The sequence below is a fragment of the Hypomesus transpacificus genome, chromosome 17, assembly GCF_021917145.1.
Source record: "Hypomesus transpacificus isolate Combined female chromosome 17, fHypTra1, whole genome shotgun sequence".
Classification (NCBI taxonomy): Eukaryota; Metazoa; Chordata; class Actinopteri; order Osmeriformes; family Osmeridae; genus Hypomesus; species Hypomesus transpacificus.
The window spans coordinates 10895067-10967155 of record NC_061076.1 but is presented as its reverse complement, the minus strand read 5'-3'; the positions used below and the strand labels follow the sequence as shown (position 1 = coordinate 10967155).

Here is a 72089-nt window from a genome sequence, read left to right as displayed (position 1 = left end):
CATGTCATTACTGGGCGTGGCCGCGGGAAGCAAAAATGTGTTTTGGCCAATAACTGTTGATTTGTTTGCCTTTATTAAGTTATTCTTTTGTTTCATGATATCTTGGGACGTCCCGTGTGTGACCCATCATCATTTGTGATAATAGCCGAATTGATGCGGCCGCCATTTTGAATTCATTGAAAAACGTTTTATCTCTACTCCTCTTACACATGTTGTCCAATCTTCACCAAATTTCGCAGAAATTATCTTCAGACCAAGCCTCACAAAGGCCATCACATGATTGTTTGATTTTCACAACCGTTTGCCCGGTACAGGCAATCAAAATGTGCAATTAAGCCATCAAACAGGAAGTTGGGTCGTATCTCAGCAAATCTTTGATGGATTCACACCAAACTTGCTGCATGCACTCGGAACCCTGTTCTGAGGATTTCTAAAGTGTTTGATGGGTCATTTGACTGCTTGGCCACCACATTGCTGCTTGCAGCTATATTTGGTGGCCAAGCCGCGAAGCGGCGAAGCCACATAACTGATTCTACCTTTTCTTATTATTATTATTATTGGTGGCCAAGCCGCGAAGCAGCGAAGCCACATGAGTGATTCTACCTTTTCTTATTATTATTATTATTACGCTTCTTCTGTCATTGGAGTCTATGGCAGCCCCTAGAACCGTATGGTAAAAAGTTGTGAAATTTGGCACACTCATTAAGCACAGTCCCTTCTTTATATTTACCAAGTTTCATGTCTCCCATTGGAGTAATCTAGCGCCACCAACTGGTCAAAGTTGGACTTGTGTTTACACACGTAACTTTTGAACCGTATGACCGATTTTCAAAAATGAGGTACCGTTGGATTCCCTGGATTAAGACGAGTTCAACGCACACCATGGCGTCAATTTCCGGTTATATAGATCTTCTGCCATTTTGAATTTTGTGAAAAAACGTTTTTTTGCTTCTCCTCCCTCAATTTTTGTCAAATCTTCCCCAGAATTGGCACACATAATCATCAGACCAACCCTCACAGATTTTATCAAAGGATATTTGATTTTCAAAACCGTTTGTCCGGTACAGCCAATCAAAATTGGCAACAAAGCAACCAAACAGGAAGTTGGATCATATCTCGGCTAATCTTTTAGAAATCAACCCCAAACCTGGTGTGATGACTCGGAACCCTCTTCTGAGGCTGTCCAATGAATTTGGTGTCATGTCATTACTGGGCGTGGCCGCGGGAAGCAAAAATGTGTTTTGGCCAATAACTGTTGATTTGTTTGCCTTTATTAAGTTATTCTTTTGTTTCATGATATCTTGGGACGTCCCGTGTGTGACCCATCATCATTTGTGATAATAGCCGAATTGATGCGGCCGCCATTTTGAATTCATTGAAAAACGTTTTATCTCTACTCCTCCTACACATGTTGTCCAATCTTCACCAAATTTCGCAGAAATTATCTTCAGACCAAGCCTCACAAAGGCCATCACATGATTGTTTGATTTTCACAACCGTTTGCCCGGTACAGGCAATCAAAATGTGCAATTAAGCCATCAAACAGGAAGTTGGGTCGTATCTCAGCAAATCTTTGATGGATTCACACCAAACTTGCTGCATGCACTCGCAACCCTGTTCTGAGGATTTCTTGTGTTTCATGGGTCATTTGACTGCTTGGCCACCTCATTGCTGCTTGCAGCTATATTTATTATTATTACGCTTCTTCTGTCATTGGAGTCTATGGCAGCCCCTAGAACCGTATGGTAAAAAGTTGTGAAATTTGGCACACTCATTAAGCACAGTCCCTTCTTTATATTCACCAAGTTTCATGTCTCCCATTGGAGTAATCTAGCGCCACCAACTGGTCAAAGTTGGACTTGTGTTTACACACGTAACTTTTGAACCGTATGACCGATTTTCAAAAATGAGGTACTGTTGGATTCCCTGGATCGAGACGAGTTCAACGCACACCATGGCGTCAATTTCCGGTTATATAGATTTTCTGCCATTTTGAATTTTGTGAAAAAACGTTTTTTTGCTTCTCCTCCCTCAATTTTCGTCAAATCTTCCCCAGAATTGGCACACATCATCATCAGACCAACCCTCACAGAAGTTATCAAAGGATATTTGATTTTCAAAACCGTTTGTCCGGTACAGCCAATCAAAATTGGCAACAAAGCAACCAAACAGGAAGTTGGATCATATCTCAGCAAATCTTTAAGAAATCAACCCCAAACCTGGTGTGATGACTCGGAACCCTCTTTTGAGGCTGTCCAATGATTTTGGTGTCATGTCATTACTGGGCGTGGCCGCAGGAAGCAAAAATGTGTTTTGGCCAATAACTGTTGATTTGTTTGCCTTTATTAAGTGATTCCTTTGTTTCATGATATCTTGGGACGTCCCGTGTGTGACCCATCATTATTTGTGATAATAGCCGAATTGATGCGGCCGCCATTTTGAATTCATTGAAAAATGTTTTTTCTCTACTCCTCCTACACATGTTGTCCAATCTTCACCAAATTTCGCAGAGATTATCTTCAGACCAAGCCTCACAAAGGCCATTACATGATTGTTTGATTTTCACAACCGTTTGCCCGGTACAGGCAATCAAAATGTGCAATTAAGCCATCAAACAGGAAGTTGGGTCGTATCTCAGCAAATCTTTGATGGATTCACACCAAACTTGCTGCATGCACTCGGAACCCTGTTCTGAGGATTTCTAAAGTGTTTGATGGGTCATTTGACTGCTTGGCCACCACATTGCTGCTTGCAGCTATATTTGGTGGCCAAGCTGCGAAGCGGCGAAGCCACATAAGTGATTCTACCTTTTCTTCTTCTTCTTATTATTATTATTATTACGCTTCTTCTGTCATTGGAGTCTATGGCAGCCCCTAAAACCGTATGGTAAAAAGTTGTGAAATTTGGCACACTCATTAAGCACAGTCCCTTCTTTATATTCACCAAGTTTCATGTCTCCCATTGGAGTAATCTAGCGCCACCAATGGTCAAAGTTGGACTTGTGTTTACACAAGTAACTTTTGAACCGTATGACCGATTTTCAAAAATGAGGTACCGTTGGATTCCCTGGATCGAGACGAGTTCAAGGCACACCATGGCGTCAATTTCCGGTTATATAGATTTTCTGCCATTTTGAATTTTGTGAAAAAACGTTTTTTTGCTTCTCCTCCCTCAATTTTCGTCAAATCTTCCCCAGAATTGGCACACATCATCATCAGACCAACCCTCACAGACGTTATCAAAGGATATTTGATTTTCAAAACCGTTTGTCCGGTACAGCCAATCAAAATTGGCAACAAAGCAACCAAACAGGAAGTTGGATCATATCTCAGCAAATCTTTAAGAAATCAACCCCAAACCTGGTGTGATGACTCGGAACCCTCTTTTGAGGCTGTCCAATGATTTTGGTGTCATGTCATTACTGGGCGTGGCCGCAGGAAGCAAAAATGTGTTTTGGCCAATAACTGTTGATTTGTTTGCCTTTATTAAGTGATTCCTTTGTTTCATGATATCTTGGGACGTCCCGTGTGTGACCCATCATTATTTGTGATAATAGCCGAATTGATGCGGCCGCCATTTTGAATTCATTGAAAAATGTTTTTTCTCTACTCCTCCTACACATGTTGTCCAATCTTCACCAAATTTCGCAGAGATTATCTTCAGACCAAGCCTCACAAAGGCCATTACATGATTGTTTGATTTTCACAACCGTTTGCCCGGTACAGGCAATCAAAATGTGCAATTAAGCCATCAAACAGGAAGTTGGGTCGTATCTCAGCAAATCTTTGATGGATTCACACCAAACTTGCTGCATGCACTCGGAACCCTGTTCTGAGGATTTCTAAAGTGTTTGATGGGTCATTTGACTGCTTGGCCACCACATTGCTGCTTGCAGCTATATTTGGTGGCCAAGCTGCGAAGCGGCGAAGCCACATAAGTGATTCTACCTTTTCTTCTTCTTCTTATTATTATTATTATTACGCTTCTTCTGTCATTGGAGTCTATGGCAGCCCCTAAAACCGTATGGTAAAAAGTTGTGAAATTTGGCACACTCATTAAGCACAGTCCCTTCTTTATATTCACCAAGTTTCATGTCTCCCATTGGAGTAATCTAGCGCCACCAATGGTCAAAGTTGGACTTGTGTTTACACAAGTAACTTTTGAACCGTATGACCGATTTTCAAAAATGAGGTACCGTTGGATTCCCTGGATCGAGACGAGTTCAAGGCACACCATGGCGTCAATTTCCGGTTATATAGATTTTCTGCCATTTTGAATTTTGTGAAAAAACGTTTTTTTGCTTCTCCTCCCTCAATTTTCGTCAAATCTTCCCCAGAATTGGCACACATCATCATCAGACCAACCCTCACAGACGTTATCAAAGGATATTTGATTTTCAAAACCGTTTGTCCGGTACAGCCAATCAAAATTGGCAACAAAGCAACCAAACAGGAAGTTGGATCATATCTCAGCAAATCTTTAAGAAATCAACCCCAAACCTGGTGTGATGACTCGGAACCCTCTTTTGAGGCTGTCCAATGATTTTGGTGTCATGTCATTACTGGGCGTGGCCGCAGGAAGCAAAAATGTGTTTTGGCCAATAACTGTTGATTTGTTTGCCTTTATTAAGTGATTCCTTTGTTTCATGATATCTTGGGACGTCCCGTGTGTGACCCATCATTATTTGTGATAATAGCCGAATTGATGCGGCCGCCATTTTGAATTCATTGAAAAATGTTTTTTCTCTACTCCTCCTACACATGTTGTCCAATCTTCACCAAATTTCGCAGAGATTATCTTCAGACCAAGCCTCACAAAGGCCAACACATGATTGTTTGATTTTCACAACCGTTTGCCCGGTACAGGCAATCAAAATATGCAATTAAGCCATCAAACAGGAAGTTGGGTCGTATCTCAGCAAATCTTTGATGGATTCACACCAAACTTGCTGCATGCACTCGGAACCCTGTTCTGAGGATTTCTAAAGTGTTTGATGGGTCATTTGACTGCTTGGCCACCACATTGCTGCTTGCAGCTATATTTGGTGGCCAAGCCGCGAAGCGGCGAAGCCACATAATTGATTCTACCTTTTCTTCTTCTTCTTCTTATTATTGGTGGCCAAGCCGCGAAGCGGCAAAGCCACATAAGTGATTCTACCTTTTCTTATTATTATTATTATTACACTTCTTCTGTCATTGGAGTCTATGGCAGCCCCTAGAACCGTATGGTAAAAAGTTGTGAAATTTGGCACACTCATTAAGCACAATCCCTTCTTTATATTCACCAAGTTTCATGTCTTCCATTGGAGCACTCTAGCGCCACCAACTGGTCAAAGTTGGACTTGTGTTTACATACGTAACTTTTGAACCGTATGACCGATTTTCAAAAATGAGGTACCGTTGGATTCCCTGGATCAAGACGAGTTCAACGCACACCATGGCGTCAATTTCCGGTTATATAGATTTTCTGCCAGTTTGAATTTTGTGAAAAAAAGTTTTTTTGCTTCTCCTCCCTCAATTTTGGTCAAATCTTCCCTAGAATTGGCACACATCATCATCAGACCAACCCTCACAGATATTATCAAAGGATATTTGATTTTCAAAACCGTTTGTCCGGTACAGCCAATCAAAATTGGCAACAAAGCAACCAAACAGGAAGTTGGATCATATCTCGGCTAATCTTTTAGAAATCAACCCCAAACCTGGTGTGATGACTCGGAACCCTCTTCTGAGGCTGTCCAATGAATTTGGTGTCATGTCATTACTGGGCGTGGCCGCGGGAAGCAAAAATGTGTTTTGGCCAATAACTGTTGATTTGTTTGCCTTTATTAAGTTATTCTTTTGTTTCATGATATCTTGGGACGTCCCGTGTGTGACCCATCATCATTTGTGATAATAGCCGAATTGATGCGGCCGCCATTTTGAATTCATTGAAAAACGTTTTATCTCTACTCCTCCTACACATGTTGTCCAATCTTCACCAAATTTCGCAGAAATTATCTTCAGACCAAGCCTCACAAAGGCCATCACATGATTGTTTGATTTTCACAACCGTTTGCCCGGTACAGGCAATCAAAATGTGCAATTAAGCCATCAAACAGGAAGTTGGGTCGTATCTCAGCAAATCTTTGATGGATTCACACCAAACTTGCTGCATGCACTCGCAACCCTGTTCTGAGGATTTCTTGTGTTTCATGGGTCATTTGACTGCTTGGCCACCTCATTGCTGCTTGCAGCTATATTTATTATTATTACGCTTCTTCTGTCATTGGAGTCTATGGCAGCCCCTAGAACCGTATGGTAAAAAGTTGTGAAATTTGGCACACTCATTAAGCACAGTCCCTTCTTTATATTCACCAAGTTTCATGTCTCCCATTGGAGTAATCTAGCGCCACCAACTGGTCAAAGTTGGACTTGTGTTTACACACGTAACTTTTGAACCGTATGACCGATTTTCAAAAATGAGGTACTGTTGGATTCCCTGGATCGAGACGAGTTCAACGCACACCATGGCGTCAATTTCCGGTTATATAGATTTTCTGCCATTTTGAATTTTGTGAAAAAACGTTTTTTTGCTTCTCCTCCCTCAATTTTCGTCAAATCTTCCCCAGAATTGGCACACATCATCATCAGACCAACCCTCACAGAAGTTATCAAAGGATATTTGATTTTCAAAACCGTTTGTCCGGTACAGCCAATCAAAATTGGCAACAAAGCAACCAAACAGGAAGTTGGATCATATCTCAGCAAATCTTTAAGAAATCAACCCCAAACCTGGTGTGATGACTCGGAACCCTCTTTTGAGGCTGTCCAATGATTTTGGTGTCATGTCATTACTGGGCGTGGCCGCAGGAAGCAAAAATGTGTTTTGGCCAATAACTGTTGATTTGTTTGCCTTTATTAAGTGATTCCTTTGTTTCATGATATCTTGGGACGTCCCGTGTGTGACCCATCATTATTTGTGATAATAGCCGAATTGATGCGGCCGCCATTTTGAATTCATTGAAAAATGTTTTTTCTCTACTCCTCCTACACATGTTGTCCAATCTTCACCAAATTTCGCAGAAATTATCTTCAGACCAAGCCTCACAAAGGCCATCACATGATTGTTTGATTTTCACAACCGTTTGCCCGGTACAGGCAATCAAAATGTGCAATTAAGCCATCAAACAGGAAGTTGGGTCGTATCTCAGCAAATCTTTGATGGATTCACACCAAACTTGCTGCATGCACTCGCAACCCTGTTCTGAGGATTTCTTGTGTTTTATGGGTCATTTGACTGCTTGGCCACCTCATTGCTGCTTGCAGCTATATTTATTATTATTACGCTTCTTCTGTCATTGGAGTCTATGGCAGCCCCTAGAACCGTATGGTAAAAAGTTGTGAAATTTGGCACACTCATTAAGCACAGTCCCTTCTTTATATTCACCAAGTTTCATGTCTCCCATTGGAGTAATCTAGCGCCACCAACTGGTCAAAGTTGGACTTGTGTTTACACACGTAACTTTTGAACCGTATGACCGATTTTCAAAAATGAGGTACTGTTGGATTCCCTGGATCGAGACGAGTTCAACGCACACCATGGCGTCAATTTCCGGTTATATAGATTTTCTGCCATTTTGAATTTTGTGAAAAAACGTTTTTTTGCTTCTCCTCCCTCAATTTTGGTCAAATCTTCCCCAGAATTGGCACACATCATCATCAGACCAACCCTCACAGAAGTTATCAAAGGATATTTGATTTTCAAAACCGTTTGTCCGGTACAGCCAATCAAAATTGGCAACAAAGCAACCAAACAGGAAGTTGGATCATATCTCAGCAAATCTTTAAGAAATCAACCCCAAACCTGGTGTGATGACTCGGAACCCTCTTTTGAGGCTGTCCAATGATTTTGGTGTCATGTCATTACTGGGCGTGGCCGCAGGAAGCAAAAATGTGTTTTGGCCAATAACTGTTGATTTGTTTGCCTTTATTAAGTGATTCCTTTGTTTCATGATATCTTGGGACGTCCCGTGTGTGACCCATCATTATTTGTGATAATAGCCGAATTGATGCGGCCGCCATTTTGAATTCATTGAAAAATGTTTTTTCTCTACTCCTCCTACACATGTTGTCCAATCTTTACCAAATTTCGCAGAGATTATCTTCAGACCAAGCCTCACAAAGGCCATCACATGATTGTTTGATTTTCACAACCGTTTGCCCGGTACAGGCAATCAAAATATGCAATTAAGCCATCAAACAGGAAGTTGGGTCGTATCTCAGCAAATCTTTGATGGATTCACACCAAACTTGCTGCATGCACTCGGAACCCTGTTCTGAGGATTTCTAAAGTGTTTGATGGGTCATTTGACTGCTTGGCCACCACATTGCTGCTTGCAGCTATATTTGGTGGCCAAGCCGCGAAGCGGCGAAGCCACATAATTGATTCTACCTTTTCTTCTTCTTCTTCTTATTATTGGTGGCCAAGCCGCGAAGCGGCGAAGCCACATAAGTGATTCTACCTTTTCTTATTATTATTATTATTACACTTCTTCTGTCATTGGAGTCTATGGCAGCCCCTAGAACCGTATGGTAAAAAGTTGTGAAATTTGGCACACTCATTAAGCACAATCCCTTCTTTATATTCACCAAGTTTCATGTCTTCCATTGGAGCACTCTAGCGCCACCAACTGGTCAAAGTTGGACTTGTGTTTACATACGTAACTTTTGAACCGTATGACCGATTTTCAAAAATGAGGTACCGTTGGATTCCCTGGATCGAGACGAGTTCAACGCACACCATGGCGTCAATTTCCGGTTATATAGATTTTCTGCCAGTTTGAATTTTGTGAAAAAAAGTTTTTTTGCTTCTCCTCCCTCAATTTTGGTCAAATCTTCCCTAGAATTGGCACACATCATCATCAGACCAACCCTCACAGAAGTTATCAAAAGATATTTGATTTTAAAAACCGATTGTCCGGTACAGCCAATCAAAATCGGCAACAAAGCAACCCAACAGGAAGTTGGATCATATCTCAGCTAATCTTTAAGAAATCAACCCCAAACCTTGTGTGATGACTCGGAACCCTCTTCTGAGGCTGTCCAATGAATTTGGTGTCATGTCATTACTGGGCGTGGCCGCAGGAAGCAAAAATGTGTTTTGGCCAATAACTGTTGATTTTTTTGCTTTTATTAAGTGGTTCCTTTGTCTCATGATATGCTGGGACATCCCGTGTGTAATACATGATAACTTGTGATAATAGCAGAATTGATCCGGCCGCCATTTTGAATTCATTGAAAAATGTTTTTTCTCTACTCCTCCTCAAATGTTGTCCAATCTTCACCAAATTTCGCAGAGATTATCTTCAGACCAAGCCTCACAAAGGCCATCACATGATTGTTTGATTTTCACAACCGTTTACCCGGTACAGGCAATCAAAATGTGCAATTAAGCCATCAAACAGGAAGTTGGGTCGTATCTCAGCCAATCTTTGATGGATTCACACCAAACTTGCTGCATGCACTCGGAACCCTGTTCTGAGGATTTCTAAAGTGTTTTATGGGTCATTTGACTGCTTGGCCACCACATCGCTGCTTGCAGCTATATTTATTATTAAGCTTCTTCTGTCATTGGAGTCTATGGCAGCCCCTAGAACCGTATGGTAAAAAGTTGTGAAATTTGGCACACTCATTAAGCACAGTCCCTTCTTTATATTCACCAAGTTTCATGTCTCCCATTGGAGTAATCTAGCGCCACCAACTGGTCAAAATTGGACTTGTGTTTACACACGTAACTTTTGAACCGTATGACCGATTTTCAAAACTGAGGTACCGTTGGATTCCCTGGATCGAGACGAGTTCAACGCACACCATGGCGTCAATTTCCGGTTATAAATATTTTCTGCCATTTTGAATTTTGTGAAAAAACGTTTTTTTGCTTCTCCTCCCTCAATTTTCGTCAAATCTTCCCCAGAATTGGCACACGTCATCATCAGACCAACCCTCACAGAAGTTATCAAAGGATATTTGATTTTCAAAACCGTTTGTCCGGTACAGCCAATCAAAATTGGCAACAAAGCAACCAAACAGGAAGTTGGATCATATCTCAGCAAATCTTTAAGAAATCAACCCCAAACCTGGTGTGATGACTCGGAACCCTCTTTTGAGGCTATCCAATGATTTTGGTGTCATGTCATTACTGGGCGTGGCCGCAGGAAGCAAAAATGTGTTTTGGCCAATAACTGTTGATTTGTTTGCCTTTATTAAGTGATTCCTTTGTTTCATGATATCTTGGGACGTCCCGTGTGTGACCCATCATCATTTGTGATAATAGCCGAATTGATGCGGCCGCCATTTTGAATTCATTGAAAAATGTTTTTTCTCTACTCCTCCTACATATGTTGTCCAATCTTCACCAAATTTCGCAGAGATTATCATCAGACCAAGCCTCACAAAGGCAATCACATGATTGTTTGATTTTCACAACCGTTTGCCTGGTACAGGCAATCAAAATGTGCAATTAAGCCATCAAACAGGAAGTTGGGTCGTATCTCAGCAAATCTTAGATGGATTCACACCAAACTTGCTGCATGCACTCGGAACCCTGTTCTGAGGATTTCTAAAGTGTTTGATGGGTCATTTGACTGCTTGGCCACCACATTGCTGCTTGCAGCTATATTTGGTGGCCAAGCCGCGAAGCGGCGAAGCCACATAAGTGATTCTACCTTTTCTTCTTCTTATTATTATTATTATTATTACGCTTCTTCTGTCATTGGAGTCTATGGCAGCCCCTAGAACCGTATGGTAAAAAGTTGTGAAATTTGGCACACTCATTAAGGACAGTCCTTTCTTTATATTCACCAAGTTTCATGTCTCCCATTGGAGTAATCTAGCGCCACCAACTGGTCAAAGTTGGACTTGTGTTTACACACGTAACTTTTGAACCGTATGACCGATTTTCAAAAATGAGGTACCGTTGGATTCCCTGGATCGAGACGAGTTCAACGCACACCATGGCGTCAATTTCCGGTTATATAGATTTTCTGCCATTTTGAATTTTGTGAAAAAACGTTTTTTTGCTTCTCCTCCCTCAATTTTCGTCAAATCTTCCCCAGAATTGGCACACATCATCATCAGACCAACCCTCACAGAAGTTATCAAAGGATATTTGATTTTCAAAACCGTTTGTCCGGTACAGCCAATCAAAATTGGCAACAAAGCAACCAAACAGGAAGTTGGATCATATCTCAGCAAATCTTTAAGAAATCAACCCCAAACCTGGTGTGATGACTCGGAACCCTCTTTTGAGGCTGTCCAATGATTTTGGTGTCATGTCATTACTGGGCGTGGCCGCAGGAAGCAAAAATGTGTTTTGGCCATTAACTGTTGATTTGTTTGCCTTTATTAGGTGATTCCTTTGTTTCATGATATCTTGGGACGTCCCGTGTGTGACCCATCATTATTTGTGATAATAGCCGAATTGATGCGGCCGCCATTTTGAATTCATTGAAAAATGTTTTTTCTCTACTCCTCCTACACATGTTGTCCAATCTTCACCAAATTTCGCAGAGATTATCTTCAGACCAAGCCTCACAAAGGCCAACACATGATTGTTTGATTTTCACAACCGTTTGCCCGGTACAGGCAATCAAAATATGCAATTAAGCCATCAAACAGGAAGTTGGGTCGTATCTCAGCAAATCTTTGATGGATTCACACCAAACTTGCTGCATGCACTCGGAACCCTGTTCTGAGGATTTCTAAAGTGTTTCATGGGTCATTTGACTGCTTGGCCACCACATTGCTGCTTGCAGCTATATTTATTATTATTATTATTATTACGTTTCTTCTGTCATTGGAGTCTATGGCAGCCCCTAGAACCGTATGGTAAAAAGTTGTGAAATTTGGCACACTCATTAAGCACAGTCCCTTCTTTATATTCACCAAGTTTCATGTCTCCCATTGGAGTACTCTAGCGCCACCAACTGGTCAAATTTGGACTTGTGTTTACACACGTAACTTTTGAACCGTATGACCGATATTCAAAAATGAGGTACCGTTGGATTCCCTGGATTGAGACGAGTTCAACGCACACCATGGCGTCAATTTCCGGTTATACAGATTTTCTGCCATTTTGAATTTGGTGAAAAAACGTTTTTTTGCTTCTCTTCCCTCAATTTTTGTCAAATCTTCCCCAAAATTGGCAAACATCATCATCAGACCAACCCTCACAGAAGTAATCAAAGGATATTTGATTTTCAAAACCGTTTGTCCGGTACAGCATATCAAAATCGGCAACAAAGCAACCAAACAGGAAGTTGAATTATATCTCAGCTAATCTTTGAGAAATCAACACCAAACTTGGTATGATGACTCGTAACCCTCTTCTGATGCTGTCCAATGAATTTGGTGTTATTTCATTACTGGGCGTGGCCGCAGGAAGCAGAAATGTGTTTTGGCCAATAACTGTTGATTTGTTTGCCTTTATTAAGTGATTCCTTTGTTTCATGATATCTTGGGACGTCCCGTGTGTGACCCATCATCATTTGTGATAATAGCCGAATTGATGCGGCCGCCATTTTGAATTCATTGAAAAATGTTTTTTCTCTACTCCTCCTACATATGTTGTCCAATCTTCACCAAATTTGGCAGATATTATCTTCAGACCAAGCCTCACAAAGGCCTTCACATGATTTTTAGATTTTCAGAACCGTTTGCCCGGTACAGACAATCAAAATGTGCCATAAAGCCAGCAAACAGGAAGTTGGGTCGTATCTCAGCAAATCTTTGATGGATTCACACCAAACTTGCCGCATGCACTCGGAACCCTGTTCTGAGGATTTCTAAAGTGTTTTATGGGTCATTTGACTGCTTGGCCACCACATTGCTGCTTGCAGCTATATTTATTATTATTATTATGTTTTACCCATGGGAGTCAATGGCAGCCCCTAGAGCACAACGGTAAAAAGTTGTGAAATTTGGCACGTTGAAACTGCAGACCATTAGTAACTACCATGCCAAACATGGGCCATGTGAGACAATAGGTGGCGCTACAGGCCACGCCCCAACATGTCAATTTTCAAAGTGATGCCATTTGCAGGCCATATGTCCCAAAACTCTGAAATTCATTACATATGCCTTATTTCTGATGAGGAACAAAAAAGCCTCTAGAACCTATAATGGCCGCCATATTGGATTTTTCTGTACAATAAAGATTAAGGAAACACGTTTTTTCGCTACTCGTCCTACATTTTTGGTCAAATCTTTTTCACAATTGCCAGACAGGATCTCCAGATTGAGCCTCACAAAATCACCATCCATTATCACTGGAATTTTTATTTTCGAAATCGTTTGTCCGGTACAGCCAATCAAAATCATCAACAAAGGATCAAAACAGGAAGTTGGGTCAAATCTCAAAGAATCTTTGAGATATCAACACCAAACTTGGTATGTCGGTGGAAGACACTACAACATGTTCCCATGTGAAAAATTGACTTAATATCTTAAAAAATGACTGATATAAAGCAAGTCAAAATTATCGCTAACGCTAAAATAATGCTTTACACATCCACCGGTCTAAAGCGGATACTCTGATACTATCACTAGTTCATACGAAGACTCTTGAGAATGTTTAGTATTCAAATCTGAAAAAAAGTTGAATGTAAGATGAAAAGTCGATTTTTGGTGAATATTTGAAACATGCATGCTTGGCTAATTTCAGAGTTTTTGGGGCTAAATCCTCTCTCCCCTCCTCCTGCCCGCGCGTGCTCCAAATCCTCACACACTCAGCCTTCCCTTGACACACGCGCGGCAAAGACGCACACGCAACATTTCAGGAGAGTGTGGGCTGACCAAGGCCCCACTCATTCCTTGGTCTTTAGCAAAGGCCCATGTGGATCTTGATGGTTTGGCATTTCCAAATTTGGATGCAATGGTAAAAAGGTCTCAAATCCTAAAACATTGATAGTGAAGGCCGAGAAACACTTTAACAAAAGCCCATGTGGATCTTGTTGGTATTGCATTTCCGATTTTGTATGCAATGGTAAAAAGTTATATAAATCCTGAAACATTGATAGTATAGACCGAGAGTAACTACCACACCACAAATGGCCCAACATTACCCATACGTGGCACTACAGGTCACGCCCTAAAGCACAAGATACAAGGCTTTCTGGAATGGATAGGCTCACCAAGCCCCCTCCCTTCACTTCTTGGCTTGAAATAAAGGCCGATGTGGATCTTGATGGTATTGCATTTCCGATTTTGTATGCAATGGTAAAAAGGTCTCAAAATCCTGAAACATAGATAGTATAGGCCAAGAAACACTTTAACAAAAGCCCATGTGGATCTTGTTGGTATTGCATTTCCGATTTTGTATGCAATGGTAAAAAGTTATAAAAATCCTGAAACATTGATAGTAGAGACCAAGAGTAACTACCACACCACAAATGGCCCACCATTACCCATAGGTGGCGCTACAGGTTACGCCCTAAAGCACAAGATACAAGGCTTTCTGGAATGGATAGGCTCACCAAGCCCCCTCCCTTCACTTCTTGGCTTGAAATAAAGGCCCATGTGGATCTTGATGGTATTGCATTTCCGATTTTGTATGCAATGGTAAAAAGGTCTCAAAATCCTGAAACATAGATAGTATAGGCCAAGAAACACTTTAACAAATGCCCATGTGGATCTTGTTGGTATTGCATTTCCGATTTTGTATGCAATGGCAAACAGTTCTCCAAATCCTGAAACATTGATAGTATAGGCCATGAGTAACTACCACACCACAAAAGACCCACCATTATCCATAGGTGGCGCTATGGCCACCCCCCAATTGTCCATTTTCAAAGTGCTGCCATTTGCATCCCATTTGTCCCAAAATTCTGAAATTCATTACATATGCTTTATTTCTCATGAGGAACAAAAAAGCCTCTAGAACCTATAACGGCACCCACACAAATCTGAAAAATAGTTCAATGTAAGATGAAAAGTAGATTCATTGTGAATATTTAAAATATGTATGCTTGGCTAATTTCTAATGCTTTTTCCCCAAATCCTATGTGTAATTTGTTTAAACAAACGTAGCCTTTTAAACCTCTAGGTTTAATTCTCTCTTTTATACATTTAAAGTTGGATTTGACATTTAACAGACATTTAATCATTTAGCAAGTTGTTTGACTCAAAAACCATAACAGTACATGGCCCCAACAGTACCAAGCTCCCACCTTCACTCCTTAGTCTAGTAGCCATTTTAGACTAGTAGTTATTGTGTGGTTAGTTTGGCCACAGCTAATTCTACTGTTAAAATAAACAGAAGGTCTTCTTCTTCAGAACTATACAGTTGAATCAACCAAACACAGCTTGGTCATGTTATCACCTTCTTTGACACATCTAAACTAAGGACTAGACTTTTAAGAAAGCATGACCAAAGCAATTTGGTAAGGGCGGGTTCCTACATAAACAGTTGGTGACAAAGAATTTCAGACAATAACTTAAACATAGTCTTGCATTAAGAGTAGAGTCAACAAATTGAATAACTGTGCTAATGGTTGTTGAAACTCATTGCTCTGAGTTGGTGCATGTCAATTTAGGCAGAAGTCCATGTCTGGTGATTTGACAACCTCAAACAGCATGAGTCTGCCACTGGGCCTATTGAAAAGGCTCTTGTTGGGGTGTGCTTGCCTTCGGCGACCACAAACCATTGTTATCTCACATATATATTATTATTATTATTGTTTCTCTTCACAACCCTAAAACTCAGTCAATATTTGGACTACATTGACAACCTAGGTGTCAAAAGTTTCGTCTTGGTAGCGATTGTGTTGCTTGTATTGGGATTTACGTTCCGTTGCACGGTTTAAGTAGACATTAAGAATTTGTGGCGAAAGGTGAAGCTAATAGTGGCTAACTTGCTAGCCACAGTCACTGACGCCACTAACGTCACTAACGTCACGAAAGCTCGCGTGACTATCTCTAGCAGAACATTAGTTTAGCAGCTTGTTAACTTATGGGAGATGGCTAGGCCAACTGCTTTACTGCAAGGCAGCTGCAGAAACGCCACAAGCAAAGAGGCCTGGGTGATAACTATTTGCTAATTTTACTTTGTGATATGACACACAGTTGTAATGTACAATATAAGCTAATATTATTAAGGAAGTACATCTACTTTCGGAAACAGTCTACTATTTCACTGAAGCATTAGCATCATGACATTAGCCTCTGTTGCCCGGGAAACACATACTACAGCTGTCTATGATGCATCTGTTTTCAATCGTTAAAATAAACATTCCTCACACGGACATATTATGACATTAGATTACAAGTAAACGATTTGTGGGTGAAATTATCATTACCAGTGGTTTCAAACCAGTATAGCTCACGACACTGCAACGCTGTAGCCTAGTCTACTAACGCTAGCTAACAAAAACATCTCCACAGCTGTTTACAGTAGGAATTCAAACAGCGGCACATCCATTGCCACAACCTAAACTTTGTCAATCGGTTCATGAAAATAATTCATTTCAGCCTAGACCGTACAACGGATGTAACGTTAAATCGAATTCAACCAACGCAATCGCAACAGTACCAAGACGAACAGTCTAGTATGTAGTACAATCTACCGGGGCAGCTTCTCCACACAGGGCTTATCGCATTCTGCCTTGTTACTGACAATGATCGCTACCACTGACATTTTTATGAATGAGGGATTTCCCCCTAAATAAATGTCAAGCTTATTTACGTTTTGGGGGGCATATTTTCAGTTAGCATATGGTATTTAATTGCGATTCTATCTGAGATAGCTACTGCTGGTACAGTACAGTAACGTTTTTTAAAAGAAGCTTATGAATCAATGCAATGAGTAGGCTACTAATGCCTGAAAATATCACGAGAAGGGAAAAACGTACAATGATGTTTAAATCATAGAGATTAGGTCATTTTTTACACCGGTATATTTAGCCAATTTAAAACCTGCATGTAATATAGCCTAATGTGTCACATTAAAGAGTTGTCTTAATAACAAATAGCCAGCTATACCATATACTAGACGCCCAGCAGAATTTGTAGCCATATAAGGCCTATCTATATATATAGGCTACTTGATTTGGCTGCAAGATTCGCTGATTTTGGGTGTCCAAGATATGAAGGATTCTGATCAGTAGCAACAGTCTAGCCATGTAGCTAAGCCTTCTCCAGGAAGAGTGGATTTTCGAAGTCTGGAAGAGAAATTTAGGCTAGTGCTTTTTGCCCCACTGCACTGGACAAGTTATTAAAACTCAAATAAAATGAAATGCAATGTTAGGCCTACTTCACGTTATGTGCCATTCATTAGGCAACGTCTATCGATTTTATTTGACCGAATTCTGCATCAGTAAAACACCAAAAAAGTGGCTTTGTCCCAAGATCTCTACAGACCGGCTAATTCAATCAAGCAGCGCTGCAAGACCCAGTGAAATGTATATCCTAGCTAGCGGTTTAGGCTGAAATGAAGTATTTTCATGAACAGACAGTTTTGACATTGACATAGTTGAGGCTGTGGCAATGAAGTTAAGAAACAACTTTATTGCAGGAGCATTCTTTGTCTACGTTGCGAGCTAACAGTGTCCGGTAGGCTTCTTCGCTATAAATAATGATGTCACTATAAATAATGATGTTAAACCGAGACCATAAGCCCTCAAAGAAAATGTAAGGTCAAAGAAACAAAAGAAAGGTTTGAGGTTACTCAAAAATTATCAATACAATAGGCTAATGTAATAATACAACTCCTAAATCCTTTTCTAACTAGACTCCTCTATCTTGCATAATGAAACATAACATTTTTTAAGTAGTCTAATCAATAAGCCTGCGCTTGCCATCATTACTCAAATGATGCCATTCAGGGCGGTAAAATTACAAAATAGGACGCAAGTGTCTCAGAAATAATAGAGAGCTATTTGTCTTCAAGGCCAACCAATGGGAATATTGTGAATAAAAACAACACAGACACAAGGAGCAAATAAACAGGCAGATGTTAGCCTTGCATTGTTTGAAAAAGAAGAAGCGGGAAGCCAGCTAGTATATAATAGGCAGATGTTGGATGTTGGATCATATCACACCATGGAAAACCAAAGTCGTCCCCACGTCTGGATCGTTGGCAGCTCGTTGATCTACTTGCTTGCGCGGCACGCGGAGGAGATCGGACTGTACCTCGACCTTGCACTGGAGTGCCATATTGAATGGGTAGGGGTGAGGGGCATGAGGTGGGCAGACCTTGTGCCTAAGCTCCGTGAAAAGCGTGGCACGCTTCCCAGCCCAAACATAATGGTGCTCCACCTCGGGGGAAACGACCTCAGCCAAGTGACCGGGCTGGACCTGACGAGGCGGATGAAGCGAGACCTGGGGGCCATCATGGAGATGTTCCCAAACACTCTGCTGGTGTTTTCGGATATCCTGGAACGCTGCGTCTGGAGGTATCAGAGGAGCACCAGCGCTTCTGGTATCGACAGGGCAAGACGTTGAGTCAACGCAGCGGTGTCTAGCTTCCTGGCCGACCGTGGGATGGGGAGCATTCAACACCCCCAAATACGACACAGTTTCGTGGGGATGTACCGACCCGACGGTGTCCACCTTGATCACGTTGGAAACTATGTGTTCTTGGGAAACATCAAAGACGGTCTCCGACGATTCCTGTGCTAGCCACAGCACACACAACAACGGCTCTTTTAAGAGCCACCCATAATGTAAAAAAAAGAGCAATTGGACCGTTCAAAGTGCCGTTGTAATTTTACAACCATGGGGTCTTACAGGGTTAAATGGTACCATCTTTACATCTTTGAAGTGTGTCATTAAAAGCGGCGTCACGTAGGCTAGGCATTGCGAGCGCAGCTCACGGTGTAGGCTATACGGTAGGCTACTCCATATAGCGACCAACTCTACATTCATACGTCTCTGAGCTTGGTTTAAAATAACAGAAAACATTAATATATTGACGTTGATAGGCTACATTTAGATGCTCTTATGAATCAAAACATCCTGCCACTTGAGAAATACGGTCCTACACATAATTAGACAAATGCAATATTAGATGTCCCATAGCCTACAACCTCATAACCAGGTGCAACAGTTGCCTTGAGAGGATTAATGAGTTGAAAAAGCATATGCTGTGTCTTCCTCTTGTTGGGCAACCAACCAGTTGTTTATATCTGATTACAATTTAATAAGTTACCTAGCGCTGCATCTTCATGAGCTACATTTGACCTCCTCCTTACCAGTATCACCTCTCCTCCATCTGAGTGATACATGTAATTTTTACAAGATTATCATCAAGGGAACACAATGGTCAGAACTGCAGTCATACATTTAAATGCTTTTTAAAATTTTAAACACCAGGAGACTATGGGCAGCTGGGGCAGCCGCAAGCACACCCTCACAATTTCCCCAGAAAATGTATGCTCTCTAGTTTTGATTTACAATGCAACTATGGGGTGCCAAGCTGGGCCCAGTTGTACTGTTAGAAAGGCCAGTTACATTAAACATTATTGTTGTCATATAGTTTTCTTCCCAGCATTGCAGGCACTACTAAAAGCAGTGGTGTCCAGAAATGTTTCGTAGGAGTGGCGAAAAAGAGAAGCAGAACAGTGGAACACCATCCCACTACCATTATCTCTTATTCACTCTCATCTGTGTTGTATATCTGTAACTGGTATAGTATGGGACAACATGATGATTTGATGTTTCAAAGTCAAAGTGTAGTAGCGTAGAATAGAGGAACTGGGTGTACAAGCTTCTGCTTGCGGAATGAATGCTCCGTGACATGTTTTATAAAACTTGAGAAGGCTCCCTTTATTCGTGTTTTGTGTCCAGTATATAACGTCTCGTCCTGCCTTATCCTACCACCCTGCTCCCCGGCCCCTTGTAGTAGCCTCATCTCCATGCCCATAACATTACGCCATTAACTAGATCCAGTTACATGACACTGGGAAATGGGTGCTGATGTGGAAAGTCCCCAAAAACAGCAGAAAACAAGGAAAATATTAATCCACCAGTCATTTTTATATTTCAAATATGGAGGCATCTATTGGAACTAGTGGTAACTCCTTTGTTGTACACCCAACAAATATTGGGCTACTTTACATATAATACATATATAACTATACTTATAGGCCTTAATGTAGTTGTCGTCCTACCATTACATACATGTCCTTTACTAAAGTGTATCTTCCCTTTCATAAAGTTATTGTTGTAATCAAAGCTTTTAAAGAATGGATCTCTGCATGGTGGGCCTGACCAGAGCACGGGTGGCCTGACAGAACACGCTTCAAAGTTGTCACTTTCAAAAGGGTGGCATTTTAAACCGGTTTGTCCAAAATGTCTAAAAGTTTGTACACATGCCTTATATTGTTCATGGGGAACAAAAGAGTGTCAAGAACCCATAATGTCGGCAGCATGGATATTTCTCAACAGTGACAATTTGTGAAGAATTTCAGAAAATGACTTAAAATCAGCCATTGAGCCAGTTGTCTTGAAATGTTGTGTACATGTATGAAATACATGTCTGTGTCATGTCAATTTGGTAATGGTTTGAAATGTTATGGAGGAACCCGCCATTGCTGCCTGCAGCTATATTGTTAGTATTATTAGGATTCCTCCGTCAGGAGGAAACCTATTGTTCTTGTTAGTTTTATTATTATTAGGATTTCTCCGTCAGGAGGAAACCTATTGTTATTGTTAGTTTTATTATTAGGATTCCTCCGTCAGGAGGAAACCTATTGTTATTGTTAGTTTTATTATTATTATTATTATTCTTGTTCCATGGAAGTCAATGGCAGCCCCTTCTTCAAAGTTACCAGAGATGATCTTCAGACCAAGCCTCACAAAAGTTATCAAAAATAATTTTGATCCTCACAACCGTTTGTCCGGTACATCCAATCAAATTCATCAGAAAAGCCGCCAAACAGGATGTGAAGTCATGTCTCAGCAAATCTTTGAGATATCAACACGAAACTTGGTATATCGATGGAAGACACTACAACATGTTACCGTGTGCAAAGGCAACTTCATATCTCCAAAAATGATTGATATAAAGCAAATTGAACTTAGCGCTAACGCTAAAATAATGCTTTACACATCAGCCAGTCAAAAACTAATACTCTGATTCAATCACAAGTTCATATGAAGACTCTTGAGAATGTTTATAACACAAATCTGTGAAAAAGTTGACTGTAAGATCAAAGGTCGATTTTTGGTGAATATTTGAAACATGCTTGCTTGGCTAATTTCTAGCCAAATTTCCAATGAATGTCTCCCCTCCTCCTGCCCGCGCGTGCTCCACATCCTCACACACTCAGCCTTAACTTACACACGCGCGGGCTTGGCAAGACGCACACGCAACATTTCAGGAGAGTGTGGGCTGACCAAGCCCCCACTCATTCCTTAGTCTCTAGCAAAGGCCTTGTGGATCTTGTAATCTTGGATCTCTTAACAAAAGCTGATCTTTTTGGTATTGCATTTCCGATTTTGTATGCAATTGTAAAAAGTTATACAAATCCTGAAACATTGATATATATATAAATGTATTTATATATATATATAAATCTTTATTTCAGACGCCAAGTTCCACATAAAATAACAGACATAGAGCTATAAAAAAGAGAGTAAAACAAAAACATAAAACATAGATAATACAGTGCATAAAAAGTATGAAGACTTTTGTGCCAATGTAGTCTTAAGTTCCAAGTAATCGATAGCAGCTCTTTAGAGGGTTGACCACAGCCTCTACTATTCAGTTCTCAGACTTGTCCAGTCGACACATGAAACCATACATCAGTTGTCTCAGGAGTGCCTTACAGGTTGGTACGTGCTTAGACAGAAACAACTGACCAGCACTATGCCACCTAGGCACATTAGGTAGCAATCTAAAAGCATCATTGAAACCATACATTAGTTGTCTCAGGATTGCCTTACAGGTTGGTACGTGGTTAGACAAAAACAACTGACTAGCACTATGCCACCTTGGCACATTAAGTAGCAATCTAAAAGCATCATTGTAGTCTACTTTCAGTATCTGCATACTCCTTTTCCTGTACATAGACCACAAATGAGCAGTGTACAATGGTGTTATGTAGGTTCTAAACAGGGAACATTTAACTGAATCTGAGCACATAAAAAACGTCCTTAATAACATACTGGCCTGAGAATATAATTGACAGCGCTGTTGATACATATCGTTGTCATCTGTCCAATCATCAGAAATGACATGGCCCAGATATTTTATTTCCTCACAAACACCAAGGGGACTGCCAGATAAATAAAAGGTAGGGAAGGTTAATTTCCTGTTCTGATTACTTCTGACTATCATTATGTGGCTTTTCTTTGCATTATATTTTATATCATGATCTAAGCCATACTGAGAGCACACCCATAGCATCTGTTGCAACAGGCTGAGTGGAACCAGATCATCTGCGTACATCAGATGATTGACAATAGATTCACCAACAAGACAGCCTGTATTTGTCTTATTCAGCTGGCTTGATAAGTCGTCCATATCCATATTAAACAAAAAGGGAAATCCAATTCCTCCTTGTCGAACTCCGTTACCAACATGGAAAGGAGCTGATACAACATTGTCCCATTTAACATGAAAAGTTTGATTGGCATACCAGAACACCAAAATCCTCACAAGAGGTTTAGGGACACCTCTCGCTATTAGCTTCATAAACAGTTTTTCATGACAAATTTGATCGAAAGCTTTGTAAGCATCAATAAAGCATAAAAATACAGATGAATTAAGACTTGTGTACCTGAGACAATCTCCTTCAGAGCATAGATACAGAGATCAGTACCATGTTTTCTTTTAAAACCAAACTGATTTTCTGCAGTCAGAATATACATTTCCAATATCAATCAAATAATTCTCTCAAACACTTTAGACAAGATACTGGCCAATGCAATGGGTCGATAGTTGTCTATGATGTTCAGTTTACCAGCCTTATCTTTAACAACAGGCACTAACAGTACTGACATAATAGAGTTCGGTAGAACACCATGAACCATAATTCCAGTGAGACACATGGCTAGAAATGGACTGAGTCTATAACTGGCATTTTTTAGATGCTCTGCAGAAATGCAATCCATACCACAAGCTTTGTTGTTGTCTAGCATGTGGATGGCATCATAAATATCCACTGATCTAACTATCAAGTCTGCAGAGATACCTTTATATTCATTATCAATTCTTACTGTGTTACTTTTAACACAATTAAATAGTTTACTGTAGTGCTCATGCCATAGATCAGCAATCTTCTCTGGACAACTAACCCCTTTGATATCAGAAGGGAGGGGAGTTCTGTTATTATTTATGATCTTGGACCTCCTTCCAGAAGTCAGTAAGATTGTTATTCTGGATCTTTCTGGCCAGCGAGTCTGCTCTCATTGTGTTTTCATTTCTCTTAATGAAACGAGTGCATATTTAAATCTAGCATTTGTGAGGTTTTTGTTATCAAGCAGCACTCCCTGTCTGGGTCTGCCTGCCTCTGACCAGACTCTAAAGGCTTCTCTAGCAGCAGCATGTTGCTCAGACACAAACTCATTCCAGACAGGCCGTGCGTTAGGGACCTTACTCTTGTGATTAATAAAAGGTTCACTGGAAGCATAAAGACATTTGACAATATCATCATACATGGCACAGAGCTTTTCAGCATGATGTTTATCCTTGCAGTTCATATCCGTGCACATTAGGGCATCCCTAGAAAATGCAACATCACTATGTAAGCTGTCAGTTAATAGAGAATATCTGTGCATAACCTCTTTGGTTAATTTTGACCAGTCCAGTTTTCTTGGGGGGCCAGCAACAAGGGTACAATCTCAAAATTTAGCAGCATAGCAACTGGTATGTGATCAGTGGTGGCCAGCCCATAACACATCTCTATACTTTCCAGTGAGTCATGAGCATCGGCTGTGGTTACAATATGATCTAGCCAGGAAGTTGTGTGCCACGTTTCACTTATATAGGTAAAACTTGTATCAGGCAATAATGCTTGATATAATTAATTTAGTTTCATTACAGAACTGCTGCAGATGTTGTGCGAATAAACGCTTATCTGACATGTCAGCATTAAAATCACCCATGACATAGAAACAACATGAACTATTGTCCTCTATGAAGGACTGAATAAAAGCTAACCTGTTCTGAAATTCATCCTCATGGTCATAGGATTCATATGGTGTGTACACATTTACAATAGTACATTTATTTTCATTGTGATTAAACTCCAACCCAATAGCCCAGTCAACGTTAAGCCACACCACCTTTACCGTTGGGTCATATTTTATGTTCCACAGTATAGCTACACCACCAGCTATCCTCCCACAAACCATTCTCATGCTGAGATCGGTAGTGGACTCTCCAGCACCATGAAACATCTTGTGTAGGGAGTTCAATTTGTCCAGATCTTGCTTGGCCATCCAGGTTTCTTGAAGGCAGACAATGTCACTCTCGTCCAGCAATGTGTCCACCACCAAACGTCTTGATCTATCAGCAGCAGTATGTCCTACTCGGAGGCCACGAGCGTTGTAGGATACAACCCACATTAATGATCTACCACGGACCCATCAGGGCAGCTGGCCGGTGTGTCTGTCTCCCTGGTCTCTACATATAGGCCTACATTCATCCCAGCATCATGACTGAGCTGAAGCTCGGTACCCTGAGAGCGGGGGGGTATGCTCTGGTCGAGCTTTTTTGAAAGTATAGACCAAGGGTAATTACCACACCACAACTGTCCCACCATTACCCATAGGTGGCGCTACATTCCACGCCCTAAAGCACAAAGGCTTTCTGGAATGGATAGGCTAACCAAGCCCCCTCCCTTCACTCCTTGGGTTGAAATAAAGGCCCTTGTGGATCTTGATGGTATTATGTTTCAGATTTGGTATCCCATTGGTGATTCTGCAGCATAGATTTTTCTATACAGTTCCAATTTGTCAAGAATATACATTTTTCAATGGTTCGCAATGTTTGGAGGAATCCGCCATTACTGCTTGCAGTTATATTTGGTGGCCAAGCCGCGAAGCGGCGAAGCCACATAAGTGATTCTACCTTTTCTTATTATTATTACGCTTCTTCTGTCATTGGAGTCTATGGCAGCCCCTAGAACAGTATGGTAAAAAGTTGTGGGGCCGTACCGTTGGATTCCCTGGATTGAGACGAGTTCAACGCACACCATGGCGTCAATTTCCGGTTATATAGATCTTCTGCCATTTTGAATTTGGTGAAAAAACGTTTTTTTAATTCTCTTCCCTCAATTGTTGTCAAATCTTCCCCAAAATTGGCAAACATAATCATCAGACCAACCCTCACAGAAGTTATCAAAGGATATTTGATTTTCAAAACCGTTTGTCCGGTACAGCCAATCAAAATTGGCAACAAAGCAACCAAACAGGAAGTTGGATCATATCTCGGCTAATCTTTTAGAAATCAACCCCAAACCTGGTGTGATGACTCGGAACCCTCTTCTGAGGCTGTCCAATGAATTTGGTGTCATGTCATTACTGGCCGTGGCCGCGGGAAGCAAAAATGTGTTTTGGCCAATAACTGTTGATTTGTTTGCCTTTATTAAGTGATTCCTTTGTTTCATGATATCTTGGGACGTCCCGTGTGTGACCCATCATCATTTGTGATAATAGCCGAATTGATGCGGCCGCCATTTTGAATTCATTGAAAAACGTTTTATCTCTACTCCTCCTACACATGTTGTCCAATCTTCACCAAATTTCGCAGAAATTATCTTCAGACCAAGCCTCACAAAGGCCATCACATGATTGTTTGATTTTCACAACCGTTTGCCCGGTACAGGCAATCAAAATGTGCAATTAAGCCATCAAACAGGAAGTTGGGTCGTATCTCAGCAAATCTTTGATGGATTCACACCAAACTTGCTGCATGCACTCGCAACCCTGTTCTGAGGATTTCTTGTGTTTTATGGGTCATTTGACTGCTTGGCCACCTCATTGCTGCTTGCAGCTATATTTATTATTATTACGCTTCTTCTGTCATTGGAGTCTATGGCAGCCCCTAGAACCGTATGGTAAAAAGTTGTGAAATTTGGCACACTCATTAAGCACAGTCCCTTCTTTATATTCACCAAGTTTCATGTCTCCCATTGGAGTAATCTAGCGCCACCAACTGGTCAAAGTTGGACTTGTGTTTACACACGTAACTTTTGAACCGTATGACCGATTTTCAAAAATGAGGTACCGTTGGATTCCCTGGATCGAGACGAGTTCAACGCACACCATGGCGTCAATTTCCGGTTATATAGATTTTCTGCCATTTTGAATTTTGTGAAAAACTTTTTTTTGCTTCTCCTCCCTCAATTTTGGTCAAATCTTCCCCAGAATTGGCACACATCATCATCAGACCAACCCTCACAGAAGTTATCAAAGGATATTTGATTTTCAAAACCGTTTGTCCGGTACAGCCAATCAAAATTGGCAACAAAGCAACCAAACAGGAAGTTGGATCATATCTCAGCAAATCTTTAAGAAATCAACCCCAAACCTGGTGTGATGACTCGGAACCCTCTTTTGAGGCTGTCCAATGATTTTGGTGTCATGTCATTACTGGGCGTGGCCGCAGGAAGCAAAAATGTGTTTTGGCCAATAACTGTTGATTTGTTTGCCTTTATTAAGTGATTCCTTTGTTTCATGATATCTTGGGACGTCCCGTGTGTGACCCATCATTATTTGTGATAATAGCCGAATTGATGCGGCCGCCATTTTGAATTCATTGAAAAATGTTTTTTCTCTACTCCTCCTACACATGTTGTCCAATCTTCACCAAATTTCGCAGAGATTATCTTCAGACCAAGCCTCACAAAGGCCATCACATGATTGTTTGATTTTCACAACCGTTTGCCCGGTACAGGCAATCAAAATATGCAATTAAGCCATCAAACAGGAAGTTGGGTCGTATCTCAGCAAATCTTTGATGGATTCACACCAAACTTGCTGCATGCACTCGGAACCCTGTTCTGAGGATTTCTAAAGTGTTTTATGGGTCATTTGACTGCTTGGCCACCACATTGCTGCTTGCAGCTATATTTATTATTATTCTTGTTCCATGGAAGTCAATGGCAGCCCCTAGAACCCTTCGACAACTTTTTGTGAAATTTGGCACACTCATTAAGGACAGTTGATTCTATACCTACACCAAGTTTCATGTCTCCCATTAGACCACTCCAGCGCCACCAACGGGTCAAAGTTGGACTTGTGTTTACACACGCAACTTTTGAACCGTATGACCCATTTTCAAAAATTAGGTACCATTGGATTCCCTGGATCAAGCCGAGTTCAACGCACCCCATGGCGTCAATTTACGGTTATGTAGATTTTCCGCTATTTCCGGTTTTATCAAAAACATTTGAAAGCCTACTCCTCCTACAATTTTTGTCATATCTTCTTCAAAGTTACCAGAGATGATCGTCAGACCAAGCCTCACAAAAGTTATCGAAAAGAATTTTGATCCTCACAACCGTTTGTCCGGTACAGCCAATCAAATTCATCAGAAAAGCCGCCAAACAGGATGTGAAGTCATGTCTCAGCAAATCTTTGAGATATCAACACGAAACTTGGTATATCGATGGAAGACACTACAACATGTTACCGTGTGCAAAGGCAACTTCATATCTCCAAAAATGATTGATATCAAGCAAATTGAACTTATCGTTAACGCTAAAATAATGCTTTACACATCAGCCAGTCAAAAACTGATACTCTGATTCAATCACAAGTTCATATGAAGACTCTTGAGAATGTTTATAACACAAATCTGTGAAAAAGTTGACTGTAAGATCAAAGGTCGATTTTTGGTGAATATTTGAAACATGCTTGCTTGGCTAATTTCTAGCCAAATTTCCAATGAATGTCTCCCCTCCTCCTGCCCGCGCGTGCTCCACATCCTCACACACTCAGCCTTAACTTACACACGCGCGGGCTTGGCAAGACGCACACGCAACATTTCAGGAGAGTGTGGGCTGACCAAGCCCCCACTCATTCCTTAGTCTCTAGCAAAGGCCTTGTGGATCTTGTGATCTTGGATCTCTTAACAAAAGCTGATCTTTTTGGTATTGCATTTCCGATTTTGTATTTAATGGTAAAAAGTTATACAAATCCTGAAACATTGATATATATATATGTATTTATATATATATAAATCTTTATTTCAGATGCCAAGTTCCACATAAAAGAACAGACATAGAGCTATAAAAAGAGAGTAAAACAAAAACATAAAACATAGATAATACAGTGCATAAAAAGTATGAAGACTTTTGTGCCAATGTAGTCTTAAGTTCCAAGTAATCGATAGCAGCTCTTTAGAGGGTTGACCAGAGCCTCTACTATTCAGTTCTCAAACTTGTCCAGTCGACACATGAAACCATACATCAGTTGTCTCAGGAGTGCCTTACAGGTTGGTACGTGCTTAGACAGAAACAACTGACTAGCACTATGCCACCTTGGCACATTAAGTAGCAATCTAAAAGCATCATTGAAACCATACATCAGTTGTCTCAGGATTGCCTTACAGGTTGGTACGTGCTTAGACACAAACAACTGACTAGCACTATGCCACCTTGGCACATTAAGTAGCAATCTAAAAGCATCATTGTAGGCTACTTTCAGTATCTGTCTACTCCTTTTCCTGTACATAGACCACAAATGAGCAGTGTACAATGGTGTTATGTAGGTTCTAAACAGGGAACATTTAACTGAATCTGAGCACATAGAAAACGTCCTTCATATCATATTGGCCTGAGAATATATTTGACAGCGCTGTTGATACATATCGTTGTCATCTGTCCAATCATCAGAAATGACATGGCCCAGATATTTTATTTCCTCACAAACACCAAGGGGACTGCCAGATAAATAAAAGGTAGGGAAGGTTAATTTCCTGTCCTGATTACTTCTGACTATCATTATGTGGCTTTTCTTTGCATTATATTTTATATCATGATCTAAGCCATACTGAGAGCACACCCATAGCATCTGTTGCAAAAGGCTGAGTGGAACCAGATCATCTGCGTACATCAGATGATTGACAATAGATTCACCAACAAGACAGCCTGTATTTGTCTTATTCAGCTGGCTTGATAAGTCATCCATATCCATATTAAACAAAAAGGGAAATCAAATTCCTCCTTGTCGAACTCCGTTACCAACATGGAAAGGAGCTGATACAACATTGTCCCATTTAACATGAAAAGTTTGATTGGCATACCAGAACACCAAAATCCTCACAAGAGGTTTAGGGACACCTCTCGCTATTAGCTTCATAAACAGTTTTTCATGACAAATTTGATCGAAAGCTTTGTAAGCATCAATAAAGCATAAAAATACAGATGAATTAAGACTTGTGTACCTGAGACAATCTCCTTCAGAGCATAGATACAGAGATCAGTACCATGTTTTCTTTTAAAACCAAACTGATTTTCTGCAGTCAGAATATACATTTCCAATTTCAATCAAATCATTCTCTCAAACACTTTAGACAAGATACTGGCCAATGCAATGGGTCGATAGTTGTCTATGCTGTTCAGTTTACCAGCCTTATCTTTAACAACAGGCACTAACAGTACTGACATAATAGAGTTCGGTAGAACACCATGAACCATAATTCCAGTGAGACACATGGCTAGAAATGGACTGAGTCTATAACTGGCATTTTTTAGATGCTCTGCAGAAATGCAATCCATACCACAAGCTTTGTTGTTGTCTAGCATGTGGATGGCATCATAAATATCTACTGATCTAACTATCAAGTCTGCAGAGATACCTTTATATTCATTATCAATTCTCACTGTGTTACTTTTAACACAATTAAATAGTTTACTTTAGTGCTCATGCCATAGATCAGCAATCTTCTCTGGACAACTAACCCCTTTGATATCAGAAGGGAGGGGAGTTCTGTTATTATTTATGATCTTGACCTCCTTCCAGAAGTCAGTAAGATTGTTATTCTGCATCTTTCTGGCCAGCGAGTCTGCTCTCATTGTGTTTTCATTTCTCTTAATGAAACGAGTGCATATTTAAATCTAGCATTTGTGAGGTTTTTGTTATCAAGCAGCACTCCCTGTCTGGGTCTGCCTGCCTCTGACCAGACTCTAAAGGCTTCTCTAGCAGCAGCATGTTGCTCAGACACAAACTCATTCCAGACAGGCCGTGCGTTAGGGACCTTACTCTTGTGATTAATAAAAGGTTCACTGGAAGCATAAAGACATTTGACAATATCATCATACATGGCACAGAGCTTTTCAGCATGATGTTTATCCTTGCAGTTCATATCCGTGCACATTAGGGCATCCCTAGAAAATGCAACATCACTATGTAAGCTGTCAGTTAATAGAGAATATCTGTGCATAACCTCTTTGGTCAATTTTGACCAGTCCAGTTTTCTTGGGGGGCCAGCAACAAGGGTACACTCTCAACATTTAGCAGCATAGCAACTGGTATGTGATCAGTGGTGGCCAGCCCATAACACATCTCTATACTTTCCAGTGAGTCATGAGCATCGGCTGTGGTTACAATATGGTGTAGCCAGGAAGTTGTGTGCCACGTTTCACTTATATAGGTAAAACTTGTATCAAGCAATAACGCTTGATATCATTAATTTAGTTTCATTACAGAACTGCTGCAGATGTTGTGCGAAAAAAAAACACTTATCTGACATGTCAGCATTAAAATCACCCATGACATAGACACAACATGAACTATTGTCCTCTATGAAGGACTGAATAAAAGCTAACCTGTTCTGAAATTCATCCTCATGGTCATAGGATTCATATGGTGTGTACACATTTACAATAGTACATTTATTTTCATTGTGATTAAACTCCAACCCAATAGCCCAGTCAACGTTAAGCCACACCACCTTTACCGTTGGGTCATATTTTATGTTCCACAGTATAGCTACACCACCAGCTATCCTCCCACAAACCATTCTCATGCTGAGATCGGTAGTGGACTCTCCAGCACCATGAAACATCTTGTGTAGGGAGTTCAATTTGTCCAGATCTTGCTTGGCCATCCAGGTTTCTTGAAGAGAGACAATGTCACTCTCGCCCAGCAATGTGTCCACCACCAAACGTCTTGATCTATCAGCAGCAGTATGTCCTACTCGGAGGCCACGAGCGTTGTAGGATACAACCCGCATTAATGATCTACCACGGACCCATCAGGGCAGCTGGCCGGTGTGTCTGTCTCCCTGGTCTCTACATATAGGCCTACATTCATCCCAGCATCATGACTGAGCTGAAGCTCGGTACCCTGAGAGCGGGGGGTATGCTCTGGTCGAGCTTTTTTGAAAGTATAGACCAAGGGTAATTACCAAACCACAACTGTCCCACCATTACCCATAGGTGGCACTACATTCCACGCCCTAAAGCACAAAGGCTTTCTGGAATGGATAGGCTAACCAAGCCCCCTCCCTTCACTCCTTGGGTTGAAATAAAGGCCCTTGTGGATCTTGATGGTATTATATTTCAGATTTGGTATCCCATTGGTAATTCTGCAGCATAGATTTTTCTATACAGTTCCAATTTGTCAAGAATATACATTTTTCAATGGTTCGCAATGTTTGGAGGAATCCGCCATTACTGCTTGCAGTTATATTTATTATTATTATTCTTCTTAAGACTGGGTGTCTATGGCAGCCCCCATAAGCGCTTGGTCGAAAGTTGTGAAATTTGGCACACTCATTGGGGACAGCCCCCTGGTCCAATTCACAAAGTTTCATGTCCCATACTTTGGCACTCTAGTGCCACCAACGGGTCAAAGTTGGAGTTGTGTTTACACACGCAACTTTTGAACTTTATGACCCATTTTCAAAAATGAGGTACCATTGGATTCCCTGGATCAAGCCGAGTTCAATGCACCGAATGGCGTCAATTTCCTGTTGTATAGATTATCCGCTATTTCCGGTTTTATCAATAACCTTTGAAAGCCTACTCCTCCTGAAATTTTTGTCAAATCTTCTTCAAAATGACCAGATATGCTCTTCAGACCAAGCCTTACAAAAGTTATGGTAGAGCATTTTGATCTCCACAACCGTTTGTCCGTGAGAGCCAATCAAAATCAGCATTGCAGCCACCAAACAGGAAATGATGTCATATCTCAGCAGTTCTTTAAGGCAGTGACACCAAATTTGGTATGCCTACTCGGAACCTTATTCTGAGTATGTCTTTCAAAAATGGTGTCATTTGAGTAAAAGGGGGCGTGGCCGGAAGCATTAACGTGTTTTGGCTAATAACTGTTGAAGTGTTTACCTTAATAAAGTCATTTCTTTGTCTGTTGATGTCTTCTGAGATATCAAGCTTGACCATCGATAATATTTCATAACAACCGAATTGACGCGGCCGCCATTTTGGATTTAATGGAAAAGTGTAAAAACCTTTTACACGCCCCAAATTGTGTCCAATGTTTACTAAATTTGGCACAGATGATCTACAGACCAAGCTTCAAAAAGGTGTCGGATGGATTTTCCATTTTCAAAACCGTTTCTTTGGTAGAGACGATCAAAGGCGGCGGCGAAGCCGCAACAGACACGTGAGAGCGTAACTCAGCAACCATTTGTGCGATTGTCACCAAACTTTGGTTCCATCGTTCCAACGAGTAGCAGAGGAGGCCTGGTGTTATACCAGAAAAAAAACACTTTGAACACTCACTACTTTGGAACGCAAACAGATATTTCAACCAAACTTGGTGTGTTGCATGAGTGCAACAGGTTGTTGTGACGTAATTGTTGCGCAAGTGCTATGGAGGCCATGTCTTGCTCTGGACTGCTTGGCCCCTCCATTGCTGCTTGCAGCTATATTTATTATTATTATTACACATCTTCTGTCATTGGAGTCTATGGCAGCCCCTAGAACCGTATGGTAAAAAGTTGTGAAATTTGGCACACTCATTAACCCTTTGAAGCGTACGAACATACCGGTATGTCCAGTCCTGGCTGGTCCCTGGAGCGTACGGACATACCCGTATGTTTAGAACGCGTCCTTAGAATGTCCAGTTTGGCTTATTACGTAACAATAAACTCTTCAAAATTAGACTACGTGTATATTATAAACATACGTCTTGATGTACTGTATATTTTGAGAAAGTTTACCTTTATTATCCATATGAAAACGTTCAAACAAATTAGTTTAGCTAATGTTAGCTAATAGCTAACCAAAAATAACTCACGCTTTACTCACGTCACCTAGTAAACCATAAAATTATCCGTTTTCCTTGACTTGGCTATCACTTCCAACACATGTTACTTTTGTACAACCAACTACAGATCGAAATAATAGATATACGTTCACTAATATGCATCTAAAACATCCGACAAAAGTTTGTCTTTCGTCTTGTTTTGAGCTACTAGAGGCCATCTTTGATTTTTTTTTTCTTCCGGCAACAAATATGACCCTTGATGATGTACCACTTGACCCCGTACGCCTCAGTATTTTCTTGTGAGAAGAGTAGGTTATCTCGTTGACCCTTTGACACCCACAATGCATTGAGTACTGATCAAAACAATAAACATGGCAGCCTACGTTATCGGTAATAGCAATTAGCTTATCATCCTATACACCACCATTACCACTAAAATCATATACCACAACCACAATATGTTAATATTTTAATATCGGAATAGCAACTACTTCCCTAATTTGCAACAACGTGTTTTAAAAAGGAATATACGTTTAATTTTACCACAGTACAGTAACTTTTTACTAATATTTGTCGTCAGACACGTCACTCACATGATTCCCGCTCATATGATTTGCGCTCACATTCACCAGTCAGAGAAATATCACTTTTCCACAATGATGACACATTGAGTACATATGTTATGCCAGGTTGCTTAGCTTTGTCTTGTCCCAAGAATTTCGGTGTCCAGTCTGACCTTGTGTTGTTGTGTGCATCTGACAATAAAATACTTTAACTTGAAGTGTTTTTAAATTCTGATGGTAATCTTGCCGAATAACACGTGTGGCACACCCAAATAATATGGCACACCTAAATGAAAACAGATTATAAACAGTTGAATCAATTTGGCATTACAACGTTTTAATTCAAGGCATTGGTTCTAGTAGAGGCAAACTCCTGCGACTGTGAACACAGAAACACTGACATGTGGTGCTCACAACCTGCCGTTCCGCTGGACCATCCGGCTGACCCTTACTACAAAAGTCCCACCGGCATCAATACTAATATTGCTGGTACAGCCACAGCAACATCCCACAACTTTCTCCGAGACTACTGGACCACAGATCCCATCCTCCTGACCCCCTTCTTCGCCACAATTTTTTCCCAGGACCGTTTCCTGCTTCTCCTCCGTTGCTTGCACTTTGTCGACAGTGCAAGCGCTAACGTAAATGATCCCCTGCACAAGATCAGAAATGTGTTTAGTGCTCTCACCACTTCATTCCAAAGGGTTTTTGTGCCACACAGAGACCTCTGTGTCGATGAATCCCTAATGAAGTGGAAGGGTAGGCTGGCATTTCGGCAGTACATCCCATCAAAAAGGCATAGGTTTGGTGTCAAATTCTTTGTCCTTTGTGATGTGTTGACCGGTTACGTGCAGGACATGATCATTTACACGGGATCCACCACTGACATCACCCACTTTCCAGGACTTGGGATATCTGGCTCGGTCGTGATGACCTTACTTGCACCCCACCTAAAAAAGGGCCACGTCCTGTACATCGACAACTGGTACAGCAGTCCAACATTGTTCCAGCACCTCCTCTCCCGAGGAACGGGGGCCTGTGGGACCGTTCGTGCAAATCGGAAGGGGATGCCAGCCTTCAGCCCTAAAATGAAGAAGGGTGAAGTGGAGTTCAAACAAAATGGCAGTCAGTTGGCCGTTAAGTGGCATGATAAACGTGACGTTCATATGCTCACCACTGTTCATTCATCAGTGATGTCAGCCACGGCAAGGATTGATCATGCCACCTGGGAGAGGAAACTCAAGCCAGCTTGTGTTCTTGACTATAACAAGAAGATGGGGGCTGTGGACAAGGCGGACATGGTGAACAGCTTTGTCGAATGTGCCAGGAAGACTACCAAGTGGTATAAGAAAGTCTTCTTTCACTTGGTAGACACTGCTGTTCTCAATGGCCACATCGTCCACCGTCAACAGTCTGGTGAGAGAAATGCACAATACATTTCAAATTACATAATTTCCTTACAAAGCTTTTAAAATAATTGAGTTGCTGTGATTACTGATTCCTACTCATTTACTTCATTCTGATTAGGGAGAGTCATCCCTTACCAGGAATACAGACTGAACTTGATGAAACAGCTGCTCGAGGTGCATCATACACCTCGACGCCCATCCACCGGTGGCCGTCCCACATCAGACAATCCTCTGCGGTTGACTGCCAGGCACTTTCCCTCGGAGGTCCCTCAGACTGCTACCCAAGGAAGCAGGACCAGGAGGAAGTGCAAGGTGTGCACTTCTACCTCGCGTCGGAGAAAGGAGAGGAAAGTGACAAAGTTCATGTGTGTGGCATGCAACGTTGCCTTGTGTGCTGCCCCATGTTTTGAGGAGTATCACACACTCAAACATTATTAAACACCCATCGTTCTACCTTGGCCGTTGAGCGGGATTTAAAAGCCAACGGTTCAAGCAGGACGTTCACATGACATCTTGGTGAGGGGTCATGCCACAACAACTGATCAAGCCAACAGATCTCCCGTTCTACCTTGGCCGTTGAGCGGGATTTAAAAGCCAACGGTTCAAGCAGCAGGTTTGTATGTGACTTTCTGCCTTGGCGTTGAGCGGGATTTAAAAGCCAACGGTACAAGTAGCAGATTTTCAACACTCCCTGCATTATACATATACACATATATAATGACATTCAACAATTGTTTCTATTGTACTGCCCTTTCTCTGTTTCAGATATGTAGTTCCGGTTATAAAAAATAAAAAATAAATAAAAAAAGACATTTGTTTCAGATATCCTGTTCCTGTTATAACCCCCCCCCCCCCCCTTACACACACACACAAATATATTTTCTGTTTCAGATATTCTTCGAGATATCCAGTTTGTGTTATAAAAAAAATTAAATTATAATAATAAAAACTTCTTTTTTTCCCCAGATATCCAGTTCAGTTCCTGTTATAAAACCTTTTTTTCAGATATCCAGTTCCTGTTATAAAAAAAAAATAAAAAAAAAATTTTGCCATTGACTTCCATGGAACAAGAATAATAATAATAAAACTAACAATAACAATAGGTTTCCTCCTGACGGAGGAATCCTAATAATACTAACAATAACAATAGGTGCCTTGCAGCTTCGCTGCTTGGCCGCTAATAATAATAATAATACAAACAATAACAATAGGTTCCTCGCAGCTTCTCTGCTTGGCCCCTAATAATAATAATAATAATACTAACAATAACAATAGGTGCCTCGCAGCTTCGCTGCTTGGCCCCTAATAAATATAGCTGCAAGCAGCAATGGAGGGGCCAAGCAGTCCAGAGCAGGACATGGCCTCCATAGCACTTGCGCAACAATTAAGTCACAACAACCTGTTGCACTCATGCAACACACCACGTTTGGTTGAAATATCTGTTTGCGTGTTTTTTTTCTGGTATAACACCACAGGCCTCCTCTGCTCCTCGTTGGAACGATGAAACCAAAGTTCGGTGACAATCGCACAAATGGTTGCTGAGTTACGCTCTCACGTGTCTTTTGCGGCTTCGCCGCCGCCTTTGATCGTCTCTACCGAACAAACGGTTTTGAAAATTGAAAATCCATCTGACACCTTTGTGAAGCTTGGTCTGAAGATCATCTGTGCCAAATCTTGTAAACATTGGACAACATTTGGGGCGTGTAAAAAATAAACTAACCACCTCTTCTAGAACCATCACCTTATCGCGGTGAAGAGGTTTGTGTGTCCTAATGAACCTGGGGGCTGTGTTGTCTGGAGCCTGGTGCTCCTGGTAGGGTCTCCCAAGACAAAGTGGTCTCAGGTGAGGGGCCAGACTAAGAATGGTTCAAAAAAACAAAGGACGACATAGTAAACCAAGAGAGGAGTCAACCTGCTCGGAGCCCTAGTCTGGAGCCAAAACAATAAACTCTCTTTTTTTTCAGATAACCGTCAAGCTATCCAGTTGTTTCAATGTGTACTAATTGTTCTTTCCAAAAAATGAAACAATTGGTTATATGTACATATATCAGATGGACTTCAAGCTATACTTTCTCTTTTTATCCTACTATGCACTAATTATTATTTCTGTTTCAGATAACACATTTCGACCTTCGCCGTTGAGTGGGCAAACTAGAACCTAAAGATTTTCCAGGAGCTTGCTTGATCGCCTTTTTGCTAGGGGTCAGGGAATAATTTTCCAGTCTCGCCTTTATTGGCTCAAATTGGCTGACTGGTTTTTCGATTCCCTCTGGAAAAGCAGTTTTTAATTATATAAAATAAAAACAATTGTTTTAAATACTGAACTACTGTGTCTTTTGTACATGTATCCTGTGATTTAGAGGCCTGTGCAATTTACTCAGCTAGCATACAGTACGATATGGGTAAACCATGTTCATGAAATGAGTTACTAGCGTTAGATGAAAGCCTGCCAGACAACAATAATCGTGCATTGCAATCCATTTGGACCGAAGACTTCTGCAGTATTTAGTATAAGGTAAAATCCGACTACACTAAATAACGCTACGTAACATGGCCACTAGTTAGTAACAGCTAGCTAGGTTAGTTGAATTACACTCTAGCTAGTTGAATTACACTATTACGAGGTAGCTAGTTTAGCAAACACATCACCTCGTAAAGTACAGCAGTTAATACTTTAATTTCAATATCATGCAAAATATATGTGTTGTAACTTCAGTTGAACAAACACTTCACTTACCAGAAAAACGTCGCCATGAAAGGTAAACATGGTCCCACGAGGCGGATGAAATGCATCAAGGAGGAGGGGGGTGGGGGGTGGTCGTAATATTCTAAACAACCAATGGGTTGTTGCCTGGTCAAAGCTACGGGGTCCAACAGGTTCAACTCAAAATGCGAATAGAGAAATGCTTAAATTGTACAGCAATTCGACATTAATGCGTCATAATCAATTTCTGGAACGTTAAAATTGATCCAAAATCACGCGCATTAAAAACTCACCCTGGGGGACCAGTCAAACAATTTAGAACGTACGTGTGAAAGGGTTAAGCACAGTCCCCTCTTTATATTCACCAAGTTTCATGTCTCCCATTGGAGCACTCTAGCGCCACCAACTGGTCAAAGTTGGACTTGTGTTTACACACGTAACTTTTGAACCGTATGACCGATTTTCAAAAATTAAGTACCGTTGGATTCCCTGGATCGAGACGAGTTCAACGCACACCATGGCGTCAATTTCCGGTTATATAGATTTTCTGCCATTTAGCATTTTCAAGCAAAAAACAGTTTTTTGCTTCTCCTCCCTCAATTTTTGTCAAATCTTCCCCAGAATTGGCACACATCATCATCAGACCAACCCTCACAGAATTTGTCAAAGGATATTTGATTTTCAAAACCGTTTGTCCGGTACAGCCAATCAAAATTGGCAACAAAGCAACCAAACAGGAAGTTGGATCATATCTCAGCTAATCTTTAAGAAATCAACCCCAAACCTGGTGTGATGACTCGGAACCCTCTTCTGAGGCTGTCCAATTAATTTGGTGTCATGTCATTACTGGGCGTGGCCGCAGGAAGCAAAAATGTGTTTTGGCCAATAACTGTTTATTTGTTTGCCTTTATTAAGTGATTCCTTTGTTTCATGATATCTTGGGACGTCCCGTGTGTGACCCATCATCATTTGTGATAATAGCCGAATTGATGCGGCCGCCATTTTGAATTCTTTGAAAAAAAAAATTCTCTACTCCTCCTACACATGTTGTCCAATCTTCACCAAATTTCGCAGAGATTATCTTCAGACCAAGCCTCACAAAGGCCATCACATGATTGTTTGATTTCCACAACCGTTTGCCCGGTACAGGCAATCAAAATGTGCAATTAAGCCATCAAACAGAAAGTTGGGTCGTATCTCAGCAAATCTTTGATGGATTCACACCAAACTTGCTGCATGCACTCAAAACCCTGTTCTGAGGATTTCTTGTGTTTTATGGGTCATTTGACTGCTTGGCCACCTCATTGCTGCTTGCAGCAATATTTATTATTATTATTACACATCTTCTGTCATTGGAGTCTATGGCAGCCCCTAGAACCGTATGGTAAAAAGTTGTGAAATTTGGCACACTCATTAAGCACAGTCCCCTCTTTATATTCACCAAGTTTCATGTCTCCCATTGGAGCACTCTAGCGCTAACAACTGGTCAAAGTTGGACTTGTGTTTACACACGTTACTTTTGAACCGTATGACCGATATTAAAAAATGAGGTACCGTTGGATTCCCTGGATTGAGACGAGTTCAACGCACACCATGGCGTCAATTTCCGGTTATACAGATTTCCCGCCATTTTACATTTTGTGAAAAAACGTTTTTTTGCTTCTCCTCCTTCAATTTTTGTCAAATCATCCCCAGAATTGGCACACATCATCATCAGACCAACCCTCGCAGAAGTTATTAAAAGATATTTGATTTTCAAAACCGTTTGTCTGGTACAGCCAATCAAAATTGGCAACAAAGCAACCAAACAGGAAGTTGAATCATATCTCAGCTAATCTTTGAGACATCAACACCAAACTTGGTATGATGACTCGAAACCCTCTTGTGAGGTTGTCCAATTAATTTGGTGTCATATCATTACTGGGCATGGCCACAGGAAGCAAAAATTTGTTTTGGCCAATAACTGTTTATTTGTTTGCCTTTATTAAGTGATTCTTTTGTCTCATAATATCTTGGGATGTCCCGTGTGTGACCCATCATCATTTGTGATAATAGTCGAATTGATGCGGCCGCCATTTTGAATTCATTGAAAAACGTTTTGTTATCTAGTCCTCCTACACATATTGTCCAATCTTCACCAAATTTGGCAGAGATTATCTTCAGACCAAGCCTCACAAAGGCCATCAAATTATTTTTTCATTTTCAGCACCGTTTGCCCGGTACAACCAATCAAAATGTGCCATTAAGCCAGCAAACAGGAAGTTGGGTCGTATCTCAGCAAATGTTTGATGGATTCACACCAAACTTGCTGCATTTAATCGCAACCCTGTTCTGAGGAAGTGTTTTATGGGTCATTTGACTTTTTGGCCACCTCATTGCTGCTTGCAGCTATATTTAGTATTGTTGTTCATTGTGCATATGATATGTCATGTTGATGTGAAGATATGTGACAATGATATTGGAAACAACAATTGAAGTACTGATCTGTTTTTTATTTCATGCTTTTTTGTATAACAGTTGGGTGTATTGTTTTTTCATATTGTAAATTGGCTAAGATTAGTAACAACTACTAATTTTAAGTGAATGCAAGTTCATTAGTGAAACCCCAAGTGTATTTTTGTTAGTGTAAAGGATTCAGGTTAGCCACCTCTCATGCCAACTCAAGCAAGCTAGAGAGGCGATACAGATGGTTGGTCATCAGCAGGGATGTTTCAAACTCTTGGATCATGGTTTTCAGATGACCTTTTCCATTCAGTTGCCAAACTGACATCAACGCACACTAAAAGACACACACACAGACTAAAAAGTTATACAAATTTACAGAAAACCACACACACACACACACAAGTGCCTGTAGTTTCCTGTTGAGGGGGCACCTAAGTCTAAATGATAATGGTTATGGTGTAGGCTAGCTGGAAACTCGTAGTCTGTGTGTGTGTGTTTGTACCCATCCGTTACCACATCAACTGTGGACTGTTGTTAGTGCTCTGTGAGTAAGACTGGGGGTTCAATTGTAGGGTGAGGGGAGGAGGTTAAACCATCCTATGAAAATATTCTTTTTCAACACCAGATGGACACAATAGGCTACAGTGCTTTTTTACACCACAGTAGGGGTGGGCGATATGGCCAAAATCTTCTATAACAGTATGAGTAATTTAATATCACGGTTACGGTATCACAGTATAGTAATTGTTCTGTAAATTCAATTAAGAAATGGTACAAAATAACCAAACCATAGTTCATCATCACACTTGATTATTTATTAAAAACAACTACCTCACATGACACAACACTTGAGTTAACCTGTTCTGGAGACTGTTAAATGTGCCTAAAAACGCCTGAACAGCATGCCCAAAGTAAATTGAAAGCTGTTCTTGAACCATTTGGAGTATATGCATGTAAATGGACTCTTTTGAAAGCTGACACTCTGAAGTTATGTTCCTTGTTGTCAGGACCCCTGTCAGTCCTACTGGTGTTGAGTAATAGAAGCTTGAACACAAGGAAAGTGAAAGTTTCTATTTCCGCCTGGATTTTGTTTTGAAAACAGAGGCCTGAAGAGGCCTAGAGGTGGTAGGTATTAGCTGGAAGACAGAATTGGACCACAGGTTGAAGCCTTACCCAATTCAGATCAAAAGTCAAACATAATACCACAATATATTCATATTTGACACGTTTTTATAAGAGTACATCCAGGCGTTTTCAAAAAGGGCCTTTTGGAGACTCCAGAATGACCCTTCTAACCAAGGTCAAATTCTTAGGATAAAAAGGTATAATTGTTATCTCTAATGAAAGGTGGTCCTTAGAACTATCATATATAACAGCTAAATCCCTCATTAGTATTACTGAAACACGAAAACTGAAGCATGAACACATTGGAGTGATTTATCTGATTTCCAGGATTGGCACACAAAGAACACTGACATATTGCGCAATCGACTTTTATTTTGAAGGCTCCACAAAACCTGGCATATGGGGTATCGCCATTTACAGCTAGCGCTAAGCTACAAGGATAACTAGCTCTTTTCAGAATCAGTCCAAGCCAGTTAGAAAAAATCGTGTAGAGGGGGCGGGGGGGGGGGGTGGGCGGGGGGCGGGCTGGACGCACAGACCTGGTTGGCTTTAGAGGACTGTCACCGGGGCATGGAAGCTAATATTGGCTAAACCAAGGTGTCTATCAAAAGGTCAGAGTGTAGCGGCCATTTTAAGACTATATCCGTGTTTCTACTTGACCCAGATCTCATGCTATGAGCTAAAGTGCGTTGAGAGACAGAATTTTTTTTTTTTTTTACGAAGTAACAATGAAGCAACAAGATCGTGGCTATGTGTGGATATAATTCTTTGTTTGGACAATTACTCGACATGGTTTGATACTTTGGACCCTTTGGAATGTAAGCAGATGAGGTTTTGATGAGTTGTGTGCATACCTGGACATTCCTAAGTAATCGAAGGTAAGTACAACTTTTTTCTCTGGCATTGTTGAATGAACGGTCACCGGACAAAGACGTTGACGCTACTTTCTGTTGCAAGTTGAGCTTGAATTGGTTTATTTCAATGGAAGCACAAGAATCGTAGCTTTCCAACGATGTACAACATGTGTACTAGTCGAAAAAAATTATTTATGATTTTTAATGCGTAATAACTGGGGGAGGAGGGGGCAGTGTTTCGGGCCCGCGGGCGGGCCCGCAAGCAAAACAGGTTAAAAACAAAAGACTCAAAAAAGTTACGAGTACGGGCGTTCTGATGCGCAGTCATGCCATCCGCGTGGTGACCTACTCACAGTTCAATAAGGATCCGTAATGCCCTCCGAAAATTTCAAAATGAGCGGAAGCGATCAGTCTGAGTTTTACTATCCATATCTAACTTCAGTTTCGGCGTATTAACATTGTTAAAGCTCGGTCGATATGTTAAAGCCTCAGTTTGATATTTCCCGGTATGACCTCACTCTCAGTAAGTAGTTAGCGCTCACTAGTCATCAGGGTCGGACTGGGACCGAAAAACAGCCCGGTACTTTGAAACACAGACCGGCCGCCCCCCACCTCCACTTTCTCCCTCACTTTCTTTTTCCATACTTGTCTCTGTTTCTGCATCTGCTATTTGATGTTGCAAAAAAACAATAATCAGTTAACTATATTCAATAATGACCATCAATTCAAAAAACTAATTTCCATATAATAACCCTGTTAACAGACTGACTCTTGTGTACAGTTGCAGTGCAGCACCTGTCATAATCTCTCCATTGGACCCTGTCACCACAGCAGCCTCCATCTCTTTCCCTGTGTCACCTGTGCCTGCTTTATAACACAGAACAGAAAATCAAGACAATTGCATTTGAGCCACATAGCACATGTATTATTTAAAGCCAAAAAATGTGTTGTGCATATTTAGATGCGTGCCTTTTTCTCTTGGCCATTTCTTGTACTTCATAAAAAATGGCTAGCAGTAATACCAAATGTATAATGTTTTTAGAAACATTAAAACTATATGGTTTGGAATGATATTTGAATTTTATAAATGTCGAAAATACAGCTGCTTACAGCTACTTGCACCTGGCGCCTCGATCTGGTACAGCCGCATCTTCGGGCTTCAAACTCTCTTCGTCTTTTGACGGCCTAAGTGTGTTCTATACTTCTACATTGTGCAGCATTTGCTTGCAGTGCCCGTTGTTTTTTTCTTTCTCTTTTCCTTTCCATTTCTTTGCTAAGCAAACAACGATGTTAGCTAAAATAGCTCCGAATTAGCGAACGAATTGGCTGTACCCGGAAAACGATAGATTTTTGACCAATCGTGATCTGTCAAATGGACGGACAAGTGCACCGTTCAAGTTTACACGGGGGAAAATGACCACCCCCACCCTTTGGATTTTGGATCGCTCTAGTTGCTTGGTATTAAGGCCATCCTCAAAGTGAGCGTAAACTATTAGGATTTTTTTTCTTGAATACTGCCGTGGCTGTAGCGGCCGTTTGTTTGACCGGCCGTTCGGGAAGTCTCCCGATGGCCAGTCCGACCCTGCTAGTCATCCTAGATCAAGAATGCTAGCAATGCCACCAGTACAGTACAGTTTTACAACAATAATTTTACAGTACGAGACATAAAACTTGAACAACAAATCGAATTGGTTACCTGTAGAATGGGTCATCAAATAGATATCATTAACTAGAAAAGGCATTTCCTGCTGAAAATGCGTTGGAATGCTGAAATCTGAAATCATTTTTTTAAATGGCTGAAAATACAGAAATAAGAAAATACCTGCAAGCTGAAATTAATTTAAAAAATGTGTGACTCACTCTAAAGAGGCAGTGTGGTAGCTGAACCGCATCATCTAACAAAGCTAAGTGCTTAAATACAATGCGGGAGAATAAGTTTGAATGTTGTGAAGCAATCGAAGAAAAAGTTGCATTTCAAGAGGCAGTGTGGAAGCTGAATTGCATCATCTAGCAAAGCTAAGAGCTTAAATAGCCCACAATGCTGGAGAAGCTGAAAGTTGAACTGTTAACCAGAAGAAGAAGTTGGCTAGCTAGTTGTAACAAGAATATTATAGTTTTAACAGCTTAAATTAGTTGGGATAGTAATATCAGTAGCAAATGTAGCCTATCATTGAGTGCGTTTACTCGGCTTTCTTAGTAGGATTCAATGTGTTGATTGAATTAAACGTACAGCAGTAGGGCCGAAACAGGAAGACACGGCGACACTTTGTTGCAGAAGGATGATGGTGCAAGTTTTGTCCGTGGTGCATACAACGACTTATATTCCATGGACCTAATTACACATGTAAACAGAGTAATCGTATTTTTGGCATAAACCAACATTGCTATCAGGTTTCTAATGGTCAGGTGAACGCACTCAGTGGCGTAGTAGAACAAAACAGTACCATTAGCATAGTAGTTGGTAAAAGAGATATTAGCAGCATCTGCAGAATTAGTAGTTGTAGTAGTGGCGTAAGATATAGCAGTATCAATAGTGGTAGTAGTTGTGTTGTGGTGCTCTTAGTCTTTTAATGAGACGAGTTGACTGAATAGCTTGTCTGTGTCTCCACTAATCAGCTATTCTAAAACTGGTTGTTCCCATTCTTGATTGTGATTGGCTATATCGCATTCCATGCCGTTGTAAAATCCAGCATAACCTCACAGGTTGTCCTCATAACAATCTTTAACATTCCATATTACTGCGCATCGAATATTTCAAATTGAAAAAGACGGCAAAGATGTCCATCTGGCTGTTGCGTGGCAACGATTTATGTAGGAACTATACTTTGTAGTAGCGGAAGAATGACGGTTTATGATTAAACAATTTTGTTTCTAATTGTTTTTATTGATGACACGATATCAAATATTTGTAGTAACAGTTTTAGAAAAGCAATAAGCCCCAAGAGGCCGTGGTTTACGCTGATTTTAGAACAGGTAAGGGGGTTTTCGGCACTCCGCTTCGCGTCGTGCCTAACAACTCCCCTTACCTGTTCTAAAATCAGCGTAAACCACGGCCTCTTGGGGCTTATTGCTTAAATACCAATCACCTGTGTAAGAGACTGTTGCGTGTTTGTGTGGTTGCCACGGTGACGGTGCAGCTATGATTGCTAACGTTCTGAGGGCAGAGAATACCAGAAATGTAGCTAGAATCCACACATCAAACAAGTTAACCTAAACGCAAAACTATACGTCCAATCCCAAAAATAAAGATATTTTCCAAGACCCAAGACTCTGCCGAAACCAAAGATGTCCTTTACATGTCTGTGCGGTCAGAAATACGACTCTACCGGCAGTTTCTAAATCTGGTTGTTTTTGACTTTTCTGACGAATTTGTCACAAGATTTGCATTGGACTCTATGGGGCGAGAGTTGGACATTGTCTCGCTTTCGTGGGGCTCTGAATAAATGTGCAAGTCCGTTGGATTCCACAGACAACTGTCTACGACCAGCTCAATATTAGCTATCTATTGATCCAAAAACGAAGCATAAAGAGCGAAAATTGTGGCAATGCTGGCAAACTAGAAATATGTTTTCAACGACATCTGAAGCTCCCCTCCACTCTAAGCGATTCAGTCTGCACTCTAGGCTTTCTCGTACACACGCATGTAAATCTCAGAAACGGTTTGAAAAAGTAATGAAACATAATCAAACATAATTTAGGGTTTTGTCAACATTTTAAAGTTTAAATGATGGCTGTAGCTGAAGAATTGAGGAAGAAGAAGGATTTGAAAGTTGAAGAAGTTTAAGAGGATTGAGAGGATAAAAAAAATACTCAATTGGAAAACCATGTAAAAAATGTGTAGAATATTGATTTATATTAATTCAAGCATAAGAGGTACAAAGCTGAAAAGTGATAGCGCCCATGGCCTGAAACTGCTGAATTATTTGATGAAGCAGCATTCCAACAATAAAGATTCAAAGAGCAATACTTGGAATGCTGAAGCAGCATTCCAACAATTAACATCGGCATGCAGGGCTCGACATTAAGGCTCGTCCGCTTGTCCGGGACAAGTGGATTTTTTTGTAGGGCAAGTGATAGAGAAATGTACTTGCCCCACTGGACAAGTTAAAACTAACAAAATAAAATGACATGTTACTTCACGTTATGTTCCACTCATTACGTCTATTTTTCCGATTTTATTTGACCGAATTCTGCATTAGCCAATCACAAAAAAGTGGCTTTGTCCCAAGATCTCTACAAACCTTGCAGCTAATTTAATGCTCAACACTTGAATGGGGGCTTATTACTTGAATTATTTACTGTGTCGTCTCAGTTACACTATCAGGGATTTGGAAAACTGTGACTTGCCCAAGTAGGCAAATGGCTAGTAGAACATAACATTTCATAATAATTTCACTAAATCAAGCAGCGCTGCAAGACCCAGTTGAAGTGGAATAATATCATACTATTGTAATTATGAAGATGAAGAATGATTATGGATTATAAGATTGAAAAATGTACCTCTTAATCACTTTTATACCTTTATATGTTACACTTCAAGAAAAACCTGATGCAACACTGTTGACTGTTTAGTATATCCACTAATATGTAAAATAAATCAAGCCTAAAGTGTTAAACTGTATGAATGGGGCTGGGTGTGAGAGAAAGAGTATGTGAGCAGGCTCCTGTCATAGAAAAACTACAAAGCCCAGCAGTAAGAGGCAATTTTACGACCCACAGCTCGGAGCTTAGTGTGACTGGCCGTCAAGGTCAGAGCAGGTCTACAAAAAAATTATGAATTCTCTATGCACCTGTAATCAGAAGCTTTTAGAGAGAGAGACCAATAGTGTAAAATTTATTATGCATTTGTGATAAACAATATTGTGCAAATAGCTAATTTACAGGACTGATAAGGTTTTGATATTAGAGTGTCCGGAGAAGATTTGTCAGTTTGGTTCTGCAGGATCACACTCACGTTTTTTTTAATCACCCTGCTTTCTTGGATTCTAATAAAACCCTTTGCATCAAACTCTGTTGGATTTCCTGTGCTGTTTCAAACTTAGAAAATGTTTGATCCAAGGACTTTGAATATTTCTTCATCACAGTGAAATGTTATACAGCTAGCAAACTAATTAGCTAGTATCGCTAACGACATAGGCTAACTCAACTTTGGTAGGCTATCCTCTGTATTTGCAAGCCAGCTATACTTATACTGTATCTAAAATAAGATAAATAGCCCCGAGACGAGCTTTTACGGGCTATGTTGCTTCACTCCGTGTGCCTGTGCCTCGTCCATTACTGTTTACAAAGTTAGCAGGACTACTTGGTTGCCGTTGCCTTCTCAGCAAGAGAAATCCAAGGTTTGGCGTAAGAGTGTGCAAACCGGTTGAAATGCTTGCAAAGTTCACAGCTGCCGACGCTAGCAAGCTAGAAACGTCAACACAAAAAAAATATATATTAAATGATATCTTTACCCGGACAAGTGACTTTTGTGCATGGACAAATGAAACGTTAATGTATTTGTCCAAAGGACAAGTGCCTTAAAAAGTTAATGTCGAGCCCTGGCATGAATGTGGTCTGCTTAGACAAAATACACTCCACATTGAAAATTCCGTCAGACCAACTCAAATGTGCTTCAAGGTCAAACGAAAATAGCAAATCAAATAAAAGGTAAACTACAATTCTAAATATCGCAAGCCTTATATACAATACAACAACCAGACATTTAATTGACACGTGTAATACAAAAATATAGCATGAAAGTATACCGCGGTTGAAACGGTATAGCCAAATCTCTCCCGGTAGACACATTTCTATACCGCCCAGCCCTAGTCCTGGAAGTCTGGCAGTCAGGTTTCAGGAAATATCACAGTACTGAAACTGCTCTTACCTAAATAATTAGCGACCTCAGACAAAACTCTGATGCAAATAAAGTCTCTATCCTTATCCTATTAGATCTCAGTGTAGCATTTGATACCATTGATCACGACATCCTAATCAATAGACTGGAAAAGCTTATTGGGTTCACGGATAGTGTATTGAACTGGATGAAATCATATATCACAGGGAGGAAGTTTAATGTTAGTTTAGGGGACCATAGGTCCAAGAAACATAAGAACAGCTACGGGGTTGCTCAAGGAAGCTGCCTAGGTCCATTACTTTTTTCTTTTTATATGTTACCACTCGGCGACATAATCAGAGGACATAACATAGATTTCTATAGCTATGCGGATGACACAAAACTATATATATCCACTGAACCCAACGATGGAACGGCCATCAATTCCATTACCAACTGCCTGTTGGCAATAAACAAATGGATGAATGATAACTTTCTTAAATTAAACGAAGACAAAACCAAAGTCCTAATATGTGGCCCTAAATCCAAAGGAGAGATGCTTACTAAGAATCTGGCTTAATCCCCTGTCTTAAACCAGAGGTGACGAGTCTCGGTGTAATCCTGGACTCAGATTTGAATTTCAACTTTCACATTAATAAAGTGACCAAAACAGCTTTCTTTCACGTAAGGGAATATAGCAAAGGTACGACCATTCATAAACTAAAATGATGCAGAGAAGTTAATTCATACTTTTATATCCACCCGGCTGGACTACTGTAACACACTTTTCACTGGTCTTCCCAAGAAAACCACTGAAAGACCACAGCTCATTCAAAATTCTGCAGCTAGATTATTAAGAAAAACTAAAAGGAGAGAACACATTAGTCCTGTCCTAGCCACTTTACACTGGCTCCCTGTTACCTTCAGAATTGACTTTAAGGTCCTTTTCCTCACATACAAAGCTCTACACGAACAAGGACCTAGCTACATTGCTAACTCCCTTATAAACTATAAACTACACACCAGCTAGAACACTGCGATCATCAAATGCAGGCCTATTAGAGGTCACCAGAAGATTGGGGGATTCGGCCTTTGCTAATTACGCCCCAAAACTATGGAACAAATTAACCATGAATATTAAGAAGCAAACACTCTAGACATTTTTAGAAGACAGCTTAAAACCTACCTTTTTACCAAAGCTTTTAATTATTTTTATTTAAAAAGGGTTCTACTACTTTCATTAGTTATATTATTGTTCCTATCGATTTGCTATTTTAATTATTGCTTTTGTCACTTGTATTATTGTTTTTTTTGATTTTTTATAAAGCATCTTGAGCTACAATTCTTGTATGAAATGTGCTTTAAAAATAAAGTCTTACTTACTTACACCACAGCAACTGTTTGTCTCTTTTTGTGTATTTTTGTGTTCTGTAAGAGGATGATATTCTTTCTCTTCTTTCTACTCTCTCCCTACAGGGGCGGATCTAGAGATTTTCATTTGGGGTGGCAATGGGGTGGCAGAAGGAAGTTGTTGGGTGGCCTCCTGGAAGCGAATCAAACCCAGAGTAGAGGGGTACAGTACTCCCTATGGTAAATGATTAGGCTAGAATATTGTAGTTTAAATTAAACAGTAACATTAATATTATTTATTGAAATGTTCTGTAATGTACAAATAATATTTTTCCAGGGGAAGATTGAAGTTCATGTTGTTTAATTGTAACTTGTTTCACTACATGCTCTTATGGTTCTTCCCTTTGGGACTGTTTTTTCACAATATATGCTTCATGTTTGGGGCTATCTCGTTGTTTTGATCAGTGACCTATAAAAAAAAACTTTAAAAAAAAAAGCCAGTATTTTTTATTGGGGTGGCATCTGCCACCCCTTAGATCCGCCACTGCTCCTCTACTCCTCCTCCAAGCAGGTACCTGTAAAGAAAGGTCCTTGTAGGGGAAGTAATCCTCTCTGGAAGCAGCACTCTGGCTGCATGAAACCACAATCTTCCAGTTGGCCTACTCAGCTAGATTGCAGTGCTCTCAGCTGACGGCACATGCCACCTCTTTGCTTGTGACACCAAATAAGATTTGATGAATCTCTTTAGGAGTGTGTGCACTGCTTTGGGAATACACCATGCTAATAAGGATTGGCAGCATGCTTAGAAGTAGTTAATTGTTCCTTCAGGTTCTTGGTTATTCTGTATGGTGACTTGAGTGCCCTCCTCCCCCCTTTTTCTGTTCAAATCATCAGCTCTCCCCGGTTTCAAAGAAAATATTCCAGAATATTCAGACCCTCCACAAATTCAACGATTCCCCGCGAATTCAGCACAACGTTGCAATTTTAACCAATCACCGCGATTTTCCCGCAACTTTGACCAATCATTGTCGTCTCCCACAACTCAACCCCACAACAAGCGTTCATTGAACGAAAGTTCATGAACTCGTTCCTAATTTTGGTGAACGTGAACTGAATGTACTGTCGATACTGTGAACGCATTCATTCGGGGGTTTTCCTGCGTAGAGAAAATGTTGGCGCGCACCAAAGCCGTTTCATCCGCGATGAAGAAAAGAAAAAAAGCTGTGTTCATCACGCGTGCAATGCATGTCAGCAATAGGGCTGCAACTAACGATTATTTTGGTAAACGTCTAATCTATCGACTATTTTTTCGATTAATCGACTAACCTAATGATTATTCCCCCCCAAAAAAAAAAAAAAAGATCAACATTTTGGAAATTTTAATTTAAATGTATTTGACTAACAAGTTGTGTAAACATGTAAACATCATTATAAATAAACAAAATAGTAATACAAATTAAAGTGCAAATATGCTTTTAAAAGTAAAATACAAATAACGTTTTTAAAGTAACTCCAAATAACAATCAAGCCTCTGCAAGTGCTTATGAGTTCTGGAACGTAAGGTGTAACCTGGATGGAATGTGTTGACCATCTGCATAAAGTACTCATCCTCAACCATTGATAGAGGGCTCATGTCATTGACAAGCATGTTGAAGATGCTCTCCGTCAAGACTCCTGCCATCTGAGGGGTGCAGGAGCCTCTCTTCAGGACAAACTCGTCCACACACCTTTGCTTAGTACTAAAAGAGAAAGAGAAAAAAAACAATGTTTTAATTAATGTAGGCTATAGTTCATATTTTTGTATGCTGCTAGAGTAGATCTCTCATAATTGTGTTGATATGAAATTATTATTTTTCCACAATATTTAGTTTGACGAATGCTAAGTGGAGGAGGTTTACTATTCAGAACGAACGAAAAGACAGGCTACTCTGATAATTCACTGATTAACTACATTTGCACGTAAAATAACTGAAATAGCGTTAGCAAGCATCCTCCATGAGACGTTCGGTTTTCCAACATGTAAGCGTAAACCTTACGTAAGTTAACAAGGTTTACGTTACTTAGGCAGTTAACTTAAACTTATCCATCAGCAGGAGAAGACGTGGTGTCTCCAGGATTCCTCCGTTTCAAATGTTCATGCATTGCCATGGTGCTGGAATAAAATGCTAATTCCATTTTGCAGATGTTGCATTGTACTTTTTTATTTTGTTTGCTGGTAAAATATTCCCAGATTTTTGAAGCTCTCGGTCTAGCTTGTTTCGGCTCTCCCACACTTAACTATGTTCCACCACGATTCAAAAACGTTCTTCTTCTTTGCCTTGGTGAATGTATGTCCATAGACATAATAAAGAGTAGGCTGCTGGGTGGGAGAAATGCGTCCGCCATCTTAGAAGGGGAAAATTCCTATTTGCTTAGCATCAGAATATACAAGATACCAGCACTGTGCAGCATATTCCTGCTCAAATTGGCGGACAATAGTAAACAGGGCTCGGGGGATTACTTCTCACAAGTGAAATTTAACAATACCATACTATTGGTTTTATTTTGTGAAAAGAATAACCTGTCCTGTATCCTAGCGACATGTATGACCTTTGCAGCAAAGCAAACCGCGTGAAAATCAGTTTGGTATTCAGTTTGGTATGATTAATAAAATGCGCTGACAGCTCATTGCCGTAATGTAAGCGATACAGCCCCCTGCACTTCCGGCAGTGCATTGCAAAGCTGAATGAAAATTACAGGCTCTGAATCTTTTTTATAATATGTATATAATATTACGCGTCAACGTAAAAAATCCACGTAGACAATTTTTCACAATTGACGTAGTCGATTTTGTCGACTATTCGTTGCAGCTCTAGTCAGCGAATATGTTCTCAATAGTATGTTTCAAGTAGGCTACAGCCGAACCCTCGTTCCGTTTTGATCAATAGTAATCGAGTTGATAAGCATGTCTTCTTGTCTGATAAATACGCAACTGTGAGGTGCGCGAATGGACAGAGTGGCCACTAAACTGTCGTTCCGCTGCGAGGGCCAGCCCGACGTGTACAAATACACTTGTACAAATGCAAATGAAATTTCCACTGAAAATGCTGACAAAAGTTTGATTAACGATTTCCAACGCAGCCTCCATTGGTATTGTTAACCTGGAATGAAAATATAGTGCAGTGTTTCCTCTATCGCAAAATTTCTGCCGCCACGGTATCAGAACAGTATCAGCTGTACAACATTTTAGACCGTCTATCAGCAGTGATTTTTAGAGTGCATGTCGGAGAATTGCACGTACACACGCTTCACACCGTAGTTGAGATTGCGTGTGTGCATCCTTGAGAACTGTAAGTCGTATAAGTTATGTTGTCACTTCATTTAAGCCTGTTATTGTATAAGTGTATAGTTATTGGGGGGGGGGGATGCAAAACACCTGGGAATAAATACATTAATTAGAAAAAAGAAAAAAAAAGAATATATATACATATATATAATTTTTTGGGGGAACCAAAGACCCATTTTTACCCTGGAAAACCCCTGTCTTTCTGGTGTCTGTGAACTCTTTCACTTTTTTGTTCAATAAGGTGCCAGCTTTCTATAGACTTCTAGGCAAAAAACACCGTCCTGTATCCAGGGTTGCCCAACCAGTCAATCACTGCGTGTACTTTCTTCTACTGTCTATGCCTGGCAAGCGTGAGAGCGCCGAAGTTGCGTAGAGGCTGAGAGCAGTATTGCAGACAGATAGAGATTTCAATCTTTTTTGTAAAAAAAACTGAGATTCCTCCCTTCAATGCGAATGTAAATCCTGGCTGGATAAGGATAAAAAATTGGATAAGCAATAATTGGCATGTTGGTAAGGTTATTTAAGGGACCATTTCTCAAAGGCAAAATCCCGGACAATTTAGGAATCCCTGCCGGACGCATTTTTTAGGTCTCGAAAAGAGGACATGTCCGAGTAAAAGAGGACGTCTGGGCACCCTAGTTTTATTCTTTAATGAATGTTTGTTAATTACTTATTTTTCAACCAATAAATAAAATAACAGAGGGAAATTTGCAACCTTTCATTTCAACTTTAACTTGCTCCCGCAATTTAATCGCAACAAACACCTAAAAAACGACGCAACTTTCATGGCAACTTTTTGGAAAAGCTCCCGCAAAATCCGGAATTTTAGCCCGCAACTATCACAAAAAAGGCCCGTGAAATCCTGGGGGGACTGAATATTCCCGAGTGTTTTCACACCCAGGGGATATATGGTGAAGCTACACCGTAGCTTCAGGTCTCTGTTTCTCCATCTTTTCCCCTGGTTAATTTTCCACTGATCTATGTCTCTGTCCTTTCTCTGCTCTATCCCTTTATCTTTGTTTACCCCTCTTCCCTCCATCACTTCATAATTCCCAGCCAGCAGGCAATGCTGACGTCTGCAGTAGCAGCGGAGCGCAGCCAAGAGTTGTTTTAAATCACACCGGCTTGTGAAACACACGTACACACATGCGTTTAGGTCTCTCAGTATGGAGTATAATAGTATGGGGCATACTATTATGCCACGTGTTGTTATGCGAATGACTCACTAGCGCCTGCATACGCCTGCGTGATTATATCAAACTTCTGAACGCACGCGAGAAATGTACACTTACAACAGGCGTTACACACTGCGCAGATTTTGATGATGTAAAGCATTGGCAATACAGGTAATACAGCAATGGTTGATTAGTATATTTCATTTGTACAGAGGGTCTGGGATCATTCCATTGACAAGCGTTAACTTCCTTGAAGGCGGGTTCTCTGTTGAAGTTTAAAACTATTGGATCTGCCCAGAACCACTCTGATCTGCCATAACCAATCGCAAGCGTTCGCCTTAGCCAACTCTTTCACCTCTACTGTAACTGAGCTAGCTGCCGTAGCTGGAAAATCTAACTTTTCCCGAACCCCGAGGGGAGGAGGGCCACAACATCATGGCCACCAACAAAACTCAGCAAGGAATGTTCTTGCTCCGGCTTTAACTTACGGATATTCGACAGCGTTGCCACAACCGCAGAATAGCTTCGCTCGCATCTTTCTCCTCCGCCATTACTGAACTTCTCAAACTAGTGCGCGACATTAATTTCATCGTTCTTAGCCACTCCCTCAGTTCGCTGATTGGACCTACAAAGAATTTGTTTCTGAAAACCGACTTCAAAGTCAAACTCCCAGACCTAGTACAGAAGCAAAATCCAAATTGAGCGGAAGTATGTAGGAGGGCAGAGCCAGGCTAATGGTTGATAGCCACTCAACTTAGAAACATGGGGAAATGAACGTTCAATTACAAATGGCTTGAAAAGAACGAGTATTCTTGGTTAAGGTTGGTGCCTGGAAATGCTTATGAAGCGAACTGCGTCTCGGAAGAATTTCAAACTTGGGACAATGGGGATCAGGGCTGCGTTTCCTGATAACGATGGATCGTAGCAACTATCGAACAAAAAACAAAACCATCGATATTTCTTATGTGCGTTTCCCAAACATGCTCGTAAGGTGTGTAGGCTAATCTATGCGCTTTCAAGAGTTACACATTTTCAAGAGACACTTGAGCTACGATGTCTTTGGGAAGGGCCCGTAAAACTAAGATTCGTCCTATGATGGATTCTACGATCAACTTAGGCTTACGACGCTTTCGGAAAAAGCAGCCCAGAGTGATGGAATCGAAAAACACAGAGACTACGTGAAGGCACGCCAGCAGCCTGCAATTGCTAGTTTCTGCTCCACCACTTCCACCGCTAGCAACGATGTCAACGCTACAACGCTAGATGTTACGATAGGAAATCCAGTGCCAACAATGCCATCTGACCTCTGAGCAATTACACGCAGTCAATGTTCTTAAACTCAACCGATTATTGTCATTTATTACTCTACTGTTCATTTTGAACAGACATCAGTGTGTTTATTTGGAAAGATCATGTATATTTCCACTTTTGATTTGTATTTCCATTGTAAGTATGGTCTTAAATTTCATTTAGAAGTGGTATTACAGTTTTTTACAATCACTTCGACACTAATTTCAGAACCAAAATGATCAAAATGCACATTTTTCAAAACGCTTACACAATTTTCAATTGCTTGGATACAATACACATATAGCTTAGATCATTTGTTCATTGAACTATAATCATCTGTTCAAAAAGACTAAAGTTAACATCAAAGTATCACCATTTCAAAATGCAAATTCACACATAACATCTGAAATGTCTGTCATTTCCTTAAATTACAATGATCTAACTGTCAATTGATACTATTGCTCAAAATGATAAGTAACTGTTGCATTACTCTTAATGCATAGTTTTATGGAAACTGAAAAAATATTCCAAGTTTAGAACATAAGTTTCAGTATAACAAGATCCATTGACACCAATTACTATGAAAACTGAACAAATTGAACTAAACCATGATGTAAGATTTGAAAACCAGCAGCACCTGTGGGTAGGCAGGCCCTTGTAATTGCTTTGTTAATACTATTCGTTGCTGATGATTGATTTCACATTGCGGTATGAGTATTATGTAATATAAAATGAGTGGTAGCCACCTACAACAGCTGTAATGATACTATAGCATGGAGCTGGCAGGTGGTCACAATAGAGGTCAAGGAGTGGGAGGAGGAAGACGTGGTGGTCCAAGGGATGGAGGGAGACAACCACCCCTTCTGAGAGGTGGTCAGGGGCCTGGTCAGAGAAGTGGTCAGGGGCTTGGTCAGAGAGGTGGTCAGGGGCCTGGTCAAAGAGGCGGCCATGGGCCTTGTCAGAGGCGGCCATGGGCCTCGTCAGAGAGGCGGCCATGGGCCTCGTCAGAGAGGTGGCCTTGGGCCTCGTCAGAGAGGTGTGGGGGTATGTGGTAGAGGACAAGTCCACGTACCAAGACAGCAGCAGCAACAACAACGAGTGTCCACTGAAATCAGGGCAATAGTTGTGGACTATGTCGTGAATCGGGGCATGACAATGACTGAGACAGCTACAATGATCCAACCAAACCTCAGAAGATCAACTGTGGCCTCAATCATCAGAACTTTCCGCAATGAAAACCAGTAAGCTTTCAGCATGCATTCCAGGGCAATTGTCAAATGGTCATACTGCATGCCAATGTGTATCACAAAGTAGGTGACTAAATGTGTTTTTACTGTATTGTAATTTCCCCTGCAGAATAGAGGCTAAGCCAAATGGGGGAGGCAAAGGCAGAATACTGACTGAGCAACAAGAGCAGGCTGTGGTCAATTTGGTCCAGACCAGAAATTATATTCGCCTTAGAGAAATACAGCAGCATATCTTGGACAATGACGACATGTTCAACAATGTGGAAGCCAAAAGTTTACAGACTATTGCACGCATTCTTAAAAGGCACCAGGTGTCTCTAAAACAACTGTACTCTGTACCTTTTGAAAGGAATGCAGACAGAGTGAAGCAACTGAGGATTGAGAATGTTCAGGTATGTTCAGCTCAAGGTGCCTGTTGTGGAAACTTCCCCAGAAATGTTACATTGTAATCAGTAATTATCTTTTCGAAATGTCTTTAGAGGGTGATGGAGCTGGATGCTGATGAAAACCATCACAAATTCATATTTTTGGATGAGGCAGGCTTCAACATGGCCAAGACAAGGAGAAGAGGTCGAAATGTCATTGGCCAGCGGGCAACCATCCAAGTACCTGGACAACTTGGGGCCAACATCACCATGTGTGCGGCGATATCAGAAGATGGTGTGGTGGGGCGCAGCCCTCGTATTGGGTCATATAATGCAGCGTTACTTGTAGGCTTCCTGGATGAGCTAAGTCAGGTCTGTAGTGCTGATGGCGTGACCTATGTCGTTGTGTGGGATAATGTCAGGTTCCACCATGCTCAATTGGTGCAAGAATGGTTTCAAGCCCATCCATAATTTACAGCCCTGTACTTGCCCCCATACTCTCCCTTCCTCAACCCTATTGAGGAATTATTCTCCACATGGAGGTGGAAGGTGTACGATAGGCACCCTCATGAACAAGTTACCCTTCTCCAGGCAATGGATGAGGCATGCAATGACATTACGGCAGACCAGTGCCATGCCCGGAGGTTCTTTCAAAAAAGTTCTGTCAAATGAAAACGTCCTCTGCGATGTGGATGAAAACCTGTGGCCAAATCCACAAGACAGGGTTGATGGAAATGTAGGAGAGTAATCCATCGTTTGTTTTGCTATTTCTTTTTTTGAGCCTGGTGAGGAACACTGCTGTACATGTTTTACGTACAGTAGCATAGTTTTCTTTTGTAGCTAATTATTTTTCCTCTGATAGAAAACTAAGAAATGTTATAACTAAAATGTTATAAAATGAATGTATTTCCTCAACAATCTCAGATTTTGTTCAATGATTCCACTGTAGTATTCTCTCTTGGTCCATTTATGGGGATGTAGTATCTTATGAAACATGTATCACATGTTTTGTAGTACAATATTTACTGACTGTACATACAACTACATGGTGAAACTATAGGTATTTTTGTGTGGATGATCTAATTGAATATTCCTATGGTATTTCATGATACATTTATTTTTTGATAAAAAACTCTGCATGCGCAAAGTGTCTTTAAAGATATGAACATACAATGCTTTGAACATGTGGCAGTGTGTGTTACAAGTAATGACTGTTTCGAGTTTTGTACCTTCTTATCTAGAGAAAAAGGACATCAAGGTTCTGAAATTTGTGACAGGGATTGTAATAAACTGTAAAAGGTCTTAAAAAGTCTTAAATTTAACTTGTTTATACCTGTGGACACCCTGTTATAATTCTGTCATGTATGCCACACACATGGTTCATAAAATTTGACTCTGTTTGAACCAGTTACCCACTGTTGTGCACAATTTAAAACACTTACAGTAACTATTCTTTTCTAATGATATAACCTGCTTGAATTTGTCAGAGATATTGTTACAGTAAAGTATGTAAAGTAGCCTACATGAATATGTTGACCAACCACAACACACAATACAAGTACTGCACACTTAGGGCTGGTGAAGTTAACCCGATAACGCGTAAACGCAATCTCCCTTTAACGCGATAAAAAAAACACTGTGCTGTTAACGCAGTTCTTTTTGACCCTGGGAATCACCTGTTCTCACATGACAATGATGGAAGTTCCATTTCACGGCTCGGTTGACAAACTGAAGGCTGTGTGTACTGATTGTCAGGTTGTGTTACATCTGAACTTGTTATACGGACACTGTAGTATGTGACTACATGTATTACATTTGAGATCACATTTCCTAAATATGAAACAATATGTTGTATGTTCAATATTGTAGGCCTACAGCCTGTTTGTGAGTGAATAAAAGTCCCTCACAATTTTCTTTTGTTATCTTCCAGTTATTTGAGTTTTTAAAGTACACCCTTTTAATGTTATTTCACCCCCAAAAAATTATTGGGGTAACATTTGATATAAAAAAAATTTGATATGTAAGAAATTGAATTCATTTGCGATTGATCGAGATTAATCGTATGAAATAATGCAATTAATCGCGATTAAATATTTTTATTGCTTTATAGCCCTAATGAAAATATATACTGTACTCTCCACACGACGTGTCTATGTAAAGGTTGCATTTTGTGCAGAAGATCAGAACATATTTCAAATCAAATACTGTAGTAGGCTACATACTGTAAACACAGCAAATGGAGACAAAAGAAAGCATACAGCAAATGAAATACAGAACATTGTTTCAATGTTATCATTATGGACTGCAGTGAATGGGTACAGAAAAAAACTGATGTATATAGTAGGCTACATTTTACTGTACTGTACTGGAGACAGTAGAGAAAAGTAGTTTTCACCTGTGCTCTTGTCGAAATGTCCAAATTACTGTTGCAACAGTATATCTGCTGAGGTTGGGCTGAACACTGTCCAGCCTCTCTGAATGCTGCCCCATGGTTCACAACATGGTCAACCAATGTTGCTCAAATTTGATTAGATACTGTAAACTTGGCCCTATTCTTCCACGGCCTCCAGGTAGAGCTGGGCGATCATTTTTTTCATCGATATATCGAAGTAATGACTTCCCTCAACAAAGATATCGTAACATTAATTCATTTTCAATAATATTGATAGAGAATAATTAGGAACAGCAGTCCATTTAATTTTTGTGATGCAGCAGGAAGTTGGGGAGAAATGGTAGCCTACGCTCACTAAAATATACTGAGCACCTCGAGTGGAGTAGCTAATGGTAACCACGGAAAATGAGTCTTATTTCCGAAAACAGTGGCAGTGATAGCCATCGCGAGGGAGCAACTTCCAATGAATAAATGATTGATAAAAAGGGTTTGTCTTCTTCAGTTATTTGGAAGTGGTTTGGCTTTTTGAAATCTGACAAAGAGCAGAGTAATGTTTAGTGCAAATTGTGTAGTAAACAAACAGGTGGCTACCAAGTCTGGTAATAAGACAAACCTTTTTTACCACCTGAAGCAAAATCACTCGTTGGAACATGCAGAAAGTGTGAGTTTGCACCAAGGTATTGATAAAAAGCAAGTTTTTAAAAAGCTTAAGTTACTTGACCCCAGGTACGTGCTCCCTAGCCGCAAACATTTCTCTCACACCGCGCTGCCTAAACTTTATGCCGAGTATGGGGAAAACGTTGAGGAAGAGACTTATTTTGCTACTACTACGGATCTGTGGTCTATCTACTTAATTATCGTTATAGAATGGAAATATAAATATCTATTGTGATCGTTTTTTACCCATATCGCCCAGTCATACCTCCAGGTCTACCTCTCCAGCTCCCTACCACTCTTCCTCCACGGGCTCCCCCTCTCGTCCTCACTCTCCCTCTTCCTGCAACATTGCCTTCCATTTTTGATGACGACAGGTACAATGACCTGTTGCCTTTTTACATTTACATTTATGCATTTAGCAGATGCTTTTATCCAAAGCGACTTCCAAGAGAGAGCTTTACAAAAGAGCATAGGTCACTGATCATAACAACAAGGTAGTCCCAAACATTGTAAGCAGCCAAAACATGAAGCATACATTGTGAAAAAACTAAACAAGTGCCAAAAGGGAAGACCCATAAGAGCATGCAGTTATACAAGTTACAAATTAAAACAACATGAACCACAAAAAGTGCAGGACTGTACCTGTAGAAGAACAATCAACAGTAAAATATTTCACAGCGAGTACAAGACTTAACTTCGTTGTAACTAACCTACAAGAGCAACAAGTCACTCAATAAGAGTCATTGTGATCCTGGAGGAAACTAACATCAGGTCCAGCCAAGCATTCCTAAGTGCCATTGTACTCCCGGAACAAGTGTGTCTTGAGCCTTTTCTTGAAGGTGGGGAGACAGTCAGTGTCCCTGATGGAGGTGGGGAGCTTGTTCCACCATTGGGGGGCCAGGCAGGAGAAGAGCTTGTGTTGGGACCGGGCGGTCTTGAGCGGTGGGACCACCAGGCGGTTGTCTGAAGAAGACCGTAGGTGACGGGTGGGGGTGTAAGGTTGCAGGAGAGACTTGATGTAGTCGGGTGCAGTCCCGTTCCCTGCTCGGAAGGTCAGTACCAGGGTCTTGAATCTGATACGGGCGTTGATGGGTAGCCAGTGGAGAGAGATGAGGAGCGGGGTAACATTGGAGCGTCTGGGTAGATTGTAGACTAGGCGGGCCGCTGCGTTCTGAATCCTCTGAAGAGGGCGGGTTGCACATGCTGGGAGACCAGCGAGCAGCGAGTTGCAGTAGTCCAACTTAGAGAGGACCAGTGCTTGGACTAGCAGCTGGGTGGAGTGCTCAGACAGGTATCTCCTGATCTTCCGGATGTTGTAGAGGGTGAATCTACAAGACCGGGAGACTGCAGCAATGTGGGCCGTGAGGGAGAGCTTGTCATCCATGGTAACCCCAAGGTTCCTGGCAGAGGATAAGGGGGTCACCGTTGCAGATCCCAGGGTGATTGACAGATCGTGGGAGATGGAGGGTTTAGCCGGGATGATGAGAAGTTCTGTTTTGGCGAGGTTCAGCTGGAGGTGGTGCTCGGTCATCCAGGCGGAGATGTCTGCGAGGCAGGCCTCAATCCTAGCTGAGATCCCCGGATCAGTCGGGGGGAACGACAGGTACAGCTGCGTGTCGTCAGCGTAGAAGTGGTAGGAGAAGCCATGGGAGGTGATGATTGGTCCAAGTGAGGTGGTGTACAGAGAGAAGAGGAGGGGTCCAAGGACGGAGCCCTGTGGGACACCAGTGGAGAGCTGGCGAGGGCCTGACAGTTTGCCTCCCCAGGAGACCTGGTAGGATCTTCCCAACAGGTAGGATGAGATCCACTGGAGTGCAGTGCCAGTGATGCCCATCTCAGAAAGTCTGGAGAGTAAGATCTGGTGGTTAATGAAGGATTTCTATTTACTGTGTCTAATCCAATATGTAATGATGGTATCCAATGACACAAATATGTGTTCTAGAAAGAGTGGTCTGGAGTCGCAGAGGTCCGATAATATCAGCTTTAATGCAGCAGTTGGAAATCAACAAGTACAGAGCTCTGGGGCTGTCTACGCTTCCCTACCCGCAACAGAGTTTGGGTTGGTTCACAAAGTCCAACTGGCTATCTGTCCCTGCCCCAGCATATATTATACAGTGCAATTGAAACAGAAATATCAAAAAAGGATTGAGCTTGTTCTCTCGTGTATCAGAGAGTTTGTTCTTCCCCATGCATCCCACCTGCTCGGGTGCTGTCTCGGCCTGGATTCAAGGTTGCTTCTGAAATGGAGAGATAACAACACAAAATACAGCCCGTTTCCCACACCCTGTGTGAGACACAATGTTTTAAGCCTGAGCACACTTCTAAGTTCATAAGACATCAATTTTATAAGCACAATACATAACTTTAATACATGCATCCTTTATAAAGTCGTGCAAGCATTGTTCCCGTTGCTATATTCATTAGGGCACAGTGCCCGTGATGCATTTGGTGATTAAGTTGCCACAAATATTAATAACTGGAATAGTGCCATGCCCGTGATACAGCTAATGATTATAGTTCTAGAATTGTACTGTAATGTAATATAAATTCTTTATTAACCGTGTCAAACGCTGCAGAAAGGTCCAGCAGAATGATGACGGATGACCTGGAAGCCGCTCTGGCAGACTGGAGGGCAGTGGTGACTGAAAGGAGGGCAGTCTCTGTGGAGTGGCCAGTCTTGAAGCCCGATTGGTTGGGGTCAAGCAGGTTGTTCTGAGAGAGAAAGTTTGACAGTTGGTTAGATACAGCACGTTCAATTGTTTTTGAAAAGAAAGGTAACAATGATACTGGTCTGTAGTTCTGGAGGACGGCAGGGTTAAAGGAGGGTTTTTTGAGTAGAGGGGTAACTCTGGCCTGTTTGAAGGCAGAGGGAAAGGTGCCAGAGGTAAGACAGGAGTTTAGGACATGGAGAACAAAAGTTATGATGGAGGGGGAAATGGTTTGAAAGAGAGGGGAGGGGATAGGATCAAGGGGACAGGAGGTGGGGCGATGACAGAGAATGAGGTCAGAGATCTCTGCCTCGGACAGGGGAGAGAAAGAGTTTTATAGTGCTTCCACCTGATTGATATGTTTACAGTTAAGCACTTTAGTGCTAGTACACCTGACGCCTGTGCTTGTTCCATTCGTTCACGTGTGTGGCATTTTACAAGGCAGTGTCTTGAAAAGGCAATTACTGTAAGTGAAAATTGTATATTTCTGTGTCTATTGTAGAAAAGTGTATTTAGTGATTTGCAAAACACTATGTAGTATTTAGCAAATAGTGTGAGGCTGAGAATGTGCTTATAGTTGTCCAGATCTGGGCTGCTGTTTTGCTCCTTGAGTGTCAGGTTTCACTAACTGTGTATTATTTGAAAATGTTGTGTCTAAGCAATCAGATTTTTCCTCAAATAGATATTCCTGGGGATATTGAGGAATTGCATAAAAGATTAACTATTATAAAACATAAAATCAACAGTATTCCAATGTATGGGTTTTTATTGTTTTTTTAGTTTACCCCCCAGGGCTATACTTCTGTTATTTCAACTCCAACGCAGAGGGCTAGCTTCTAGCTTGGCTAACTACTTTTCGTGGTAATCTACAGCCGTGGCCAAAAGTATTGGGAGCGACATACATTTTGTGTTTGCAAATCTTGCTGGGCCTTGGCATAAAATTACTTTTAACATAATTTCAGTTAGTCATCTCATCACAGGGGAAAGTGTGAACTAGTTCTAGCCAGGTGAAATCAATTTATCTTTCTGATTGGATTTTAAAAGCAGATTGACTACTGTAAAAGAGGGAAATATTTGCATATATTGAAAATGTTCAAAATCTTCTACATTTACATTTAGTCATTTAGCAGACGCTCTTATCCAGAGCGACTTACAGTAAGTACAGGGACATTCCCCCCGAGACAAGTAGGGTGAAGTGCCTTGCCCAAGGACACAACATCATTTGACACAGCGGGGAATCGATCCGGTAACCTTCTGAGTACTAGCCCGACTCCCTCACCGCTCAGCCATCTGACTCCCAACTTCTAATTAGAAGTTGGGAGTTAGAAACTTCTAATTGTTTTCCAGTATTCTATAGAAACGTGAAAACATTTTTCCTCAAATACTGAACCAGCAAACTTTGCAAAACACAAAATTTGTCATTGCCAAAACTTATGGCCACGACTGTACTCACTCACAGCGGATCCTGTTGGGTGTCTCCAAACAAACCCATATCTCCAAACAAAAGATGTTTGTTTGTTACGTTGGATGCAGCTGTATTATGTGGAGTCAGATGGCTGAGCGGTGAGGGAGTCGGGCTAGTACTCAGAAGGTTACCGGATCGATTCCCCGCTGTGTCAAATGATGTTGTGTCCTTGGGCAAGGCACTTCACCCTACTTGTTTCGGGGGGAATGTCCCTGTACTTACTGTAAGTCGCTCTGGATAAGAGAGTCTGCTAAATGACTAAATGTAATGTAAATGTATTATTTGTATTTGAAATGGTAGACTGGGACCTTTTAAAAGAATGGCTTACAAATTCATTCATCCCTTTTGCAAATATCACTTTTGCAATATCAGGGCGCCCTAATATTTTAGTCTGGTTTGTTATATGTTTCGGAAACTGCAAAGGCAGCTTGAGTCTAAGACTGATTCAAGAGACAGCAGATAGATTGCAGCTGGTCTGGTGTTTTATGTTTTAGTGTTGTATTGGGAAACCACAAAGACTGTGTCTCGAGATACCGCAAAGACGGCTTATGTGTTTTGATTCCCGCAAAGACTGCGGCTTGTATTTTGTTGAGTTACATTTATTTATTTATTTTGTTATTACTTTTATCACTTGTATTATTGTTTTTATTGATTTAATGGAAAGCACATTGAGCTGCACATTTCTTGTATGAAATGTGCTATATAAATAAAGTCTTATTTGTATTATTTTGATAATTTAAGTTATGCCCAAAGAATCAGAATCAGAAAGGGATTTATTCGCCATGAAAGTTTGCACAGACACGGAATTTGCTTTGGCAGGAAGGTGCATACAGTAAACATATAGGAATCTTAAATTTAAATATGTGGTCTAACTATACTAACGATACATAAACTAGCAATACTAAGTGGAATACAATTAAAATAAAATATACAATAAGTAAAATATAAGTTGCCAATTTACAATATAAAATACAATATAAAATACAAATATTACAGGAATGAGTGTAGTGTAAAATGTAAAAAGTTTTAAAGACATTCAGTCAGTGTGAGCTTTGGCCTTGTTGAGGAGGCCAACAGCGGAAGGGAAGAAACTGTTTGTATGGCGTGAGGTTTTGGTCCTGCCAGAGGGGAGTGACTGAAACAGCCTTCTGCCAGAGGGGAGTGACTGAAACAGGGAATGTCCAGGGTGGGAGGAGTCAGCCACAATCTTCTTCGCCCGTCTCAGGGTCCTCGAGGTGTGCAGGTCCTCGAGGGAAGGCAGATTGCAGCCAATCACCTTCTCTGCAGTGCGGATGATACGCTGCAGCCTGCTCTTGTCCTTGGCAGTGGCAGCAGCGTACCAGGTGGTGATGGAGGAGGTGAGGATGGACTCAATGATGGCTGTGTAGAAGTGCACCATCATTGTCTTTGGCAGGTTGAATTTCTTCAGCTGCCGCAGGAAGTACATCCTCTGTTGTGCTTTCTTGGTGAGGGAGCTAATGTTCAGTTCCCACTTGAGATCCTGGGAGAGGATAGTGCCCACGAAGCGGAAGGACTCCACAGTGTTGACTGGGGAGTCACACAGGGTGATGGGGGTGAGTGGGGCTGTGTTCTTCCTGAAGTCCACAACCATCTCCATTGCCTTGAGAGCATTGAGCTCTAGGTTGTTATGGCTGCACCAGGTCACCAGGTTGTCTGCTTCCCACCTATAATCAGACTCGTCTCCACCAGAGATGAGCCCAATGAGGGTGGTGTCGTCTGCAAACTTCAGGAGTTTCACGGACGGATGACTGGAGGTGCAGCTGTTGGTGTACAGGGAGAAGAGTAGAGGAGAAAGGACGCAACCCTGGGGAGTTCCAGTGCTGATGGACCGGGAATCAGAGACTTGTGTTCCCAGCTTAACGCACTGCTTCCTGTCAGACAGGAAGTCTGTGATCCACCTGCAGGTGGAATCAGGCACGTTCAGCTGGGAGAGCTTGTCCTGAAGCAGAGCGGGGATGATGGTATTAAAGGCAAAGCTGAAGTCCACAAACAGGATCCTGGCGTAGGATGCTGGGGAGTCCAGGTGCTGTAGGGTGAAGTGGAGGGCCATATTAACTGCATCGTCCACAGACCTGTTGGCTCTGTAGGCAAACTGCAGGGGGTCCAGTAGAGGGTCTGTGATGGCTTTAAGGTGTGCCAGCACCAGGCGCTCAAAAGACTTCATTACCACAGAGGTCAGGGCGACGGGTCTGTAGTCATTATGTCCAGTTGGCCTGGGCTTTTTGGGCACAGGGATGATGGTGGAGGACTTGAGACAGGCTGGCACATGGCATGTCTCCAGGGAGGTGTTGAAGATGTAGGTAAACACCGGAGACAGCTGGTCAGCGCAGTTCTTGAGGGTGGCTGGAGAGACAGAGTCTGGCCCAGCTGCTTTGCGGGGGTTCTGACTCTTGAACAGTTTGTTCACTTCTCTCTCCTGAATGGAGAGGGTCGTCACTGTAGAGGGGGGGAGGGGGGAGGCCTCAGGGGTGGAAAGGAGTTGTACAGGACTGTCCAATTGTCTTTCGAAACGACAGTAGAACTCGTTCAGGTCGTTGGCCAGACGAGAGTCGTTAGTGGAGTGGGGGGCTCTGGGCTTGAAGTTGGTGATCTGCCTGAGCCCACTCCAGACAGAAGCAGAGTCGTTAGCAGAGAACTGGCGCTTCAGCCTCTCTGAGTACAGTCGTTTAGCCTCTCTCACCGCCTTGCTAAACCTGTTCTTCGACTCCTTGAAACTGTCCCTGTCCCCACTCCTAAACGCGGCCTCTTTGTTTAGCCTCAGCCTTCTGAGTTTAGCTGTAAACCAGGGTTGGTCGTTGTTGTAGCTCACCCTGGTGCGTGTTGGTATACAGCAGTCCTCACAGAAGCTGATGTATGATGTCACAGCCTCTGTGAGCTCATCCAGACTATTGGAGGCAGTCATGAACATATCCCAGTCAGTACAGTCCAAGCACGCCCGCAGTTCCTCCATAGCCTCACTGGTCCACTGTTTCGATGTCCTTACAGCAGGCTTGCAGCGCTTAAGCTTCTGCCTGTATGCAGGAATCAGGTGAACCATGGCGTGGTCTGAGTGACCCAGTGCTGCTCGGGGAACCGCATGGTATGCTTTACTGATTGTAGAGTAGCAGTGATCCAAAGTGTTCCCTTCTCTGGTAGGGCATTTGATGAGTTGTCTGTATTTGGGGAGTTCTTGAGTGAGATTGCCTTTGTTAAAGAAGGGCTCGAGGCATGAAGGGCGCTACATGTGTTTCTATTTTATTTGTCTCTCTCTTAACCTTGCAGAGTCATCCATGCAGTCCAACTGACACTCTTAAACAACACTACCCACTGACAGCTTCACCTTTCACAAACACACAACCCATCAGGGCATCCACACAATGCACACACACACACACTGACCAGCCTTTGGCATTCCTACTGTGTGCCTTGCTGAGAGAGTTTACTCACCTGTATTGTCTGCATAAATGGAAGGGCCACAGTCATGTCACTGACCTTGGCAATGGCAGCCCTGAAGCATCTATGAGTCCCTGCATGCTGTGTAAACATGCTACACAGTGGCTATTGTGGCATATTGGTTGTAAGGATAGATTGCTTAGCAAAGGTACAATGGAGTAAAATGCCACATGAAGTTCGAAGACAAATGACAAAATCCATAATATCGACCGACAGTGACCTTCTGAAAGAAAACACGCTGAAACATACTGAATCCAAACAGCCCTACAGTGGGACGTTCACTACTTTATGAATACAAATCAACCACTCTGTGTCTTCTGTTAACCTATGCTCACATTAATCCACACACCAGCAGATAAGCTCAGTATCACAGTCAGCATATCATTGTGGCTGGTATGTCACAGTGAGGGTGAGAGACAGGCGTTACAGTGACATGGAAAGCTGGGATGTATTAGCATGTACCCAGATGTATAGCATCATAGCTATGACAATGACAAGCTGCAATCATGATTGGGCGCTGGCTATGCGTGATAATGCAGAGGACATTAACAGCACTGTTTTAAAATGCCTCTGTGTACTGTACACAGAGACTGCTTTGATACTGTACCAGAAGTGCCCTCAGCACAAACAGTTTACTGTTAACTGTGGTTCAGCTCAAAAACAACCATAGCATCCCCCACATGTATACACTCAAACCACAAACACAAACGCACACACTATCTCCACAGTACCCACAAAGTGAGAGGGTTGGTGTTGGAATGTTGAACACAACAACCATGTCTGCTGTCACGGGGCCTCCACTGTATGGCTTTGGGCTATACTGTAAGTCTACATGCAGGTGTCACATTCTACAAGACCCCGCAGCGGAGGGATGGGCCAGCCAGGTCAAATCACTGTCAAAAGGGTGGAATGATTTGGCAGACAAAAATCTTTGGATTGGGATAGAGTGTGTGATAAGGTTTTGAACTAAACACAGTATTTCAGTTTCAGTAAAGACCACATTTGTTCCAGTGACAATTACATTTGGACACAAAATACTGTTGAAAATAGTTGGGAAACAGCTGTTGAGAAAGTAAACAGTGATAAGGTGACACCTGGGGTACTGTTAAACATAAAACTCTTCTGGGGCACAGGCCCCTATTTATATCCCTTTTTTTCTTCCAAGCGTGTTGCACACAATCCACTAGCCTACTAGGCTATAGAAACTCCCCTTGCTTAACCCACTATACATTTACATATACATTTATTCATTTAGCACATTTACATTTACATGTAAATGTCAATTTAGCAGACACTTTTATCCAAAGCGACTTCCAAGAGAGAGCTTTACAAAGTGCATAGGTCACTGATAATAACAACAAGATAGCCCCAAAGTATTGCAGGTAGCCAAAAACAGAAGTACATATTGTGAACAACCCAAAAATAAGTGCTAAAGGGAAGAAACCATAAGAGCATGTAGTTAAGCAAATTACAATTACACAACATGAATCTCTAAGTGCAAGTGTACCTGTAGGAAAGCAATAAAAATAGGATTAAATATAATACAACAGTTTAAATCAGCTACCACTAACCAACAAGAGCAACAGTCTAAGCAAGAGTCATTGTGATCCTTCAGGGAACTAGCGTTGGGTTCAACAAACCATTCCTAAGTACCGTTGTACTCCCGGAACAAGTGCGTCTTGAGCCTTCTCTTGAAGGTGGAGAGACAGTCTGTGTCTCTGATGGAGGTGGGGAGTTGATTCCACCACTGGGGGGCCAGGCAGGAGAAGAGCTAGTGTTGGGACCGGGCGATCTTGAGCGGTGGGACCACCAGGCGGTTGTCTGAAGAAGACCGTAGGTGGCGGGTAGGGGTGTAAGGCTGCAGGAGAGACTTGATGTTGTCGGGTGCAGTCCCGTTCACTGCTTGGAAGGTCAGTACCAGGGTCTTGAATCTGATGCGGGCCGTTATGGGTAGCCAGTGGAGGGAGATGAGGAGTGGGGTAACGTGGAAGCGCCTGGGTAGATTGTGGACCAGGCGGGCCGCTGCGTTCTGAATCCTCTGAAGAGGGCGGGTTGCGCATGCTGGGAGACCGGCGAGCAGCGAGTTGCAGTAGTCCAACTTGGAGAGGACCATTGCTTGGACAAGCAGCTGGGTGGAGGGCTCAGACAGGTATCTCCTGATCTTCCGGATGTTGTAGAGGGTGAATCTACACGACCGGGAGACCGCAGCAATGTGGGCCGTGAGGGAGAGCTCGTCATCCATGGTAACCCCAAGGTTCCTGGCAGAGGATGAGGGGGGTCACCGTCGCAGATCCCAGGGTGATTGAGAGGTCGTGGGAGATGGAGGGTTTGGCCGGGATGATGAGAAGTTCCGTTTTGGCAAGGTTCAGCTGGAGGTGGTGCTCGGTCATCCAGGCGGAGATGTCTGCGAGGCAGGCCTCAATCCTAGCTGAGATCCCCGTATCGGTCCGGGGGAACGACAGGTACAGCTGCGTGTCGTCAGCGTAGCAGTGGTAGGAGAAGCCATGGGAGGTGATGATTGGTCCAAGTGAGGTGGTGTACAGAGAGAAGAGGAGGGGTCCAAGGACGGAGCCCTGTGGGACACCAGTGGAGAGCTGGCAAGGGTCTGACAGTTTGCCTCCCCAGGAGACCTGGTAGGATGAGATCCACTGGAGTGCAGTGCCAGTGATCCCCATCTCAGAAAGTCTGGAGAGCAGGATCTGGTGGTTAACCGTATCGAACGCCGCAGAAAGGTCCAGCAGAATGATGACGGATGACCTCGAAGCCGCTCTGGCAGACTGGAGGGCAGTGGTGACTGAAAGGAGGGCAGTCTCTGTGGAGTGGCCGGTCTTGAAGCCCGATTGGTTGGGGTCAAGCAGGTTGTTCTGAGAAAGAAAGTTTGACAGTTGGTTAGATACAGCACGTTCAATTGTTTTAGAGAAGAAGGGTAACAGTGATACCGGTCTGTAGTTCTGAAGGACGGCAGGGTTAAGGGAGGGTTTTTTGAGTAGAGGGGTAACTCTGGGTTTAGGGAACCGACTGCTAATGTCGGCGACTTTTTTCTCAAAGAAGGAGGAGAAGTCGTCTGCTGTCAGGGTGGTTGAGGGGGTGTAGGCTTCTATACAACAGTTCAGGGACGAATGTTTGATATCAGCTTTGGCAGATGCATCTTTAGTTAGTGCAAGCGCACATTTATTTATTTTTGCTCCATGTAATATTGTATTTATGTTTTAGTAAAAATAAGATAATCGGTAGGCCTATCATTTAGAAACTTTCTTTTGTTTTGTAATGTTTTAGCCTACCTCAATTCTGACTTGTGTGCCGAGTCCGACACCTGGACTTCTGTGTGCGTGCTGCAGTGACTATTTGGCAAGCCCAGAAGAGCGCCCTGACATGCATCGGTTTGTGTTTTTGGTTAAACTGCTTTGATTTTAGAAGCGTTGATTGGGATACTGCTTTTAGTTTGTTAAAACTCAAACTTTAGATTTTACTGGGGCACAGCAGATTTATACTGGGGCACGTGCCCCAGTAAAAAGGGTCTAATGATGCGCCTGGGTGACACAGCACTAAAATGGGATCAGACATGAGCATAAAAAGAAATGCAATCACGGGAATCTTCTCAGCTGAAATGAAAGGTGTCTTGACACCTGTCCAAGGCATTAATCACTGTATTAACCTCACTAAAAACTGTATTCACAATTTTTAAAGGGTTGAGCCTATCCTGGAGAGAGAAAAATATAGGGGAAACAGACAGAGGGAGAGAGGGGAGGGAGAAAGATAGAAAACAAAGAGAGACGTAGACTTACTTCAGGGATTGTGTGTGTGTGTTTGTCTTCCACAGGATGGTTGGGATTCCAAGGGGCCTGAGTCAGAGCAGACTTTTCCAGCTGTGGAGAGCTGTTCTTCCCTCCTCTCTGGGAATGTTCCAACATGTTCTGGTGGGGCTCCAAAAGGCCTGCCTCCCTTCTGAAGAACGCCCACCACTCCTCTAACATCTACACACACACACAAACACAGGCAGACAATCAGTACTGTGCAAAAGTCTTGAGCGCACACAAAAAAACTAAAAAGCTTGAAGAAATAAAAATTATGACTAACAGAAATGTTCTCAACATTGCACTTTTATACTGCTGCACCAATGCATCTATACTGAATATACATTTGCACCGTACAGCAACATTCGTAAATGCACACATTATACACAAAAATTGTGTACACACAAACACAGTCACGAGGAATGACTATTTAATCAACTGATAGTAGTTGAAATAATACCTTTTCTTGAGTATTATGTGAGTTCAAGTCAAGTTGTATCAATGGACAAGAACCTGGTGGAGAAAGGGAGGGGGGGGGGGGGGGGTCAGACAATCAAGCTTATTGGAACTCAACCATGCACAGGGGCTTTTACAAAGGTACCATTCTCTTCACATATTTAGACGTCCTTTAAACCGATTTAGATCTGTGTGGGACTATCCAACAAGACAATCTTCACATGTCTAAGAGGAAAACAGATCTCAGCTCTGTTGACTAAATACATCGGGTGGTGTAAAGAAAATGGAGGCCTGTTTTGGAAAAGTCCAACTTTCTGTGTTCGCAGGTTAGCCATT

General features: G+C 41.6%; 1 protein-coding gene and 1 long non-coding RNA gene across 2 annotated transcripts; one reads left to right on the top strand and one right to left on the bottom strand.

Annotated features, from left to right (window-relative positions):
- Positions 1 to 34245: 34245 nt before the first annotated feature.
- On the bottom strand, positions 34246 to 38161 carry LOC124478960. The gene is made up of 4 exons (XR_006957342.1): positions 37868 to 38161; positions 35266 to 35452; positions 34896 to 35134; positions 34246 to 34804 (listed from the first exon to the last, which is right to left on the bottom strand). It is a non-coding gene; the product is annotated as an uncharacterized LOC124478960 (long non-coding RNA).
- LOC124478956 (piggyBac transposable element-derived protein 4-like) lies at positions 34837 to 35845 on the top strand. The gene is made up of 2 exons (XM_047037383.1): positions 34837 to 35137; positions 35249 to 35845. Exons 1-2 carry the CDS (start codon positions 34888 to 34890, stop codon positions 35566 to 35568), a joined length of 570 nt encoding a protein of 189 aa, XP_046893339.1. The 5' UTR covers positions 34837 to 34887; the 3' UTR covers positions 35569 to 35845.
- Positions 38162 to 72089: the final 33928 nt, after the last annotated feature.

Bases quoted from the DNA above. Each gene is read 5' to 3' on its own strand.
- LOC124478956 (XM_047037383.1), top strand. From the start codon at position 34,888: ATGCTCACCACTGTTCATTCATCAGTGATGTCAGCCACGGCAAGGATT. The intron at 35,138-35,248 runs GTGAGAGAAATG...CATTCTGATTAG, and splicing joins CGTCCACCGTCAACAGTCTG to GGAGAGTCATCCCTTACCAG.